Source organism: Macrotis lagotis, chromosome 5 (assembly GCF_037893015.1).
Source record: "Macrotis lagotis isolate mMagLag1 chromosome 5, bilby.v1.9.chrom.fasta, whole genome shotgun sequence".
Classification (NCBI taxonomy): Eukaryota; Metazoa; Chordata; class Mammalia; order Peramelemorphia; family Peramelidae; genus Macrotis; species Macrotis lagotis.
Window position 1 is genome coordinate 217,299,952 of NC_133662.1, and position 72,089 is coordinate 217,372,040.

General features: G+C 38.7%; 1 protein-coding gene across 4 annotated transcripts; it reads right to left on the reverse strand.

The window, feature by feature from the left end:
• Positions 1-14,902: 14,902 nt before the first annotated feature.
• Positions 14,903-49,585, reverse strand: SLC16A1 (solute carrier family 16 member 1). Of its 4 annotated transcripts, none has more exons than XM_074188458.1 (5): positions 49,443-49,585; positions 26,234-26,494; positions 23,117-23,260; positions 20,803-21,666; positions 14,903-18,906 (listed from the first exon to the last, which is right to left on the reverse strand). In XM_074188458.1, the coding sequence occupies exons 2-5, from the start codon at positions 26,448-26,450 to the stop codon at positions 18,632-18,634; spliced, it is 1,500 nt and encodes a 499-aa protein (XP_074044559.1). In that variant the 5' UTR covers positions 26,451-26,494; positions 49,443-49,585; the 3' UTR covers positions 14,903-18,631. The 4 variants fall into 4 exon arrangements, with proteins under 4 accessions (XP_074044559.1, XP_074044562.1, XP_074044561.1 ...); XM_074188461.1 differs by lacking the exon at positions 49,443-49,585 and adding an exon at positions 49,068-49,266; XM_074188460.1 differs by lacking the exon at positions 49,443-49,585 and adding an exon at positions 48,745-49,051.
• Between the last annotated feature and the right edge of the window lie 22,504 nt (positions 49,586-72,089).

A 72,089-nucleotide genomic window follows, 5' to 3' on the forward strand; every position in this document is an offset into this window, starting at 1 on the left:
AAAGCATTACATTGGTGAGGAGGAATAAGGGGAAAGGAAAAAGAAAAGTACAAACAGGGAGAAGATGGGATGAAGGGAAATAAAATCAATTAGCACAAATAAAATCAATGCAATCAAGATTAGAAGGAATGCAGAAAGCTGGGAAACAATTTTCAAAACTGGAAGTTCTGTAAAAAATAATGAGGGGCAGCTAGGTGGCATAGTGGATAGAGCACTGGCCCTGGAGTCAGGAGGACCTGAGTTCCAATCCAGCCTCAGAAACTTAATAATTACCTAGCTGTGTGACCTTGAGTAAGTCACTTAACTCCATTGCCTTAAATAAATAATTTTTTAAAAAAAGATTTGTAAAAAATAATGAAGAAATGGATTTTGGGAAAGCCTGGAAAGACTTAGATTAACTGATGCTGAGTGAAATGAGGATAACCAGGAGAACATTGTACACATTAATATCAATATTATGAGATGATCAGCTACAATAAACACAGCTTCTCTTAGTGAGAAACCTTTATAAGGAAATACTATCCACATCTAGAGAAAAACCTTTGGAGTCTGATTGCAGAGCCAAGTATATCCTATGTTCACTATTTAAAACTTCTTTTATGTTGTTTCTTTCTCTCTCATGATCTCCACCCCCCATTTAGTTCTAATTCTTTTTTTTCACAACATGCCTAATTTGAATGTTAAACACAATTGTATATACACAATCAAAATCAGACTGTTTGCTGCCAAGAGGAGGCGCAAATGGTAGAAAAATGTGGAACTCAAAAGTTTACAAAAGGAAGATTTATTGAAGACTACCTTTGTATGTAATTAGGGGAAAAAAGGGAAAACAAAACTAAACAAAAGCAAAGGGTCAGAGTGTAGGGAGAATGAGGCACAAGGATCTCCATTCTTTTATTATCTTTCCTATAGAGGATCTGTTCTTTTTTTCCTCCTTTGCTGCAGTTTCCCCCAAATATTCCTAAGTCATTCACCAATGGAGAGAATGATTTTCTTTCTGTCACCAGGACCAGACTGGGCAATTATTATAAGTCAATAACTCAAATCTGGTCTCCTGATATTAGTTTTCCATAGACTCAAAATAAGCTATTGTGATATACAAGAATACCACTCTGGTTTGGGGTAGTCTAACTTTCTCTCAATAGACTGACTTTGTCCTCCATATAAATCCTTACTCCTCTCTACATCCCATTCCTCCCTTTTCTAGAATCTTCTATACTTGGAACTTTTTACTCTTCCATGCCCACACAACTTCAGTATTTGACAACTCCTTGCCTGTGACATCAGAGGTGGAAAATCAGTCATATCCTGGGTGGAAGCCTCCTTACTTCTATAAAAATCCCTGACCCTTGTCTTTATACTTCAACTTTCTTATTGTATGGGGTGGAGACAAGGGTTCCCTGTGCAAAATTAAATAGGGTTATAAGAACTTGATTTCATCTGGATGTCAGGAAAGGAAGGCACCATCTCTGATCCCCTTCTCCTCTTATGGCCTTATCGTTTCGATATGCCACTTTTGAAAAAGTAATTGCCAATTATTGGGTCTGAGTTGCTCATAATACAGGGTCATACCATTGTCTTTCATCCAGAGTTGCCCATTTTAGGTTGGAAAAAAGAAGACAGTCCCACTATCAAGATAGCATGACACAGGATGTTTTCATTGTCAAATGGAAATGGTATATTCAGATAGTACTCATCCTATCTGCTCAAGTCTTAGTTGGTTGTGACTTTGTTGGAGGTCCAGTCCTAGACTCAGTGATTTGTGTCCTCTGCTAGCAAAATGGGACTCCACTTACCGACTCAACTCTTGAATAATGTTATTTTGTATGGTTCACAAGATATACATAACTGGACCTTAGTGGCCATTAATCCAATGGTGGGGAGAACACCCTGAAAGAAGAGGAATTGTGGCAAGTCTTAACAGTAGGCTTATATGTGAGTCGGATGCTTGGCATATGAGAGAGACTTGAGTGAAAGGTCCAACAAGGTTTTTATTAATAATGATTCATAGACCTTGCATCTGGTTGAAGGGTCTAAGGTCTAGAGACAAGAGAACTGGGCAATTAAAGGTTCTTCATTTTGTGGAGGAATTTTTTTGGTACCTCTCCCATATACTGTTGTCTATGGGGACTCATCTGTTAACTTGAATAAAAAAGTTGATGCTCTCATGAGAACTGAAGATATTGGGGATTGAGTCCATTATCAATCAGACATGAAGTCATTGATGATATATTGCAGTGTTCATGGAAACATATAATCCCCTTAAATAATGATAATGTAGCTGCCAATCAATGATGGCCCTACCAGTCAGGGCTTTGAAAGATCAATATGGCACACCTTTCATAGTTCTTGACCTGTCTCTGATTGACTAATTAATTCTTTTGGCTCCCTTGCCCCATCTCAGGACAAGAGGTTTTCCCTTTCTGCAATTCATTCAGGATATGGTATTTCCATCATAGTTGTCCCCCACTGCAGCAGACACCATGAGAGCATAGAAAATATTATTCTTTCTTGTAGGTCTTTAGCATCATTGTCTCTGATCAGGGCACACATTTTATCAAAGAAAATGTTGAATATTGAGTCTGCTGCCATTTCATTAGTTGAATTGTCCATTTTTTTTTTTTACTATTCTCAGGCAACTGGTGTGGTTGATCTTAGGAATGGACTTTTAAAACAATATCTTTCTTATTACCTCCCTGATTATTGGGGTTGAATTCCCCTCCTTATAGAGGTTCTCCTTGATTTAAAAAAAAAAGAACAAAAACAAAACAAAACCTATTGTTCCTAGAATTGGGTAAGTTTTCTTATCCAGTAGTTTCTTCGATCTGGCCTTTGGAAGTCTCACTTGAAAAAAGTTGCATTATTTACTGCTCTGGTCCTTCCTTAAGGTTTTGATCCCTCCGAAGGTTTTACACAACCAAAGGAAATAATACAAGTTGCCCATAATTTGCATGGTTCCTTTCCCTTCTGGACAACTTCCTGAAAAGATGTAGGAACCAAGGTGGAATTCTTGGGAAATGCCTTGTTTTTTTTTTTTAATAGTATGGGAGAGATAAAATTATTGTTTTATAACACTAGCAAATAGGAAGTTCTTCAGTGGAAAAAGGATCTTATAGATGACATACTAATTTTGAGTTTTTGAATTGAAGGTAAGTTTTTGTGTAACCTCCATAGAAGGATATAAATTCTTAACAAACTCCTCTAAAAGATACCACAATTTGGTATCATTTCCCTGATAGGGCTCCTAAGGATAGGGAGGTTTTGGTTGGTAGGCCTGAGAACATTGTGTAACAGTACAGAGTGAGCCCTGGTAGCAATTCAGGCCCCTAGACAGGTTGCCCAACTACTTAACTGTCTTGATTAGATGGGGATCAGTGACAGTGTTGAATATATTTATCTGTATCAAAGACCTGATGCTGCTGTTAGTCATCTGGGTTGTTTTTTGGTCTTAGAAGACCTATTGTGAATTTCCCCTATTATTTCTTCCACTGATTATTTCTCTAATATGACTGTTTGAGCTTTGTTTGTTTTTCATATTTGAGTTAAATTTATCCTTTAAAACTGATTAAGAGGTGCAACTAGATAGAGTGGATAGAGTACCAGCCTTGGAGTCAGGAGGATCTGAGTTCAAATGTGGCCTCAGATACTTAATAATTGCCTAGCTGTGTGACCTTGGGCAAGTCACTTAACCCCATTGCCTTAAATAAATTTTAAAAAAAGAACTAATTATGCTAAGTTTATCCTAAGATTATTTAGTGATGATGGCTTATCCTAGGATCTTATAACCAAGAGGTGTGTTGTGGCAGCATCAAATATTCTTTGTCTAGAGTGCTTCATCACGAGTTCAGTGATGCAAGATGGTCCTTGTACAAGGGGGCAGAACAGGAAGTTTTTATTGTAAAATGAAAATGATATATCTAAGAATGGACTCAGCTCTGCTTTTAGTTCCCTTTGTTAGAAGCTGAGACCTGTTTTGTTTAGGCTAGGTTGCAGTAATTTGTCTTCCTTACTACCCAACTGACTGATGGAAATTCATATCTGACCTAGTAAAGTCATGGTGGTATGCTGAAAGCTGAAGTGGAGGAAGTAGCCGCTTTATCTGAATTAATATCCTTTTAACTTTAGAAATTATATAATCCTTTGTGTCCCTCTTCCTCATTAAAATTGTTTTATTGCATTTAGAGATCATAAATTCCTTAATGCCTTCTTGTATTAATAAGTATATACATATGTCTGACCTGAGTTAAATTCAGGCCACAATGAATCCCAAACCATAGAAGTGACAAGTGATCATGAAGTCTTTGGATAAAGATTTCAAGTGAGAGGGGAATCCTTATGTCCATCTCATTTTTGATGCACTTACTAATTGTTAGGAAGTATTTTGCCTCATTATATTTTCCTAGTTTTACCCTATGGGTCTAAGCAAAACAAGTCTCAACTCTTTTCCACATGATGATGCTTAAAATATTTAAAGATAGCTATCACCTCCCGCTGAAATCTTCTTTTCTGTGGGCTAAAAATCCCTAGTTCCTTTCACTGGTCTTCATAAACAAGAAAGTGGAATACTTCACTATCCTGCTTCCACACTAATGTATTCTCTCCTGCTCATCAGTGACCTTAAAATGCAGAACTATTTGGGATTTCTTACTAAGACAGGGTAGAACCATCATGTTCTTAGTCCTGCATTCTTTGTCCCTTAAAGCTATCTAACAGTGAATTATTTTTCATGACTGCCATATCAGTTTTGACTAAATATTGAACTTACAGTCCAAACATTCATTAGGTGCCCATTATGAGCAAAGCATCATTTAAGATTTCAAATCAGAATTCACTAATTCCTGTCTTGAAGGAATTTATTTTCTATTAACGAGAGATAAAAATGTAAATGCTTAAACAAATTCAAAACATATACAAAGTAAAGACAATTTCAGGGTAAGAGAAAAGAAGTAAAAACTGAGGCAATCAAGAAGATGGCACTTGGGCTGGACATTTTTGAGGGTTTTTCAAGGCTATTGGAATAGTAGAGACCAGAGGTGATGAGGGTCTGAACAAAGATAATGGCTTTGTGGAGAATGGATGATAGTCACAAAGGATGTTGCAGTGATATATGTAATGAGATTTGGTAACTCATTTAATAAGTGACATGGACTAAGGTAGAATACACAGAATTATCATTTATTGTGTAGCAAAAGTGCTTGATGTGATATGTAGGATAACACTGAATATGTTATTCTAGGCTTTGGCTCATGAACAGCCTGCACACATCAGCTGATTTCTGAGATGCAAATTTGACAATGGCTTTTACAAATCAGTCAATATGAGTTAACTAGAACCTTTGATAAGCCACAGCGATGTGAATTTTTAGCATAATGCCTGGGAATAGTATAATCTAGAAATGTGAAATCAACTAGAAGTTCCAATCAAAAGGGATGTGAGAAGGAAGACTGTGGATTTGGAAATTTTCTTTCAGGAATAGCTAGAGGGGCAGCTAGGTGGTGCAGTGGATAGAGCACTGGCCCTGGAGTCAGGAGGACCTGAGTTCAAATGTGACCTTAGATACTTACTAATTACCTAGCTGTTGTGTGGTCTTGGGCAAGCCACTTAACCTTATTGTCTTAAATAATTTTTTTTTTAAAAAGTAATGGATGGAAAACTTTGGGCATAGTGGGAGGAAGCCCAGTACCAGGAGAGGAAGCAGGACATTTTGGTCAAATTATATATTTCCATCAATATGCCACTCTACCACTGGAATGGTGAGGTCAGGTTTATGATACAATCTGGTGTTATTGCCACCAAGAGAGATACAAAAAAAAAAAAGACAAACCATTTCCAATTATATTCTACTGAAGGATAGCACATGTTAATAAATAGATATATGCAAAATACATACATGCGGAGTAGAAAGGTGATCTTAAGGTTCTAACCCTGGGGACCTGGGAAAGACCCCCTGAAGAAGGTGCATTTGAATTGTGTTGAAGGAAGTTGGATAAGAGACAAAAAGGAAAGAGAACACACAGATATAAGAGGGAGACAGTACATGTAAAGGAGACAGCAAACAGAAATGTATAGTGTGTGACAACTAGGCAAGAGGCCAGACTAGAGGAGGGTTAATATTTAACAAGATAGAAGGGACAGGAAGGGGTTTTAAATGGAAATTCAACATTTATTAAACTCCCACTGTATGCAAGCTCAAGCTAAGCCTGGTAATTTTTGTTTGTTTTTGGACCAAACTTGTGATTTCATTGTTTTGAGAATTTCCAGCATGGAATATCTCTCTACCAATGAAGATTGGCACCTGCTCTGTAACTTAGTTTTAAGTCAATTGACTTAATAGCAGTGAACTAATAGGTGAAGGGACCTGCCCACCTGGTTCAGCAGCCAGTTCATCTCAGGTGCTTACATTCTGTTGAGAATGGGGAAAGCAGGATTTGAGGGCAGATAGATAAGTAAAAACAATGTAATTTCTAGAGAGAAAAAAACTTAACAACTGAAAAGATCAGGAACTGAGATCTCAAAGCATTGTTTACAAGGCACTGTGTGTACTAGGGGCTGGAGATACAAAACCAACAAAATAATAGACCCTACATTTTAATGTGAAGCTGGAAAGCAAGGAACGGCGGTGGTGTGTACCTTCTTAGTTAACATACATGTGGACCATACTAGAGCGTGAGCAGGCAGGAAAGGACTAGACCTTCTCAAGCTATTATTTCTCAAGTCTGATTAGTGGATCACAGGATAGAAGAATGGGGCTGCAGTTAGGAAGATCTGAATTCAAATGTGACTTCAGACAATTAATTCAAAGCAAAAGTATTTAAGTACCATAATAAGAAAATTATATTTCCGGGAGGCTAGGTGGTGCAGTGGATAAAGCACCGGCCCTGGAGTTAGGAGTACCTGGGTTCAAATCCGGTCTTAGACACTTAACAATTACCTAGCTGTGTGGCCTTGGGCAAACCACTTAACCCCATTTGCCTTGCAAAAACCTAAAAAAAATTTTCCCCCCATCCATCTGGGTATACTCATTTATAAAACATGGAGACCATTGGTGTATCAAGGGCCTACATGTAGGGAGGCAACTTATGCCTTGATAGTTTCTTCTTCTGATGACATCTCACTGTTTCTGCCATATTTGCTCCCTTCGAGTCTCATGTATGGGCAGCTGGGTGGCTAAAAATATAAAGCGCCAGCCGGGAGTCAGGAAGATGTGAGTTCAAATTTGACCTCAGATACTTACTAGCTGGTTGATCCTAGTCACTTAGGCCTGTTTACCTAAGTTTCCATATTTGTTGAATGAGCTAGAGAAGGAAATGGCAAACCACTTAAATATCTTTCTCAAGAAAATCATTAAAGGGGGTCTGGAAGGGTTGGTCACAACTGAAATGACTCAACAATAACAAATTTCACATTTTTAGGTATATTGTCTTGCTTGGCATTATTCCCCATTGGTCCCACATGGATGTCAGTTCAATGGTTGCCTTTGGTATCTTCCAGGTCACAAATTCTTTAAACTTTTCTCCGCTTTTTCTCCGCTTTCAGATTCAGACGATTTTGTTCTTTTAGCTTAGAGAATGGAGACTTTTTGCTATGGCTGGATGGAAATAGTTCAGTAAAGACTATTAGAATGCCTTCTGTAGGGGGTGGGGGGGAGAGAAACAAGAATGGGGAGAAAATTATAAAACTAAAATTAATAAAATCTTTCTAAAGAAAAAAGATTTATAGTTCAGAGAAGTTCAGATAAAGATCACTGGCCTACAAGGAGAATGTTAATAACCTATTTTTACTCACAAGTGGAGCTCAACAGCCACTAGTAGTCGGTGCAGGACCTCCTAATCCTCAGTGAACAGCAAATGAAGGAGGTGGTGGGGGGTGAGTGGGAAACTGTGCTCATACTCCAAAAGGTCCAGGGCCCTCAGGCCTCAACATATGCATTGTTCAAGACAGAGTCAATGTGATCTCAATAGGAGACTATCCTGTTCTCCATAAAATGAAGAAAATGAGGATATTTAGAATTGCCTCATAAGGAGTGAGGACTGAGGAACAAGAAAATAGGAAATTTAGCCCTAATGATAACCATTCCAGCAAGAGGCTAAAAAGGGTTACTGCCCAGTCTCTAGGTTTGTTAGCCTTGGCGTACATGTATCCTTGGGGTGGGAGTGAGGTAAGGACTGAGGCTGTCCTAGACAAACCAGTTTTCACTGGCTGACTGAAAAGCAAACCTCAGAACCTGGTCATAGAACTATGAAAATCTTAAGGTTTTTTTTTCCCCCACCTAAGAAGGATTCTATTTTTCAGAGCCTTGGCTAAGAATAACTTTTTCTCCCCAGAAAGAAATTCCCTGCTCTGGGAATCATATTTTTTGGAAAACAGAGTAGAAGTTCTCTCAGTTAACACATTACTTTTAAGTTTAAATCTTCCCCCTCACTTAGATTTCTTATTCATTAGAGGCTAGGGTCTTTGTCACAAGTCTTGGGGTCAAAAGTCTAAACAAGTCTATTTAATTTCTATTTACCAAAATGATTTTGGAGCAGCATCTGTTTAGATACTACTCTTCCAATAAATGGTGAAGGGACGTTGGGGACTGAGTTCCCATGGGGTTTCTCATTTTTTTAAAATTTTTTTCTTTTATTAAAGATTTTAATTTGAGTTTTACAATTTTTCCCCCAATCTGGGGTTTCTCAATTCTAAAATTCTTTTGCTTCCTAAAAAGCTGAGGGGGGAGGGGGAAAAAAATCACAGGAATAAAACTAAGCCAAGGGGACAAGTCATTGCCTTCTCCTGGTGTAATTATATTCTTGGCCTATTAAAAGTATATACGTAGGGGTGGCAAGGTGGTGCACCGGCCCTGGAGTCAGGAATACCTGAGTTTAAATCCAGTCTCAGACACTTAATAATTACCCGGCTGTGTGGCTTTCGGCAAGTCATTTAACCCCCATTTTACAGATGAAGTCGATGAAGTTCAGGGAGATTAAGTGACTCATCCTCTCTCACAAAGCTAGTAAAAGAGCCAGAATTCAAATCCAGGTTTTCCTGACTTCAGGTCTAGTTTCTATTCATTATCATACTATCTCTCTGGCTATTCTTCATTTGAAATATAGCCATTTATGTGTATCTCCCTATTCTAATCCAGTCTCCCAAAATGTTTTCCAGTCCAGTGACACTGACCCCCTGGCAACAAGACATCACTCCACGCTGGACATTTTTGCTAGCTGCCCATCCTGCCTGGAACAATCTCCCTCCTCCTCTCCGATTACTAACTTTCCTTCCTGACTTCTTGAAAGTCACAGACAAAATTCTATTTTTTACTGCAAGTCTTCTCCATCCTTTTTTTTAAGAGAAAAAATGTATTTATATTTTACTGTGTTTCACAGAAGGTAATGGAGAGAGATTAGCAGCAGCCTGCTATGAGAGGATAAGTAGTAAGGAAAGATAAAGATGCATGGGAGTTTATTTGGGGGAACAGACTCCTCAAGAGTTGACCTCCTAAAGGGATGGCCTCAACACTTGACACTTATTTTCTGGTTGATTGAATACTAGGTTATTGAGTTCCATTGCTTCTGGTTCTTACGAGTAGAGCCTGTTCTCATTTATGTATCTATTTTTAACCACTGTCAGATGGATTTGATTACTGTAACTATAAATTTTAGTTTAAGGTTTGAAACTGTTGTTCCTTCCTCATCCCTATGTATTTTCAACATTTCACTTGATAGCTTAGAAATTATTTTTCCAAATTTTTATTATGTTGTCATAACCAACAATTAGCACTGAATATACCTCTATTTAAGTTGTTCTTTATTTTTTTAGGTTTTTTTGTAAGGCAACCAGGGTTAAGTGGCTTGCCCAAGGCCACACAGCTAATTATTAAGTGTCTGAGACCGGATTTGAACCCAGGTACTCCTGACTCCAGGGCTGGTACTCTATGCATTGCGCCACCTAGCCGCCCCTCTTTCTTTAAAGAGCTTCATCTATACACACCTTTTGTGTGCTTAGGTAGGTCAATCCTCAGATATTTCATAAATTGGGTTATTTGGAAGAGGATTTCCCATGTTGCTTCTTGGATTTTTTATTATTTAGAAATCTTGATTTTTAAGAATTTTTCCTGTAGCCTGCAATTTTGCTGAAACTATTCTTAACATCTTATGTGATTCTCTAGGATTTTCTAAGAGTACCATATCATCAGTAAATGTTTTTATCTCCTTTTTTGTCTATGCCTTCAATTTCTTTCTCATCTTATGGCTGTTGCTAGCATTTGCAGAAGAATCTCAAACAAAAATAGCCAAAGAAGACATTATTGAATTCCATTGCTCCTTATTTTTGCCTGTTCCCATCTACGTACCTGTCAGATAGGTCAAAACATGTCTTGGGTTGGGCAGTACCTGTCAGATAGGTCAAAACATGTCTTGGGTTGGGCAATGAATTCATGGTTACCAATTAGCCTCACTTTGTGATCATTGGTGGGGGAGAGGTGTTGAGTGATTTAAAATGTTAACTTTTCTTTTTTCCCATCTTCTTTTGAACTCCTAGGCCTTAGCACAAGATTTCTGTTTTGGAGAGATTTGAGGTCTGAGGAATCAGATTTGGAAATCCACCTTTACTTCTGTTTTGACTTATGCTTTTGTTCTTTCTTGAAATGAGTTTGAAAGGGAAAGAGAATAAACATTTACACAGAGCCTAATCTGAGCCAAGCAGTGCTAAACTCTTCATAAATATTAACTTATTTGATCCTAACCACCTTATGAGACAGGTGCTTTTATCCCCATTTTATAGTTAAGGAAACTGAAACAGGTTAAATGTAGTATGTTAACAATCTATTATTTTATTTTTTATTGTCCTTTATTGATCCTCATGTTATGGGTGAGAAGCAAATTTCTTCAGGTGTGGTTTTCTTTCTGGGATTGTTTTGTACATCTTTTATAATCTAATGTCCATTGTTTTTCACTTATGACTAGACTCATGTGTGTAAGGCAGACCACCTTGGGTTACACCTTTAAGTTTTTAAATTTTATTTTCCTTTCTAGATTTTCTCTCTGTAATTCCTGCTACCACTCAATGAGAAAGCAAGAAAAACAAAATCCATTCCAAATGTGTAGTCACCTAAAATAAATTACAGCATTACCATCATCATCACCTCCCCTCTGCCACAGAGGAGAAAAAAAAAGGGGGGGGGGAAATACACTTCAATCTGCACTGAGACCATCAGTTCTCCCTCTGGAGTAGACAACATGCTTCATCTTCATCATGAGTCCTTTGGAGTTGTGAGTGATTATTATGTTGCTTGAAGTTCCAAAGACTTCTAAAGTTAACTTTACAATTTATAAAAATTTTTTACTGGTTCTATTCACATGGGCAGCTTGATGACACAATGAGCAGAGTACTGGCCCCCAAGTCAGGAGAGCCTGAGTTCAAATACAAACTCAGATACTTACTAGCTGTGTGACCTTGGGCCCTGACTGCCTCACATCTGGGGCCAGCTCCAGTTGTCCTGATTCCTATTTGGCCACTGGAGTCAGAATGGTTCTGGAGGAGAAATTGAGGCTGGTGACTTAAGCATAGCCTCTCTCACTCAAATACAATTCGGGTCCTTGTCATGGCATCACCTCCCTGATGTAAAGGTCTTCTTTGAGAACATCATCATCACTTCAAGAAATCATCTTAAGTTTTTTTGAAATATCCTCTTTTCATCATTTCTTACAACCCCATAATGTTCTAATGTTCTATCCCATTCATATACTATAACTTGTTCAGCTATTTCCTGGTGGGCAACCCCATAGTTTCTAGGTTTTGTTTTGGTTTTTTTTGCAAGGCAAATGGGGTTAAGTGGCTTGCCCAAGGCCACACGGCTAGGTAATTAGTGTCTGAGACCAGATTTGAACCCAGGTACTCCTGACTCCAGGGCTGGTGCTTTATCCACTACGCCACCTAGCCACCCCGACTCCATAGTTCCTAATTCTTTGCCCCCATGGAGACTGCTATATTTCCTGGTACCTGTGGGTCTTTTTTCTGGTTTCTTTTTCCTCTTTATGATCTAGACCTATTAGTAGTATTGCTGGGTCAAGGGTAAGCAGCAGTTTAATAGCATTTTGGGTAAAATTCCAAATTGCTCTCCAGAATGGTCGGACCAATTCAACAATTCACATAAGTCATCAAAGTACTGCTTTTGCAATAGCTCCTCCAACATTTGTCATTCTCCTTTTATGTCAATTTTGCCAATCTTTTAGATGATCCGGAAGGTCATTTTTCTTCTTCCCTTTGGTTTGTCTGCTTATGTTCAAGTTCTCTTGAGTTTTCTTTTTTACTTCCGAGTGCAGGGAGGTAAACAGAACTGTTCCTAGTTGGGTACTAGGCTCTTTCCTCACAGGTTTAGTAAGGTACCCTATAGTTCCACAGATCTGAATCCAGTTTCTTCTGTTCCTCAGCTCTCTAGCTGAATTCCATTACAGCACAGAATGGCTGAGCTTCTGCCTTTTGAATCTGAGGCACTGGGGGGGGGGGGGGGGATGAGAACTGAGGTTAGATGACAATCAGTGAATTGGCTTGTGCAGCCCTACTATGCAACAGGGTGGATCTTGGAAGGTGGAGTGAGCGTGAGCAATGAGGGATAATTATTCTTGATTGCAAGTCAATCTGGTTTTTACTTAATTTGAGTTCCTGTTCGAGTGAAGTCAGTTGCATTTGCTTTGTCTCTTACACATAATTCCTATTTTGGACAAGTTTGACAGTCATGAGGATCAGAGAAAATGTCTAAGCCTCCATTTGGTCACATCTGTAATAATCTACTACTTGGGTTCTCTGCTTTGTCTATCCCTGCCTCTAATTCAGCCTCCATCCACCCACCATGTATGACAAAATAATCTTCCCACAGTACACATCTGACCATATCACTGGCTCAAACATCCTCAGTGGTCCCCCTGTTGCCTTTAGGCTAAAATGCTAACTACTTCTCTTAAAATTTCAAGTTCTCCCTATCTAGTTCTGACCTACCTCACTTCCCTTCACTCTATTCTAGTCCAACTAAGTGACCCTTGAGCATGATATACCACTCATGCCCTGGCCTTTGTAAGTTATTCCCAGTATTTGGATGCACTCCTTCCCCTTACCTCTCAAAATCCTTCCCCCACCTTTTTTTAATTTAAGGCAATTATTATGTGTTTGAGGTCACATTTGAACTCAGACCCTCCTGACTCCAGGGCCAGTGCTCTATCCCCTGCGCCACCTAGCTGCCCCCATCCTTTCCCCACTTCTTAAGGAATCAGCTCAGTTATCAAACCTGTTCTCTTCCCATAGTTGTCTAGCATTTTTTCCCTCTTTGAAATGCCACCTATGTACACGTAGCATATTCTTTCCTCCACTGTTAATGTACAGGAACTATTTTTGTCTTTGTACTCCTAAGACCTTTACAGTACCTTAAACAGAGTAGGCACTTAATATTTAATGTTTTATTTTAAAAACACAGGTTAGCCCACTAGGAAGCTATTTAGTTATACTGCTCCATGGTAACCAACTACAATTATGTTAGAGAACTCATAAAAGCAGGATTTTGGTAATAAGTACATATAGATAAATCAACCCAAAACAGTTACCACTGAGGGAATTACCTGACATGACAACACCCTGGCATATGGGGTCCTGAGGCCAAAGGGGGCAGACATGGGGGTCCTATAGCAGGCTCTTCCTCTATGGCTTCCCTCCCCCCCAAGTCTCCCAACAATAAGCCATAGGTCTCACCATGTCACTCCTCTGCTGAGGAGGCTCCAGGTCTCCTGGCACAAGGCTGACTTTCCAGGATTCAGGAACTTGACTCTCTTTATAGTAAGATTCACTTGTTCTTCCTTACATAACAGAGCATGTCATGTCTGGAATGAACTCTCTGCTCCCCTCTGCCTCTGACAACCTCCAGCTTCCTTCAAGGCTTGGCACAAACATTTGTCATCTTCTATGTTTAGGCCTATTTCAATTCTCCTCATTATTGTGATTTCCTCTTCTTCCATCCCATAGAATGAAATTTTTTTTTTTGTAGTTTTTGCAAGGCAATGAAGTTAAGTGGCTTGCCCAAGGCCACACAGTTAGGTAATTATTAAGTGTCTGAGGCCAGCTTTGAACTCAGGTATACACCTGAACTCCAGGGCTGGTGCTCTATCCACTGCGCCACCTTAGCTGCCCCAGAATGAGAGATCCGTGAGGCTAAGGAATGGCCTGTATTTAATACATACTTGTTATATGAATGGATCTCTTGTGAAATTAAATAAACATCTATTAAAGTCTATATTCAGAAGGCTTTGTTAGATACAGAAAGCAGGGTAGGGAACCACATCTATTTTTTGTTTATTGGTTTTTTTTTTTAAAAGAAGCTATAAAATTCCCTGAACAACTTTTCCAGGTGAGGTCCTTAACTTCTTGGAGGCTACATAGTACTGTGCAAAGTGTACCTGGGTTCAAATTCCAGGTTCCACTACTTATTATCTCTGTGACCTTGGGTAAGTCATGCAAACTTTACTGGCATCAATTTCCCATTTGTAAAATGAGGCAGGGTTATCTCTAAGGTCCCTTCAAGGTCTAATCCATGACCCTGTTAAGTTCTAACTTTATAATCTATCCATAGCAAAAAGTCAATTAAGATCCTATGGTCTGTGACTCAGTTTATCACAGTGGTCACGTGACCTCTTGTTTGGGCCATTATTACAAAAGTCAAACTTCTGATGCCCCAACTAGAGCATAACAGGTAAGTTTGGCTTGCAACAACGTGTATCTCAGCTACTATAAAAGTAAATCCTTTATGCACATGATTTTCAAACAAGTTTACCTTAGTAGTAAAAATGCCTCATTATGAAGGCATCAACTTAGTATTTACCTTTCTTCTTCCTCTTCAAATTACCTTTAAAAAGGAAAAAAAAAGATACAACACAAGTACTAATTACTGCTAAGTTTATTGTATTGTGTGAACCACTTACTAAGGGAGAAAAAACTAAATACTTGAAACTGAAACAAAATCAATTCCTAGTTTACAAGTTCAAAATTCAACACAATAAAACACTGCTTTATACAAAACATAAATGGCTTTAGAAAGCAAACACGCCAACCCACATTGTCCTTTTCCTTTTGTAAAATTTAGGAAGACAATAATGATAAAAATATACATATAATATAAATACAGTACACATATGACTAGTAAACCAGTCAGCCATTAAGACCAAACAGAGAATTATTCACATTACATCATTTAATACTGTCTCTGGGTCAAGCTTAAAATTTTCAGGAATGGTCAAATTAATATAAGAATATCTCTGGATTTTTCATAATTTTAAAAAATATTATCTTTTTCTCTTAACTACAGGGCCAGTGCTCTATCTACTGTACTACCTACCTAGCTGCTCCCCAAGCTTATCTTTTTCTAAAGAATTTTTGGTACAACCTAACAACTTAGATCATTTTTCATACTGAATTTAAAGAAAGTTTATCAACAGAGTTTAAAACTTTTGGAGTTTTTCTGGTTATTTTAAGTTGAAATAGAGAAAATGACTTTATTTTTATAAAGTTCAACAGTCATTCAGTAAAATAAAATGATGAAAAATTTCATGAACACCTGGTACAATTTTGCACAGAAGTACCCTTTTCTACATTAAGCACCACTGGTACCAGTCAGCCAGGAGACCCTTTTCAGCTCTCCTTTCTTTCTCCCCACCTCTCAAAGCCTCAGTCTTAAATAGGATTTTCTTCTTCTTTGGGGTCTTCTTGGAGTTCTTGCTGGGCAGCCTCCTCAGTCTTATTGGTTTCTTTTTCCCCCTCTCAATATTATCTATGTTAGTTTCTTCTTCCCTTTCTTCCTTTTTTAGTTCTTCCTCTGCTTTGTTCTTTTCTGTTCCCAAAATCCTTAAATAATTTTGCCGTGAGTGACTGATTCAACCCTTGACTAATTTCAACTTTACTTTTTTAAGTTTACAAACTTTACTGGCATTCAACAGGCATGATTGGTAACTAAATCCCCACCACAGGGATAGAGATGAAGCACTGCCAAAAAGAGGCTCCTGGAATTTTGTCTATGGTTTATGAAGAAATATGAGGAATGGGGGGGGGGGGGGAGGATAAAGCAGACAAACAAATGGAAACTGATTACATACCTGGACTCTTAAAGCACTAGTCTGTGAAATGCAATGATGACATTTCTTACACTGCCTACTTTCAAAAGTCTCCATAAGGAGACAAGAAAGCATCAGCTGACTGTATGATTTACAACAATGTGATCACTGGTCACTGGAAGGAATAGCAGATGCAGGACAGTGGCAGGAATACTGTATTGAGAGAGCTAGGAGACCTGGTTCTGGTTGCAACACACTTACCGACTAGCTGCCAGATGATGGACAAGTCACGTAACTTTGGGGGACTTCAGTTTCTGTGCTTCTAAAATGAGAGTATTTGACAAGATTTTTTTTATCTGGCTACACTACACTTCTGCTTGCAGAATATATTAAGTGTCTCTTTCCTTACAGTCCCCCCCCCCAACCTCTTGATTCCATAAGCCTTTCAGTTGGTTACATTTTGTTTCTAAGCACATTTTGTGGGTATAGGGAGATGGAGTGAAAGGTAACCATACAAGAACATTTTACTTGAAAAGTGAGTTCTCCATCTTTCTCTGAAGGCCAAGTGATCTGAACCCTACTAAACTAAGAGAAAAAGCTATTTAAAAGTGTCTCTTGTTTGTCTACTAAGCTTAACATAAGGAAAACAGAGAATGAACAAAATGAAGGACCCACCCACCATGGAAACAAACCTCCAAGGCACATAAAAGCTGGCTTATTTGGTTTAATATTGATATGTGACACTCTAGAACTTGGCTACAAAAAATGAAGACTTAGGTTCCTCCAACAAATTAGAGTTTGGTGAATGAGTTTTTTTTTAAGTATTTGGAAAACTTAGGCTTTTACAAGGTTTTGGATCAATACTTTCACTATGTCACTTACTCTATATTAATTCTATTTACTGATTGCCTCTTTAATCAGTCCCTTCCACCATGTATAGAAGATATTAGGGAATACTCTTTTCCCTACTCTTCCCTCCCCCATCTCTTATCTCCCTAGACTCCAATTCTCTAACTTGAAGTGAATAAATAGGCTCACAAACTCTTCAGATTGCTGTTGGGAAGAGAATAAATTGAATTGTTTCCTAATTAATTATTTTAATTCACTTTAAGGTTTACTGAGAAAGACAGTGAAAAGTCTTCAACAGAGTATTAAGTAAAGCAACAATTTCCCTCCCATCTTCTCCGGAATAGTCTGCATGGCCAAATTCCTCTGGCCTGGTTCAGTATGCAAACATGGAAAAACTTTTAAACAAAATAAAACCTGACACACGTTTAAAGTTCTGAGAAGAGCAAAAGGCGACCAGTGAGAATAGAGAAAAAGTAAGTTTGTCAGAGAAAAATGCTTCCAATGGTCTCACTAAGTTTAACTGACTTTTTTTGGGGGCGGGGGGACAAAAACCAAAAAACCTGAGCTTATCATTCCTTCAAATGCTATTCTACATTTAATGGAATTCAGGATTTCTACTAAGGCAGCCCAAAGACTTGTTTAAAAGTAAAACAAAAAATATTCTACTTTCAAACATTAAAAAAGGAAATAATACAAAATATTTCAAGAGTGGAGTTAAAGTACATAAAAAAGAATTAAAAGTCCCCGGGTGGCTAGGTGGCGTAGTGGATAAAGCACCGGACCTGGAGTCAGGAGTACCTGGGTTCAAATCCGGTCTCAGACACTTAATAATAACCTAGCTGTGTGGACTTGGGCAAGCCACTTAACCCCGTTTGCCTTGCAAAAAGCCTAAAAAAAAAAAAAAAATTAAAAGTCTCCACTTTACACTTCCAAAAAACAGTGGAGTGAATTTTAATAATTAGTGTTTTTAAAAAGTTCCCAAGAGCATCTTCAACTTCTGATTACCATCCCAGGGAAAAATAGTAATTGAAATAAATGAGGGGTACTGAGTAGAAGACATGTAAAAGGAAGAAAAATTTTTTTTTGGAACTATCTTTGGACTGACATAGAGATACACTTAGAAAATGAATGAGAGGCAAAAAATTATACAAGGAAAACTTTTAACAGTAAAAGATAAGTTCAAAGCTCTAGTCAGTTTTTTCAACACAGCTCCCTGGGATAATAGGCCTGGAAGGACAGGACAACAGTACCATGAAGTAGGGGTAGTTTCAGACTAGATCAACCCTCAGATGGTTGTCTTAACCATCACATGGGATTTGGTATATTTTTCTTCCAGGTATGATTACTGCCTGATTTTTAAAAAGCAAGAAAATTTTAAAGACAAAATAAAATTATTTATAAAGTTAAGGCTTTATGAGGAGGTCTAGAGACAAACAGTTAAGGCACATAAGTATTTTCAAGTCACTATTAAAATCGAATATATAAAAATGAGTTCCTTCCCTCATCCTTATTCCCCTTCAAAACATGGCAGATTTAATTTGTAATGATATTACATATAAAAGGGAAAAACTCAAAAATGAAAAATTTCATGAACACCTGGTACAATTTTGCACAGAAATACCCTTTTCTGCATTAAGCACCACTGGTACCAGTCAGCCAGGAGACCCTTTTCAGCTCTCCTTTCTATCTCCCCACCTCTCAAAGCCTCAGTCTTAAATAGGATTTTCTTCTTCTTTGGGGTCTTCTTGGAGTTCTTGCTGGGCAGACTCCTCAGTCTTATTGGTTTCTTTTTCCGTCTCAATATTATCTATGTTGGTTTCTTCTTCTCTTTCTTCCTTTTTTAGTTCCTCCTCTGCTTCCTGTTCTTTTGCCAAAAGGCGATAATTGATGCCCATACCAATAAAGAGGTAGATGCCCGACACGATCAGGATGGCACCGCAGGCCCAGTATGTATATTTGTAGTTTCCATATATATCATTGAGACGACCTAAAATAAGTTAAAAAAGAAGAGATGTTTCATCTTAGCAAGATGAGATCTCATCGGCCTCCAAGATGCCACCACCAAATTCTGGTTTTTACATATATTGCAAAGTCACAAGCTACAATCTTCAGACTAGAAGCAGTGAGGGAGCCCTGAGGATCACATGAGCCCCTGCTGGGCTGAGGTAGATTGTAGAAGTTTTTTTTTTTTAAGGTTTTTGCTAGGCAAACGGGGTTAAGTGGCTTGCCCAAGGCCACACAGCTAGGTAATTATTTTAGTGTCTGAGACCGGATTTGAACCCAGGTACTCCTGACTCCAGGGCCGGTGCTTTATCCACTGCGCCACCTAGCCAACCCCCCTAGAAGTTTTTTATTCCTAGAAACTTTAGAAAGAAAGATATGGAAGAAAACTAAAGAGGTCATCTAGCTCAATAACGAGAGAAATGCCCAAAGAGAATTCTTCTAGTTGGTAAAATAACAAAAGCCAAAATTAGACTCCCTTTCTTTACACCTCCAAATAGTCTTGAGCATTCAATTTTGCCTACATAAGACAATTTATTAGTCTAATATTATTTCCTCCTTTACTACTTATCCATCTTCTCACAGAAAAGAAGTCAAGGCAAATCCATGAGTTTTATCCTGTACAACTAATAAAGAGCCCTATAGGCATGAAATATTTTCAGAAAGAGGTCTTCCTTTCTGTTCTTCCTTTCATTATACATTTTTCCGAAATCTCAGAATTTAAAATCTCAGAATTTAAGAGTTGGAAAAGATCTCAAGGGACATCCATCCATCCAACCCACACCTAAAGGATTCCGTACTATAATATCCAGCCTCCATCTGAAGTAATTTTGTGAGAACCTACCACCTTTGAAGGAGCCCATCCTACTTTCGGACAGGTTTAATTGTTAGTCAGTTTTTCCTGGTATCAAATCTCAATATTTCCCAATATTCCTAATTCTTCCCTCTAAGGACATAGAATAAAGTCTAATCCTTTCCAACCTTTTCCACACCCCAAATTACTCTATTTATTTTATACATGATTTACAAATTCTTATATATGTGCTATCTCCCTCTTGGTAAAATATAAACTCCTTCAGGGCAGGAATCATTTCTTTTTGTCTCTGTATCCCCATCATCATATAACAGGACCTGGGACACACTAGCTAGGCAATAATAAATGCTTGATCCAGTGCTTCTTCTACACGATGGCTCTCCAGATAATTGAAGACCCCATCAGATAGCCCGAGTCTTCTGCTCCACAAGCTCCCCTCTTCTATCTCCTTTGGCTGATCCTCCCAGGATAATCCTCCCCGCCTGTCCCTTGACCGCTCTTCAGATTACTGTTGTCTCTCTTGAAACTCTGCCATTCAGAATTGCACCCCGCGTTCCAGATGCAGTCTGACCAGGGGGGATTAGCACCCCTTGTTCCAGGAAGCCTCCAAGTCTCTTTAAGTTTGCTGAATTCTTTGACTTACTGTTAACTCATAATAAGCTTGTGGGCCACTAACATGCCTAGGTCTTGTTTGGACCCTCATTCTGTACTTGTAAAGTTGTTTCTTTTCTTTTTTTGGGGGGGTATGGGTTATTCAAGGACATATATCCCTTTACTTTTATCCATTTTGAATTTTATTTCATTAGATTTAGCTAAGGTTCTAGCCTATTAAGATATTTTTGAATCCTCAATTCTGTTGTCAAGCAAAGTAATTCAAATTATCCCAGAAGATTACTATGGAGTTAATAAATTCACTTCCTGATTTAGGGGAAATTCTATGTAAATCTTAAAGTAGAGTTAGAACAATTCTCCATCTATTCCCTGCTTCGATTAGTGCTATATTTATAGAAGGTATACAGGTTTCCCAAGCATCCTTATGCAAAGTGTATTTAAAAAGACATACTCTACCTAAAAGTGGTGGCCCCAGGAGGACAGGACAGCACTCCATGATCGTCAACAAGCCCACAGCACTGGAGAATCTCTGGGTTCCAACAAGGTCCATTAGTGTTTCAAACAATACTGAGCTGAGCCAGCCAAATGCAAATCCGAAGAATGCCGCGTAGATAGCAAAACCAAAGTAAGTGGTGTTTAGGGGAACCAACAGGTGGCATATACCATTACTAATCACTGAGAGAGCAAAATAATACTGTATTCGAGGTCTCACCCACTTTGTGTTGGCTACAAGGCCCATGGAGGGTCTGGCTACCATGTCAACAAAAGCTAAAATGGAGAGCAGAAAGGCAGCAGACTCTTTCGGTATACTCTGACTTTTGGCATAATTACTAAGAAAAACTAAGGGAGTAAATAATCCAAAAAACATGAGCACATTGCCAGAGAGGTACAGTAAAAAGCCTCTATGCTTGAACAGGGAAAAATCCAGGAACTTATTAATTGTTTGGAGGACAGAACGCTTCCCCTGCTTACTGTTTCCAGAAATAAGATCTCTACTGGCATCCCCAGAACCTTTCTGGGAGGAGTTCAACTTCCCTGTTTCCTGGAGGGCTTCTTTAGATGTTTCTTTTTGATTTGGTTTGGGTCCTATTGGTCGCATAAGAGAGCCAGCCACACAGCAGTTGAGTAGCAAACCTCCAAGAATTAAGAAGCTGCCCCTCCAGCCAAAGATATCAAAGAAAATCTGATTGATAGGGGCCAGGGTAGAGAGGAAAACAGGGCTCCCTGCCATAGCCAAGCCGTTTGCCAATGGACGCTTTTTGTAGAAATATCTGCCGATCATAGTTAAGGCAGGATTTAAGTTGAAGGAGAGTCCAAGACCTGAGGGGGGGGAAAAACCAATTAATTTCAAAATATATTTAAGGGAGATGTAATATAATTGGATTAAAAATAATCATGGATAATGCTCCCTCAAATCTATTGCACTTTTTCCACCTGCGGCTGCTTAACTCCCAAGAATTAATATCTGATCATGTTATACAGAAGTTCTGATCTGAAGTTCCTCCTTTCATCATGGAAGAGTCATCTGACAAAGCACAATGATGCTTCTTATAGCGAGGGGGACCTCCTACTCACTGTCTTTACCAGAACAGTTCCCCCTTGATTTGGTGGGAATGGTCTGGATGTTGTGGACTCTTTGGCCCTCGAGGGCCATTTTTCCCCCCTCTCTTAGCAGCAGCAAGGCTCCTCAGCCCCCCAGTAGGACTGGGCAAAGCACTTGGATGTGATTTCCTGGCAATAAACTGGCAACACAGTATATCCAAACTTACTTTATTAATCAATTAATAAGCATTAATTCAGGCTTACTTATAAACTCTAAGTCTATAGGCTCTAAAGTGGGGATAATTAATATCTGTAGGGTACTAACCTCAAAGGGCTGCTTAAGTACAAATGATATAATGAATGTAGTGTTCGACAAATTTAAAACATTACACTAATCAAGTTATTATTGTTTCCTTCACCTATGATATTAGTAAAAATGTTGACCAGTGTCATTTCACAGGCTACAGCAAGTTCTCTGGGGCACTCCATTTGAGCTCCCTCTAGGTTGAGGTCAGTTAGGACTGCTCTTTGGAATCAGTTATTCAACTACTTGTGAGTCCTATCATTTGACCCTACCTTGTCCAGAGAGCATTATAAGGGATTTAGACAATGTTTTGCTCACGTCCTCATCTACAACATTCCCTTGCTCTACTAGTCTGCTAACAAAGTCACAGAATGAAAAGGGTCAACCTGGTGGGGCTTGTTCTTTTTAGGACAGATGGCGCCTCTCCCTTTAATGCTCTGGGCATACCACTTTTGTGGGGTGGCCCTTGAGCACTTAGCAACTTCTCTACTTCTATCAAGATTTCTTAGTATCTGTCAAAAAACACTTACTTTTTAAAATATAATTTAATATTTTATTTTTTCTAAATTACATGTAAAAACAACTTCTAACACTTTTTTTCAATTTTGTTCCAAATTCTCTCTCCCTCCCCTCATTTATAGAAAGCAAGCAATTTGACATAGGTTATTATGCATGTGCAGTTGTGAAAACACATTTCCACATAAGTCAGGCTGTGAAAGAAAACAGACTACTCCCCCTATCCCCCCCCCCAAAAATAAAGAAAGTAAAGAAAAGTATCTGCTTTCAGACTCAATCAGTTCTTTCTCTGGAGATAGAGCCCCGTTCATCACAAGTCAAAAGACACTTCTTAAAAAGGCTGGCAGATAGCTGGCAGAACAAGCAATTCTAAGAATTCCACACATGCAGAAGAACCCCTCCACTTACCGCCAATGACTCCAATACAAAAGTACAGCTCTTGCACAGTGTTACAGAATGAAGCAGCAACCAAACCACATCCTGATAGGAAGCCACCAAACATCATTACTGGTCGGCTGCCATACTTGTTCACCAGAATACTGCTAATGGGACCTAGGGGAAGAAGCATTGAGACATACAGGATTAATTACTACTTTTCTCTCCTCCTTTTTAACTAGAAAAGTAATGTTCTCTCTCCTCAAAATGTCATTCTATGGACTATGCTCTTCTCTTGACACTTCCCAAGAAGCAATACCAATTCCAAAAGTGTACTGGCAGGATCAGTTTCTTATTCAGAACACTAAAAAGGAAAAACAATTAGGGCTTCTTCATAAAGCCCAAAGTGTATCAAATGTTCAGAGTGTGGCATAGAAATATTCACACTAAAGTGTTGTGACAATTATAAAAAAGATGCACCATTTAAAAAATAGCAAGTCTCATTAGGACAATCTGCTCATCAGGATCATTAGCTAAGGAGAAGGATGTCATCAAACAGCACTTTTTAAAAATCAAAAAGGGTTATAATTTCCAGACCTTTAGAGTACTGATTCAGGAGAAATATGCCAGTTACTTCACTTCACTAACAGGGTAAATGCAAAGAAAGAACTGTTTCACAGAGAAAGTTTCATGTGCAATTACTCCACTGACATCAATTGCTTTTGATGCAAAATGCAAATGCATTTTAAGCTTTCTGCCAGTCCAGACATGAGCTCAGTTGTATTTTAGGCATATACAGGTAGCTACATGGGAATGATTACCTCGGGGTCATATTACTGTACTTCAAAAATTAAGCAATACACTTCCCAAAAAATAATAGCTACTTTTGCATTTGGGGGGAAAATATTTTGGAAAAGTGTTGGAATACTGGGATATACAGGGCAAGACTCCAGAATCTGGGGCTCCCATAACTCTTTCCAAATCCATTGATCTTGCCCTGATTTAATTTGAAATAGCATCATGCCACAGAAATCAAGAGATCTGGGTTTTAGCTGGAGTTCTGCCACTAAATGGCAGGCCTCTGTTTCCTCACATATAAAAAGTCTTGGATTTGGGATCAGAGAGGCAGAAATCCTGGGTTTAAATGGCTCTGTCATTAACAAACCACATAACCTGGGCACTTATATATAGAACTGACACTTATCTAGTATTTATCTTTATGCCATCATATTAAGAAAAAAGACCGTATCTCTGCTTTTTATCCTTCCACTAGCCACTTACATGTACAGCACTAAGCTAATGGTTGGTTGATTCTTGTCCTTGGTTATTGAAGAAGACCAAAAACGACCACACTATGTTAAAGAACAGTCACAATGCGTCCAGCTGTGGCTGTCCAGACCAATACGAGCTTGGAATGCTCCAGCACTGGCCGACACAAACTGTCCATGTGCACACCTGGGGTGGGGTCTCTAAATTTGGACATGTCATGTTTCCTTTGTGCTGCTTCCATTCTGTTTTGCTCTTAAGAGAGCAGCACCCTCTCTGATGAGAGCACCATACTCAGCAGTCCTGTGCCAAGGTCCCAAGTGAAAGGCAAGGACTTAGAAAACATAATGTATTGATTCAGTGCCTCCAGGTAAGGGTTATGAAATTATGTATGTCAAAATGCTTTGAAAACTAGAGAGAATATGTGAATTACTGTTGTTATTATTATTGGTCCTCTTATTAACACTTGGGGCATGGAGACTCCTGAAATTTGCTCAAGTTTAGCTGTATTCCAGATAAAAGATAGGAAGTGAGACAGTAGACTGCTATGAAAAAAATTAACAAGCTAACATAAGTCAAATCTATTAAATGTCTGCAGCAGCTCTTTGGGGAGGCCTTGGCTACAACACTAAATGCTGTAGAGGTTAAGTATTGTGGCAGTTTTGATTTTTCAACATAAAAGAGGGGTGGGCTAGGTGGTGCAGTGGATAAAGCACTGGCCCTGGAGTCAGGAGTACCTGGGTTCAAATCCGATCTCAGACACTTAATAATTACCTAGCTGTGTGGCCTTGGGCAAGCCACTTAACCCCATTTGCCTTGCAAAATAAAAAAAAAAACCTAAAAAAAACAAAGCGGAAAAAACCATAAAAGAATGTTGCAGGATGTCCCAGAGGCAGCACAAACAATCACCACTTTTATTGAGGCTTTGTCAATTACTCCACCTTACAAAAAAATGAATGTAGAGGTTCTTCTTTTATAAATTCCAAAAAAGGGTAGGAGAATAAGTGAACAAAAAGTATACTTTAGAGCTTGTTGAACAGTTTCTGATATTTTTGAGGCCACAAACACAAAAGGAAGTTATTAAATTTTTATATTGTAAAACATTTTTTTTGAAAACTTTTTACCTGAAACTTTCCACGGAAACCGAAAAAGTTACTTTGAATTTAACTCTTTGAACATCAGCAAAAAAAAAAAAAAAAAAAAAAAAACCCAACTCATATTTGGAATTTATCTTGTAAAAGCCCAGGTGCTAGAAGCTAGCTGTAGGTATTTTCTGATTCAGGAAAACAAGGTAAGAAATTTCAGAGTACTGATGCTCAATTAGTTCTCCAGCCAAATATAGCTTCTTCCGGGACGGCTAAGGTGGCTCAGTGGAAAAAGCACCGGCCCTAGTCAGAGTACCTGAGTTCAACTCCGGCCTCAGACACTTAATAATTACCTAGCCCTGTGGCCTTGAGCAAGCCACTTAACCGGATTGCCTTGAAAAAAATCTAAAAGAACCCCCAAACAATTATAGCTTCTTCCAATAGCAACTTGCAGTTTCTTAGGTTTCCTCTACTTTCTATAATAAAAGTGTACATTATATTAGACTTTACAAGGCACCAACAACATAAAGAGTTCTTTTGGTTGCTTTTGAAGGGGTTAAGGGTCTTGCCCAAGGCCAGATCTGAACTCAGGTCTTCCTGACTCCAGGGCTAGTACTCTATCTACTGTGCCACCTATTTAGCTACCCCAGTAGTATACAGTTCTTTAGGCAAATGATAATTGCCAATAAAGCACCAATCATAACATAAAGACTATTGTTTCAAACATGTTACTATCTAACCAGGAATCTTTTATAATCTAATAAAGGTTAATGAAAGTCTTCTGTGGCCTGGGACTCACCTCCTCCATAGGTAACAGCCAACATGATGGAAGATATCCATGAGACTTGACTAGCAGAGGCGTTGAAGATGACTTCAATCTCTTTGAAGAATACAGTAATTGATTTGGCAAATGCATAAGAGAAGCCAATAGAAATGAAAGATCCAACAACCACAACCCACCCCCAGCCTCCTTCTGGTGGGGTATATCCCTGGGGACCTCCAACTGGTGGTGCCATTTTAATTGAAGATGGATTTCAAAATTCAGTTCAGTTCCAAAGATCTGCAAACACAAAATGAAAATACTTTTTTTTATCAAGTAAGCTCTCCCCTACACTTGAAATTATGAAAGATTTCAGAGAGTCAAAATATCCCCCATAAAACTTTTTAACAGGTTGAAAAGAAAAAGGTTACCATGTTCCTTTAGAAATTATAAACCAACACTATTTAATAAAGTCTTTTCATTCTTCAATAAACACCTATGTCATTCCCCTCCATTCCAATCCAATGGCTTATTAGTGATTCTCCAAACAGGACATTCCAAATCTCCCCTTTAGATAGGCTGTCCCCAAAGTTCCCTTTATCTGTGAGGGACCCAGATTTCACAGTACAGCATATTTCTGCCACTGATCCTTTCTGGTCACCCTCTGGCTCTCCCACCATTGTCAATCTCTTAAAAATCTCTTTCTAGATATTTTATATTTATTCAAGCTATGCTGCTGTTGTCCAAGGACAATGTAAGCTCTTTGGAGGGCAGGAATGATTTTATTTTTCATTTGAATCCTCAGGTCAGAGATTAGCTTATAAAGTATATATCCAGACTTGAAGGTTAACTAAATAAGTAATTCTGATTTCTCAAGTTTCCCCAAAATAAGGAGTTCTTGGATTTGAAAATAAAGAAAATTTGCTCAACAACATACAGTTTAATTTTAAGGGAGCTGTCTATCATTAGGGGGATTAAAGCCACGAGGGACCAGAAGAGTCATTTTACCAACTACCCATATTGTTTCTAAAGATTGTTCAGATGATACAAGTAAATGAGGAGTGATCTATCTAGCAGTTGGATGAAAAGTCTTTACTTTCCAGTACAGCCTACAGGGCTGTTTTAGGGCTTTATTTTCCAGTTTTGTCCACGGTCTCTGAGTCACCCAATTGCCCGACAAGCATTTATTAAGAGTCTAATAGAATACTGGAGACCCAAATACAAAGAATGACATCAGCTCCACTCTTTGTGACGAAATATATAGAGTTCCTGTGAAGGAGTTATGAGTCCTTTTACCCATTTGGGAGAAATTAAAGAGTCCTTCCTAGAGTCTTACTTCCAAGTTGGGGGCAAAAAACTCATGGGAGTTTGACCATAGTGACCAGAGATAGCACTGAGCTAACATAAGCATCACACTTGGAAAGTTAGCCTTGTACCTGATGACTGTTAAAAATCACAGGCATAGTCATCAAAGACTGATGTCAAAGACCAGAGGTGACTAGAGATGACCAAAAATACATTTTTCTCCTAGGATCAATAATAAAATACCTTGAAGGCTGGTTCTTTCACTCACTCATTCTTTTGAACATGTAAATGTCACCCACCATGTGCACAGGTATGCTAAGTTTGTGACCTAGTTATAATGTTTAATTTATCCCTGCCCTCTCAGAGCTTACAATATACTAGCTCCAGTAATTAAAGTTTAGCAGTGGGGTGGCTAGGTGGTGCAGTGGATAGAGCACCGGCCCTGGAATCAGGAGGACCTGAGTGCAAATCCGACCTCAGACACTTAATAATGACCTGTGTGGCCTTGGGCAAGCCACTTAACCCCATTTGCCTTGCAAAAAAAAAAACAACAACCTAAAAAAAAAATTTAGCCATTACTAGTGGTGTATATAACCAGGAACTGAGTAACCCACAATATTAAAAAGTTTCAAAAGGAGAGTTGAGAGTGCAATTAACTATTGTGTACAAGGCTGGAGCTTGTAAGGGAACAATATCAGAGTTTTCACTCAAGAAGGAAGATCTTCTGGAAATCTTCCTCTTACATACTGATTCAGAAGATCAACATTCAATCAATTTTTGTTTTGAGTGCTTTTTTTTCTAGGTCCCAAAGATATGGGGGGGGGTCTAAATTTTTTTCTCAGATGCTCCTATACCAAATTCTTCTCTGAAAAAAGCTTTATTCTATGCTAGTAACCACCACAATCTCATTCCTGATTATCCTATTCCAGAAGCAACATGAATCCCCATTTTACTGTTATAGTCAAAGCAGTTAAATTTTATTTTATTTTTTTAAATGCTTTTGCAAGGCAAATGGGGTTAAGTGGCTTGCCCAAGGTCACACAGCTAGGTAATTATTAAGTGTCTGAGGCCGGATTTGAACTCAGGTCCTCCTGACTCCAGGGCCGGTTGCACGATCCACTGGGCCACCTAGCCGCCCCTCAAAGCAATTAAATTTTAAAAGACTCAAGCTTCTCCCAACCATACATATTAGAAGCACATATCATAGATTTATTTATATTTCATTCCTAATGCAGAAATATGAATTTTCTGGAGGCATGGAGGAAACAAGCCCTAGAGAAAGTTATTTGAGGAAACAAATGGGGAAAACTTTCACCTTTGTTAAACTCTAAGGTCTTGTCTAGCTCAAAATCATTGAGCCCTAGATAAATTTGGGAAATATAAGAAACATTATTTGGCAAGAAAGCATATTTAACATTAAATTAGAAACTAGCCTCTAAATTTCACCACCAAAATTAATTCTGAACCCAGGAGCACAGGAACTAGAACCAACATTCCACTGAAATAAAAGGTTAAGCAATCCTTAACATCTCAGGAATAGGAAGGAGGGGCATTTTAATAACAAGCAGAACTGAACCTATTAGGAAGAGATTTGGCCAAGGCTGTATGGCTGCAGTTATTCAAGTTAGGCTAAACTCTGTCAGCAGTTCCTCTTTTGGCAAACTTTCATAAATGTTTCAATTCAATTGTGAGATTCCAAAGAAGCCGATTTGACAGAACCAAGTAGTTATGTAATGTCACAAGCAACGAAGACAAGTCCACCAGGTCAATCCAGAGCTTTAGACCCCAACACAATAACATACTGTTATTGTGTCCTCTTTAAGCTACCCTAACCCCTGTATAAAATGAAGAATCCATGCTGCCCCATTTGTATCCAGCTCTAAACAATACACAAAGTTGTCTCTACAGAGTATAAAACAAACCAGTAAACTGTAAACAACAATATTAACTCTTGATTAGGGTATTCCAAAAAGCTGGAATACTCAAGTCTCCGATCACCCATTCTGTTTCAGATAATACAGCACCATTGCCTCCTGAATTCCTTGGCTTCAAAAATCCGATGTACTGTAAGAATCCCAAAGGAGAAAAAAAAAAAACCTTTGACTTCAAGGAGCTTATAATTTAAAGGAGGAGATAAGATGTGGAGAACTAAGTATGATATAGTAAATGGATTAAGTACAAAGAGGGCAGACAAAATACAATAGGATCCTTGATAAAGGAACAACTCAGAGGATTGCTAGAGGAAGGTTTCTCATAGAAGCCGGCTCTGGGTAGAGGTGAAAGCAGTGCACACACCTCAGGGAACAAGAATGATTTACCCAAATGTACAGAGATAGTAAAGAAAGGGGATCAAGGGGCAACTAGGTGGCACAGTGGATAGAGCACCAGCCCTGGAGTCAGGAGTACCTGGCTTCAAATCCGGTCTCAGACACTTCATAATTACCTAGCGTGTGGCCTTGGGCAAGCCACTTAACCCCACTCCAAAAACCTAAAAGAAAGGGGATCAAGGAATATAGTTATTCTAGTTTGTCCAGAAATGAATTCAGCTTTAAAAACATATTAAGTTGGGGCGGCTAGGTGGCGTAGTGGATAGGGGCGGCGTAGTGCACTGGCCCTGGAGTCAGGAGTACCTGGGTTCAAATCTGGTCTCAGACACTTAATAATGACCTAGCTGTGTGGCCTTGGGCAAGCCACTTATCCCCATTGCCTTGCAAAAACCTTAAAAACAAAAAGAAGGAAAGTGGGGTTGAGGGGGTTAGGATGGGGAGAGGGTAGCTTATGTTTCAGAAAAGCACTCCAATAGAAAATGGCACAACTTTACTTTCTAAGAAAATGGAGGTAAGGAGGAAATATATTCGAGACATTGGGGTAATAATATGTGTGGCAAAAGAAAAGCTGTAGTCAGGGTATGTAGGACCAGAGAGGGTCTGTTTTATTAAAATGGAAAATTCGTGAAAAGGAATAAATCGAGAAAAAGCTGGAGAGACTAAATTGGAACCAGAAAATAAAGAATCTCTGTCAAAACCAAAATGGATTTTGTATTTTATCTGACAAGTAATGGGGAATTTTACAGATGACTGGAAGAGCCTCAGTCAATTCCCTGCTCCAAAGCCTGTGACCCACTGCTGCTTAAAGAGTGGCCTGGAGGAACCAGGGGCTCTCATGGGGCGGCCAGACACTGGCCCAGGTCATGACACCTTAGGTCATGAAGCCTGGACTAGAAGTGGCAAGGGGAGAGGAGAAGCAGGAGATACAGGCCAGCCCTGGGCTCCAGGGCTCGACCTCCTCCAAGGCTCCCAGTTCCAGAGCGAATCACCAGCTGCTTCCCAGTAGCTATCCCCCCCCCCCCAGCCCTTTCTTCGGATTAGGCTGTTCTTCCTGGAATTTCCGTTTTAAGAAAGAGCCCATGCCAGTCATCTTCACTCCTTGATGACTCTCAGGTTTCCACTTCCAAATTTTCAGACTTTTTTCTCCCATTCTCCAGGAGGCTTCAAACCCTGGGAAATGCCTCGATTCTTCACACTGCCTTACTTCAACTTATGATGTTAATTTAAAATATTTTTTATCAGCAATCAAGTAAACTGATTAACAAGGTAAATTCATCATGGAATAAACTTTAAACGCCTTTTCAAAAATGTTTTAAAAAGCTAATACATGATTAAACCTTGAGTTCAACTGAAAACTATGATTGATGAAATTTGATTTAAATAATCATCTTTTTAGTATTTAAGAAAGTTTTTCAACAAGTATTTTTCTATATTCAAAAAATCTTTCTTTAAACATAACAAAATTAGGGGAGGCCAGGTGGCGCAGTGGATAGAGCACCGGCCCTGGAGTCAGGAGTACCTGGGTTCAAATCTGGCCTCAGACACTTATTACCTAGCTGTGTGGCCTTGGGCAAGCCACTTAACCCCATTGCTTTGCCAAAAAACCTAAAAATAAAAAAAAACTAAACATAACAAAATTAGGTTTAAAACCTCCAACTTATCAAATAAATTCAAAACATAACAAAAGGAAAAAATGGTTAAGAAATCATGTGCTTAACAATGAGAAAGGAACCTTTTAAAAACTAAACATGAATTCAAGCATAATTCTGTCATAGTCTCACAAATACATTTGGCTGCATTTACTTAAATTTCTTAAGGCAGAGAATAAGAAATATCATTATCATGGCGTTAACCCCAAAGTGCCATTTTATAAGTTTGTAATAACACACACAAGTATCAGCAAGCATCAGTAGTGATGGGGATTAAGCAGAAACCTTTCCACTATGATCATGAGTTGAGTAAGGATGCCCCATTATCACCAATATTATGCAATACTGCATTAGAAATACTAGCAATAGCAATCAGAAGAAAAAATAATGGGAGGAATGAGAAAACTATTTCTTTTTGCAGCTGAGATGATGTACTTAAAAAATCCTAGAGCTTCAAACTAAAAAGTTAGTTGAAACAATAAATTTTAGCAAAGTAGCAAGATATAAAAATCATCAAACCTGAGATAGTAAGTGATGCCCATTTAAAATAATTGTAGATAGTATAAAATTACTAGAAGCATACCTACAGGACAAATCCAGAAACCACATGAACAAAACAATTACAAAACTCGCCATATACAAATAAAGCTAGATTTAAATAATTGGAGAAATAATTGTTCATGGGTAGACATAACCAATAAAAATTACAATTCTATCTAATCTACTTATTCGATATCAATGCAAGGCAATGGGGTTAAGTGACTTGTCCAAGGTCACACAGCTAGTTAAGTGCCTGAGTCTGAATTTGAACTCAGGTCCTTTGGACTCCAGAGCCAGTGCCCTCTATCTACTGCACTACCTAGCTGCCCCAGGAGATAAGTTCACTTAACTCCATTGTCTTAAATAAACAAAAAATGTTTTTTTAATTGTTTCCTCTTTTAATGAAATTATCTGGCTCTACATGAAAAAGTTATCATCTACATAAGAGAACTGAATTAGGTTTTCTTCCAAATCTCCAGTCTTACCTGTGAAGAAATAACTGACTATAAGGCCAGTATTTTCTCTGTATTTTTTTTTTCCCCAGAAAGGAGTTACAAAACAGTCAAAACCATTGGGAACAGTCTCCATATGTTTTTTATGCTTTCCCCTCCTCCACCCAAGTCTTACACAAAGGTCTTTATGTGAGGTTTTTCCAAAGAGATAAGGATGACCTGTTTCTGAACTTAATATTAAGGTAGAGTCCAGAATCAGTAAATTTAAAAACTTTGTTTCTATAATGGGGTAACTACAGTGCAGAGTTTGAAGTTCACTTGGAAATTACATGTTTTTGATTAGGTTCTATTCTAATAGAAGAGAATTTTACTAGACAGTTCCAGTTTCAAAAGTAGCTGACACAGCTGGTTGTCTCAACAAGTGGCCTTTGCACTAGCTTCACAGAATCTCAATCACTCAACGCAAGTTAACATCTAAGACCTCTCCCCATCCTACTGTTTTAGCCCCTTCGAGTTCTAGAATAAAAGTGAAGGAAAAAGGAATCTTTAAAAGAAAGCAAAGCAGAAGTGTTGCCAGAGAGAAGAAATTGAATATTTTATCATACTTGGGAGACCAAAACCCAAGGGTTGTGAAAGCCATTATTAATGTTTTGATCACAATATTAAGGATCAGATTCAAAAGTTCTAATCCTGATTCTGCTATAATAAGCATGTGCTACCAATCTTGAAATTCGTAGAGAAGCTAAATGACTATGAAATGCCATTTGGAGAAAACTAAAAATCTATCCTTCATAATAATTTTACATTTTAAAATTATGATCTTAAATAAAAGCAAGATCTATCACCTATTTGCAATTCAAAAATTAAATGTTTCACAGGTAGCAGTGAGTAGGTTTCAGTTACTGTTATCTAAATAACCACACTGGACCCATCAATAATTGGTGAGTGTTGTTATACTTTAACCTGTAAAATCTCAAAAGGGATTGACTATAAGCTACCACTAATGAGTTCCCAAGTAGCTTCTGCATTAACTTGCTAAATACCTTTAAGATCTTTCTGTTTGGAAATTTGAAGTCAGATGCCCTGTGGATTATGAACTGATTTTAATGTTTGAATAATGGCACTTTCCCCCCACAATATTCCTATTTAGGTGAAGATGAGAAAAATCAAACCTGCTGTTTTAGTTAAAATAAAAATATGATATGTAAGCAAAAATCCTGTTGGTCTAATAATAAACCTGACAATTTTAAATACATTTCATAGGATCATAGATTTAGAATTGAAATGAATGTCAGGACTTCTGATGAAGGTGACTGCTTCAATGGGAAGCACAGTCAGTTCAAACATATCTACTCAGACTGGATAAGGACCAAGAAATCTGATGAGAAATTTAGGGTTGTCTTCTACACAAAAAGTAAACCAGGGGTGGCTAGGTGGCACAGTGGATAGAGCACTAGTCCTGGAGTCAGGAGTACCTGAGTTCAAATCCGGCCTCAGACACTTAAGAATTAACTAGCTGTGTGGCCTTGGGCAAGTCACTTAATCCCACTGCTTTGCAAAAACTAAAAAGAAAAAAAAAGTAATCCAGAAACCTATTGGAACACTAAGAAAGAGGGCCACCTAATGTCAATGCATTGATCTCATCACCTCAAACCAGGACTACCACCATAGTTTGCTGTTTGGGGTAGAATAATGAAGTTGGATTCCAAACTGTAGAAACTTAAGACAGTAAGATGAAAAGAAGTGAAAACATCTATCACAGACCATCTTCTCAAGTATGGTCACAAATGAGAGAAAAATGGACAATGGCTAGTGGGAGTAGATAGATCAACTGAGGGTTTCTGGAAGATAGAGGACAGAGGCAAGTTTTTGGCACTAGGGAAAAGCAGCTAGTAGATAGGAAAAAAGTGAAGATACTGAGAGTAGAGATGACAAAGGGAAAAGTTTGTTGGAGAATAGGGTTACTTGTGCAGTAACTCATTTGTCTTGGCAAGGAGAACCCACTTCTTCAAGTGAGATATGGGTGACAAAGGAGTGACAGAAGGCATCTGATTGGGATATGAGGAGGGGAGAAGAGGAAGCTCTGAGAAAGGCCTCAATCTTTTCAGTAAAGTATAAGTTAAAAATCTGTGCTAAGAGAGTACAGGGGAGGAAGACATGGGAAGTAGGAGGAAGAAAAAGGTTTGAAAGAGCCAATATGGTGAGGGGGATGAAAAGAAGAAAATATATGAACATTAAAAAGCACTCATCTAGAAAACTGATAAAGGAGAGAAAATTTAAGAATAAAATTTATTTAAAAAAGGACAAGTCTGAATACTCTATTTCTTTCTTTCTTTTTTTTAGGTTTTTGCAAGGCAAACGGGGTTAAGTGGCTTGCCCAAGGCCACACAACAAGGTAATTAAGTGTCTGAGACCCGATTTGAACCCAGGTACTCCTGACTCCAGGGCCAGTGCTTTATCCACTATGCCACCTAGCCGCCCCTGAATATGCGATCTCTATTTCTAAATAGAAGACTGCTCAAATCTATTAGAAGCAGAGGGCAAAGTGAAGCAAGGAAGAGAAGTCATCAGTCACATTCTGAAAAGTCCCAGAAACTTCATAGCTAAAACCCAAAGCTCTCATGTCAAAAAATACTCCAAACACCCAGAAATTGTTCAAATAACAAGAAACTATAGTCAGAATCACACAGGACTAAGTAGATTTTATTACAAACAAGTAGAAACCTTAGAATAGACTATTCCAAAAGGCAAAAGAGCTCAGCTTATAACCTAGAGTAATTTAAATGTTGAAAATCCTAAAGGGAGAAAAAAGGATCTGTAATGGAATAGAAAACAAGCTTTTATGATGAAAAGATCAGAAGTTTGAATCTTGTATACATAAAAGATTCCAGAGAAATGTAGAAAGTTCAGTTTACCTGAGCATTTGGAAGGACCTCGATAGATATGCAATTCTGACATTTTTTCCAAATGCCTTTCTGGACAGCAATTTGGGAATTATGCCCAGAGGGCAACAAAAATGTGCATACCCTCTGACCCAGCAATACCACTACTGGGTCTATACCCTGAAGAGATGATAAAAAAAAGGGTAAAAACATTACTTGTACAAAAATATTCATAGCAGCCCTGTTTGTGGTGGCAAAAAATCGGAAAGCAACTGAATGTCCTTCAATTGGGGAATGACTTAAACTGTGGTATATGTATGTCATGGAACACTATTGTTCTATTAGAAACCAGGAGGGATGGGAATTCAGGGAAGCCTGGAAGGATTTGCATGAACTGATGCTGAGTGAGATGAGCAGAACCAGAAAAACATTGTACACCCTAACAGCAATATGGGGTGATGATCAACCTTGATGGGCTCACTCATTCCATCAGTGGGACAATTTTGGGCTGTCTGCAATGAAGAATACCATCTGTATCCACAGAAAGATCCGTGAAGTTTGAAGTTCAAGAACTATTCTCTTTAATTTAGAAAAAAAACCTGATATCTTATTGTCTGATCTTGTTATCTCATACTTTTTGTTTCTTCCTTAAGGATATGATTTCTCTGTCATCACATTCAACTGAGATCTATGTGTAACAATGGAACCAATGTAAACACTAACAGATTGCCTTCTGTGGGGGGTGGGGGGAGGGAAGCAAGAATAGGGGAAAAAATTGTAAAACTCAAAATAAATAAAATCTTTCTTTTAAAAAAAAAGAAAAGAAATTTACAATTCTAAAGAGAAACTGAGTCAATAAATATTTTAAATATGGGGGGAGGAAGGGACCCTAGAATCCCTCTAGCCCAAAACCTCTTATTTTATAGGTGGGGGGAAAAAAATTAACTGATACTCAGGTTAAGTGATTTGCCCAAGCAATTTGCTGGATTTTCCAACAAATCCAGAATTTCAACTCAGATCTTGGATTCCCAAACCAGCTACACTAAAACAGTTAATGCTATTTGGCATCTGAAAAACAGGGTTTCATGAGGTTAGCAGGAAAATGGGAGAATTACCTAGAAGAGGTTATTCTAGTAATAATATGGTACTGAATTTGAACAAGCTTCAATACTTACTAGTTACATGACCACAATAAAGTCACTTTATCTCTCTTATCCTATGTCTTCACCAATAAAATGGATCATAAAAAACAGATTAAAGCTGAAAAAAAATGGTAGAGGCCAACTATTCCAAACTTCTCATTACAAAGATGAAAAACTTCAGAGGCCCAGGACTTAAGTGATAAGCTAAATAAATACTTTAATCATACTCTTCACAGAACTGTTTAAGGGAAGGAGCATTATAAATTTTGAAGCAAAACAGAAAGGAGGTATAACTCATTTAGATCTAATTTCTCCCTCTCCATTGGCCCTTGCACATTTATATGCACTTAAATTACTTTCAAATCTAAAAAAAGCTTTTCAATATTTTTACCCTATCTGGTATTATCCCATCATCTCTCCTTAAAGGTCAAATTTCTTGAAAACCTAATTAGATCTGACACTCATAGCTCTTCAAATTCCTCACTTAGTCTCTTGCAGTTGAATTTCCCTACCTTTCCAATCTTAATGGACCTCCAATGCCAACATCCCCACAAATTCTATACTAGTTGATCTGTATCTTCCCACCTCTCACCTTGAGCCATACTAAATCTTCCACACCAACCTTGCCTCCCACAAATTCCCATCTATCATGCCACGACCAATTCAAATGCCACACTCCAGAAAGTTTTCTCCTTTTCTCTTACTCTTCCACAAACACATCCTTTGAATGACTTTTCTCTTCTTCTTCTTCTTCTTCTTCTTCTTCTTCTTCTTCTTCTTCTTCTTCTTCTTCTTCTTCACATGGAGCCAATGTATCTTCTTCTTTTCCATTTCTACCTATTACTTGTCTTCTCAGGCCAAGGAGAACAAATGTAAATCTGACTTTCACAAAAGGGTCTTCAAATACTTGGACATGGCCAATAATATGTTCCCTCTTTTCTCTTCTTCAAGCCAAATCTCCCCAGTTCCCACAACTCATCTTCCTATGGCATGTTACAAACCACTGATCTCTGAAATGCTCTCCTGCTAATCAATGTCCTTTCCTAAAATGTGGCTATATTTTTTATTTAAATGAATCATTTTAACCCAAAGAGTCCAGCTATTGGGATTAAAAACTCTCTTTAATAAAAACTGCTGGGAAAACTGGAAGTTAGTATGAAAGAAACTTAAATTAGACCGACACCTCACACCCTTTACCAAGATAAGATCCAAATGGATACTAGATTTAGACATAAAAAAAAATACTATAAGCAAATTAGAAGATCAAGGATTAGTTTGTCTGTCACATCTATGGAAAGGGGAGCAGTTTATGACTAAGGAAGAGATGAGAACATCACCAAAAACAAACTAGATGATTTTGATTACATTAAATTAAAAAGCTTTTGCACAGATAAAACCATTGTAACCAAGATCAAAAGAAATGTAGTAAATTGGGAAACAATCTTTACAACAAATGATTCTGACAAAGGACTCATATTTTTAAAAAAAAAAACATTCCCCAATTGACAAATGGTCAAAGGATATGCAATGAGGACACCAAAGCAATCCACAGTCATATGAAAAATTGCTCTAAATCATTAATTATTAGAGAAATGCAGATTAAAGCTTCTCTGAGGTACCACCTCACAGCTCTCAGACTGGCCAATGTGACCAGAAAGGATAATGATCATTGTTGGAAGGGTTGTGGGAAATCTGGGACACTATTTACACTGCTAGTGGGGCTGTGAACTCATCCAAACTTTCTGTAGAGCAATTTGGAACTATGCCCAAAGGGCAACAAAAATGAGCATACTCTTTGATCCAGCAATACTACTACTGGGTCTATACCCTGAAGAGATGATGACAAAGGGTAAAAACATTACTTGTACAAAAATATTCATAGCAGCCCTGTTTGTGGTGGCAAAGAATTGGAAATCAAGTCAATGTCCTTCAATTGGGGAATGGCTTAGCAAACTGTGGTATATGTATGTCATGGAACACTATTGTTCTATTAGAAACCAGGAGGGATGGGAATTCAGGGAAGCCTGGAAGGATTTGCATGAACTGATGCTGAGTGAGATGAGCAGAACCAGAAAAACATTGTACACCCTAACAGCAATATGGGGGTGATGATCAACCTTGATGGGCTCACTCATTCCATCAGTGGGACAATTTTGGGCTGTCTGCAATGAAGAATACCATCTGTATCCAGAGAAAGAACTGTGGGGTTTGAACAAAGATCAAGGACTATTACCTTAAATTTAGGGGGAAAAACCTGATATCTTATTGTCTGATCTTGTTATTTCTTATAATTTATGTTTCTTCCTTAAGGATATGATTTCTCTCTCATCACACTCAATTTAGATCAATGTACAACATGGAAACAAAATAAAGACAGATTGCTTTCTGTGGGGGGCGGGGGGGGAGACAAATAAGATTGGGAGAAAAATTGTAAAACTCAAAACTCAAATAAAATCTTTTTTAAAAAAGCTGTTCTGTAGTATATATACTCTTTCAAAATTTGATTTAAAACCTAGTTTCTAAAACCAAGAGGTTTCAAGTCAGATGGTAGTTTTATGTACTATTAATGTAAAAGGTAGAAGTCTAGATATAGCTGAGGATCACCTTAGTCACTTAACTTGACTGACTTAAACACTAAATTCTTTCCATATTGTTCTCTTAAATGCCCATTGGACTAATGTAGTTAAAAAAATTTCAAGGAATGAATTCCAGCATTAGCAGGGAAGGAAAGTAAGGAAAGACAGATAGATTGGGGGGGGGGGGGGGCATGACAGGAGGGAGAGACAGGGACAGAGACAGCAAGAGCCGAGACAGAGAGTCAGAGACAAAGACAAAGAGAGAGGAGAGAGAGAGAGAGAGAGAGAGAGAGAGAGAGAGAGAGAGAGACAGAGACAGAGACAGAGACAGAGACAGAGAAACAGAGACAAAGAGAATGATTCTCAATCCACAACTGTGTCTATCAACTCTGCCTGGAGAAAATTTGTCTTTTGGAATTAAGATAGCTCACTTGGTAAATCAAAGTTTTTAAATTTCTCGAAGCTGATTACCTTTTCCAATACTGTTTTTCATTTACAAAAAGATTCATTTACAACCCCCCCCCAGGATTATATTCATTTTTGCTAGTTAAGTTATTGTAGTTTTAAGTCTAGATTCTTTGTCATTTTTAATATCCATTTCTCTGAATTCTTTTTATTTTTTAAGAAAGATTTTTATTTATTTTAAGTTTTATAATTTTCCCCCCATTCTGGCTTTTCTCCCCACCTCCCACAGAAAGCATTCTGTTAATCTTTACATTGTTTCCATGGTATACATTGATCTCAGCTGAATGTGATGACAGAGAAATCATATCTTTAAGGAAGAAAAGTAAAGTATGAGATAGTAAAATTACATAATAAGATAACTTTTTTTAATTTGATGGTAACAGTGGTCTTTGAACAAGGGTATAGACCCAGTAGAGGTATTGTTGGATCAAAGGGTATGCACATTTTTGTTGCCCTTTGGGCATAATCCCAAATTGCTCTCCAGAAAGGTTGGATGGGTTCACAGCTCCACCAACAATGTATTAGTATCCCTGATTTCCCAGAACCCTTTCAAGATTGAACATTATCCTTTCTGGTCATATTGGCCAGTCTGAGAGGTGTGAGGTAGTATCTCAGAGATGCTTTAATTTGAATTTTTTTTTAATAACATTTCTCTGAGTTCTTAGAATCACTCCATAACTACTAAATGTTGTGAGTCTGATTGTGGATTCTCAAATTCTTTTTTTTCTGACAGCCTATAGTCTTTCTTTCTTGACCTAGAAGCTATGGATTTTGGTTATAATATTTCTGGGGGTTTCCATTTGGAAGTCTCTTTCAGAAGGTGAACAGTAGTTTCTTTCAACTCTATTCCTAAATTATCTGGATAATTCTTTTGTATTTTTATTTTATGATTTCATGAAATATAACATGCAGGCTTTTTTGTTCATGGTTTTCATGTAGTACAATGACTAAAATTATCTTTCCTTGATCTATTTTCTAGATCAGTTATTTTTCCTAAGAAATAGTAATTATTAAGTGTCTGAGGCTAGATTTGAACTCAGGTACTCCTAACTCTAAGACCAGTGCTCTATCTACTGTGCCACCTAGCCACCCCCCAGTTGAATTTTCAAACAGCTACTTTTTTCATGAGTAAAGTTATCTTTTTTCTAAATTGTTTCTTTCTTCCCTAGTTCACTTATTTCCCTATTCTTCCTTCATAGACTTAATCCATTTATCTATTGGAGAATGGCTGTTACTCTTAGAAATTCTCATTGGACTTGTGTCCAAGCTGTACTTTTCTTTTAGGCTTTGCTTTGTAAAGTTTTTATGTCATTATCTTCTGTTTTTCTGGAACTTCCTATTTGCCATAATCTCTTTACTATGGTAGGATTCTTTTTAACTTGTTCATTCTTCCAGCCTACCCCTTTACTTTGGACTTTATGCTAGTGCTAAGCTCTGAACACTCAGGATGTCTGGTCTGAGCTTCTGTCCTCAAATCCTTTTGTTGCTTTCACATCTTAGGCTGGAGAATGGGGGGGTTGGCCTGCAAATTGTTGTGATCTGGAGTCAAGTCTGCCCTCCTGATCTAGGGCTCCTGATCCAGGTTTGAATCTATCTGCTTGTCCTTGGCTGGAAGTTTCTGTCGACTGCTGCTGGGCTCGGGCATTATGGCTCCCTTTAGTCTGGGACTCCAGTTCTGCTTATTTCCACTGTAGGTTTGTGGGCTAGGTCAAAGCCTAGAACTGAAAAACTGCTCTGCTCCTGGGATCAGAGCCACCCAGGTCCTGTTTGTTTCCAGAATGTTCTTCCTTCAGTACAAATCCTTAGGACCAACACTCATAACCACTCCTCTTGGGTCTGGATCTGTGACCAGAGCTGAACACAGAAGGGGGCTGATCTGCTGGATGGGACTCCTCCCAGCGCTCAGTGTCAGAGCCTCAGTTCCTGGACATGTCCCTGGTCTGAGATAATTTTATCCTTCAAAATGGCAGAGGAATTAACAAGGGGAAATTGTATTCTGAATTTGATGCTCATGATCAGAGCAGAAGAGGAAGTGATCACTTCCTCCCCAGAGCTGTGACAGAGAAGAAAGTTGGGTATAGTCTACATCAACTTTCAAAAGGTTCCGAGGAAAAACAGGTAAAAATAGAACAAAATTCGATAGGCGGAAGTTAACCAGGAACTATGGGAAATCCAAGAATGAAATTCTAAAGCTACAAGAGGAAATCATTCCAATGAGCAAGAAAACTGGAAATTATCTGAAGAGACCAATGGAAATGCAGAGTCAACCCAACAACCAAAGAACTATGTAGAAAACAGAGGTGAGGGGAGATGATAGGGTAGGAATATATAAAAGGGTGGCAGGGTCTTATAGGAAAATTATCAGGATGAGTAGAGGCTGGTGAACAAAAAGTAAAAATAGCAAAATGTTCTCTGTATATTTTAGCTCTAATGGAAGAAAAAGGAGACACACTGATGCGATTCTTTGCCTTCCAAGGTGACAGACAGTTGACTTACTTGCCAAGACAGATAGCTGCCACAGCAACAACAATCACTGTGATAGACAAGATCTAACATATGCTGGGTCAAGGAGGGATTCCAGATTGATGGAGTGGGTCTCCAAATGCTGGCTTTTTTCAGATGATGTAGTATCATCTACTTTCTCAATATACTTTATTACCTCCTCAAAGAGATGTATAAGAACTCAAAGGAATTTGGTTTGTCCATTCACACAGAAAAGACCAAATGGATGAAGAATGTGTATTACCCAGATATTATTATGCATTTGAATGTACACCCAATAAAGTAAGGGTTCTGAACTTGTAGTCTAATTAAAAACTGTATTTCATTGTAATTAATTTCCTTTGTAATCTTATGTTTTTTATTCTATGCACTTAAAAACATTCTTATGAGAAAAGAGTCCACAGGTTTCACCGACTGTCAAAAAAAGTCCATGAAACAAACAAACAAAAAAAACCTTTAAGAATTTTGATGTTAGTGTTCAGGAGGACAGCCTTACTGTTCCTCAGGAGTCTTCAGTCCTGTGTGTGTGGTTTGGTTGACACTAATGATCACTTGTAAGAGACATGCTAACTGTCTTCAAGTATTTGAAGACTAATCATGCAGACAAGGGATTAGACTGGTTCTGTTGGGACTCAGAGTACAGAATCAGGAGAAATGTGTTAAAAGTTACAATTTGGCTTAATGTCAATTAAAAAAACATTCTAAAGTGGAAAGGATTGCCCTGAGTGGGAGTTTATTCCTCCTCATTAAAGCTTTACCCACTGAGGCTGGATTAGCATTAGAGTATGTTAGGTAGGCATTCCTTTGTGGTAATGGGGTGGACTAGATAAGAGCTGGAGGCTCTCTCCAATTCTGTGAGGTGAAAACATTTCAATTTTAGATGGTGAGAATGTTCAATGAATAATCTGAAGCTTAGGGAAGAATGACCAATTTCAAGACTCAATATCTGTAGGATACACACACACACACACACACACACACACACACACACACAGACACACAACACACACACAGTGTGTCTCTCTCCTTCAACTAAATGTTCTCCAAATTGATTATTTGGAATTCTGATTGCCCCCCCCCAGAAATGTTATAACTCTAGGGCCCTAGCCTATTCCACAAACTGAAACTCTGTATATTTACAAGAGAAAATAATAAACTATTATTATAATAGTAGTAATTAAAACAAAAAAATAAAAAATAAATGAGAACTAGTTTGTCTTCAATGCTATCTGAATTAAAATTAAAAGGAGGTAGATAAGGATTTGTAAAAAGGTTCTGAAGGGCGCTTCTGGTTATTTCCACGGGTTTTTAGAAGATGTCAGATCTAATAATGTTGATTTTCATTTCAACAGTTAACATTTATTTTCTTTTAAAAATATTTTATTTTTCCCCAGCTATGTGTAAAAACAATTTTAAAATTCATTCTTTAAAAATTTCGAGTTCCAAATTTTCTCTTTTCCCCCTCACCTTCCCACCCTAGACAGCAAGCAATTTGTTAAATGCTATACATGTTCAATCATGCAAAACATATTACCATTCTTTTTTGGAGATAGAAGGGGAAAAGGGGCAACAAATTTTTTTCCCCTCCAGTAACTGGGTAAGAAATTTGAAGGGTGGGAAAGTTCAATAGGTCATAGGTGCACATAAACAAATTCCAATTAAGAAAACTTGCGAATTGTAAACAATGGAAAACAGATGAAGGGATATGTTTACTGACTGATTTCCCCCCCCAACCCCCTAACGGTTAAAAGATATTGGGCCAGATAATTTTCTATGCTGGTCACCGAGTGCCACTAACCTCCCATCATTGCTCAAACTTCAGCAGCAGCATCCTCCCCTACTTCTCTCAGAGAAGAGAACCTTATTATTTATTAAGAGTAACTGCTTCGTATAAAAATATTCATAGCAGCCCTGTTTGTGGTGGCAAAGAATTCGAAATTAAGTAAATGTCCTTCAATTGGGGAATGGCTTAACAAACTGTGGTATATGTATGTCATGGAACAGTATTGTTCTATTAGAAACCAGGAGGGATGGGAATTCAGGGAAGCCTGGAAGGATTTGCATGGACTGATGCTGAGTGAGAGGAGCAGAGAACCAGAGGAACATTGTGCACCCCAGCAGCAACAAGAGGGTGATGGTCAACCTTGATGGACTAGTTCATTCTATCAGTGCAACAATCAGGGACAATTTGGGGCTGTCTGGGATGGAGAACACCATCTGTATCCAGAGAAAGAATTGTGGAGTTTGAACAAAGACCAAAGACTTACTATCTTTACCTTAGGAAAAAAAAACTATTATCTTATTATGCGATTTTGCTATCTCTTATACTTTTTGTTTCTTCTTTAAGGATATGATTTCTCTCATCATATACAACTTAGATCAATGGATACCATGGAAACAATATAAAGACTAATAGTTAGACTGCGTGGGGGGGGGAGCAAGATTAGGGGGGAAAAATTGTAAAACTCAAAATAAATAAAATCTTGCTAAAAAAAAGAAAGACTAACTGCTCATCTACCTGTCAACATGCTCAGATAGCCCCAATCCTAAAAAAAAGGGAAAGAGGGCAAGCAAGAGAGTGAGTCCAAAGAAAACCTTATTGACAATCTTTAAGATAAATTCCTCTCCCTAGTTCCAACTCCTGAGCCACAGACCCACATTTCCAACATCCTATACAAGATTTCAAACTAGACATCTCACTTATGTCTCAAACTCAACGTCCTTTCCATCTAAACTGGCTCCCTTTTCAGGTTTAATTATTTTTCATCTATGATACTATCAATATGGAAATGCTAGGCAGAAAACAAATAGTTAAATTCTGTGCCTTTCTATAGTAGGCTATATCATGCGCTATGCTGACTTTGTTATTCTAAGAAAAAAAAATATTTTAGTAATATTCCTTGCTATTTTCTCTCAGAAACAGTCCTGAGAAAAGCCTTCCCTCATACTAGACCTGGAATGGATAACAGGTACCTGTCTCTCAGCCATCAGAAATTGAATACCACAAGAACAGGGAAAGAGGCAGGTACCCAACATAATAGTTAGCTCTATTTCCCAAAATGAGCCTGTCACCCTGAATACCTCAACACAAGCCTCTTCACTACACCTTTCCCAGCACCACATAAACCATCCCTTGTACCACTATATAAATCCTAGCTTGTCCCCCTGCTAGCTGCTTATCCATTTAAGGAAAAAGCCTATAGGCAATACCCTTGACCCTGCAAAATAAAACTTGTCTGTCCCCTATCACCCTGAGTCAGGAGTTATGAAATTCTTTACTATTCCTCCCCCCTCTCTTCTCACAAAAAAAAAAAATCCAAACTTGAACAAAGTCTTAGGTTTATATTAAGAGATCTGAACTCTGACTCCTGACTCGACTATAAATTGTCTGTGAGAACTTAAGTCACTTAACACCATTTTCATCTATAAATCCAAGTATAGGGCGGCTAGGTGGTGCAGTGGATAAAGCACCGGCCTTAGAGTCAGGAGTACCTGGGTTCAAATCAGATCTCAAGACACTTAGTAATTACCTAGCTGTGTGGCCTTGGGCAAGCCACTTAACCCCACTGCCTTGCAAATATATATATATATAAATAAATCCAAGTATTACACTATAAGATGATCTTTCACATCCCTCCCTGATGTATCATTACTTTATATCCCCACTAAAATTAAAATCCTGAGACAGGTGTATGAAATCACTGTGGTTAAAAACTGAAATTCCTCCATTCCTTTCCACATATACCAAAAATTCCACATAGCCAAAAGTATGTATACTTTTGGCTAGCCTCTTTCCTCTTTCTACAGATCTTCGATAAAAGAATTAATTACCCATGCACTTAAGACCAGATCACGGATGGCAATCTTCTGGCCCAAAAAGTCCCTCTTATACCTTTTTCATTTGTGAACATCCTTGATATTTCTATGCTATTTCTTGTGCAAGAGTTTTGGTGATATATGACACAACTTACAATCTACCATGTGTTTTTTTCAATACACTCTAGTTTATAAATTTGATTCTTCTAAGAAAATGGTGCTCCATGTTCTGAAGTCATACAGTATTCCCAGGAGAATGCTGGTATTCTGCAGCAGGACCAGGTCAAGGAAAGAGTTGTGCAGTTTTCTAATTGTGATTTAGTCTGAGTTCTGACAGTCCTCAATTCTGGACCTGGATCACCAATAACAATGCTTGCCCAAGAGATAGCTATATACACCTACTTATATATATATATTACTGGAATAAGAATTTCAAATTATGGTTTTTAGATTAATTTTCTAGGTGAACATATTTTTAATTGTATTTAATTGTTCCCTAATTGTTACCCATGTGTATTGTCCTAAATAGCTTAATTTTATATCTCCAAAAGACAAGTATTACTTTTGTTTTCTGTACTGCTATGGATATTCAAATTCAACAGCAAATTTTAAAAAACTAAACACCTACAACTCTATGGAAAGTAAAATGAGAAAGTGTCTCCTTGTTCTTAAGTTTACAAACTAGCAAAAAACTCACGAGATTTATAAAGACCTTTTCTCAAAACAATCCTGTCAGATAGGCCATACAATAATTATTCCCATTTTACAGATGGGAGAAATTGAGGCTTTAAAATGTTAAACTGACTTAACCATGGCAACAAATGGGACTCAATGCAAGTCTTCAAACAAGTTCAGTCCTTTGTCTATTATGCAACACGCTCCATTGCCTCTCAAAAAGTATAATAGGTACAGAAAATAAGAGCAGAATCTAAAAAATTTCAGGAAGATCTGAAACCTGGGAGTGTGGGAGAAATTTTTTCATTTAAAGGGAAAATTTTTTTTAAAATTCTTGATGACTTTTAAAGTATTTTAAAGTATTCTTTACATTTTCCATGTAATGTTGTTAGGGCTAGAACACAAAAATGTATTGTATACTTGCTTTGCTTGCAATTTTATAATTTCTAGTATGCTAAATTAAAATTATAGTTGCAAAATAATAAACACCAATTTATACAACTATAAAGGTGGTGAAAATAAAAAAAAACAGTAAGCAATAAAGCCAGACTGCTTTACTATTGTTCTGGCACAGATAATTATTCTCCAAAAGTGGTGATGTGCAAAGTTAATTTAAGAAAGCCCTTTCTGCAAGTGGCAATAGCACAAGTTGGGGAAGCTGAGGACTGTGGGATCCCGGGAATTCAGAGAGGTCCAAAGCTGATCCATGAGCACTCTATGTTGGTTCCAGGAGCAGGGAGCCACCAGGTGGCCATGGAGGGGAAATCAGGTTAGGTCAACCAGACAAAGAGACCACATTGATGGGAGCAGCAGAATCAGACCCATGAGGGGCTGCTCTATTTCCAGACAGGCTAAGAATGGGAGAAACATAAACATACACACCATACACACACACACACACACACACACACACACACACACACACACACACACACTTTATTAAGAGGCACTATATATATATATATATATATCCCTTTACATATATAGTATAAATTTATTTCTCATTTTAAAACACTAAAAATAGAAACCTAGATTTGGCCAACATTATTGATAAAAAACAGTATGTACTTTCTTTATTGGAACCATACCTAGAGATTTAGACAAGCTATCATTTAATTTTCTTGGAAGTTTAAAAGAAAAAAAAAAGGTTGAATTCATTTAGCTTTTCAGGGAACAAAGATAAACTCTGACAAAGATAAACACAGAACCACAACTGACTGAAGTAAAAGGCACTCTACTTGGGAATGCTTATCCTTCCTTTCCACAAAGAACATATCTTTTCTCCTTGGATTGTCTATAAAATGTTGGGGGTAAATTAAGTTTCCTGGAACTTTCATCCTCCAAACAGAACAATCCTCTTCAGACAAGTAACTCTAATAAATAAAACCTCTAATAGCTATCCACTGACTTTCAACAAATAAGTTTCACCTAGAAGTCTTTCTTAGGAAAGAATGTTAAAGCTTTATTTTTGTGGGAATAAATATACTTACAAACTATGAAAGAAAACACTTGTGTTCCATTAATGGTTGCACATTCATTCCTACCAGATAAAGAATTCTCTCATGTCTTTGCTTCAGGAGGGCCACGATTTCACTGGCATAGGTATTTACTATTTTGCTACTCCCATGAAGACTAAAGTCTCTCCACACTTGAGTAGCCATCTTCACAAGTTTTTGTGGCCAAAAAAAATTCATCATCTAGGAAGGGGGGGGCAGTATTTTTGGTAATTAAAAAACAAGTTTCCAAAGAATCAAGATGGTCCTTGGAGGGCAGATAAGACTAATCAGCACCATTCTAGCCCAGTCATGCTTGTTGCTCTGCTTATTTTTCATAGCCTTTGGTTTTTGAGTCAGATTCATAAGTAATCTACCTCATAAATCAATGAATATTTGCATAACAAACTGGTACAACTCCCATATGACACAGCAGGCCAGACTTTTCAGTGTTGCATCATAGCCCTGGGCTAACTTCCCGAGTGGAGGAGAAAAAAGAGGGAAAGAGAAGAGCCGGTGGATCTTAGTGAAGCAAAAAAGGTATGGGGTAAAATATTGACTGTTCAATCTGGTTTCTAATGGTTAGAAAGGCTAGATGGATCACATGTATTTTAAGGTAGCATCATAGCATTCTCTTCAGTCCCCTGTGATGCTTATGCTTCTCCTGGGCCCCCCAAAAGGGAGTTTCAAAATCAATGGGTTAAAAAAACATAAGGTCTAGCCTACCCCTACATTTCGTATATGCTCTAAGCAAGCTTTTCAAGGACCAAGCGACTTCTCGAAGGTTCCCGTATTCCAAACAGTTTAAATTCAAAGCAGGACTTCCATTCAAGCACTTTGCTCATCTTTTCTGAATGAAGAAGGGTCTTGGTAAGGTCAGGCCGGGGTGGGGTCCATTCCCTCGTTGTAAAACCAAGGGTTCGGCCGCTGCCCCCCGGGGGCTCGGGTCCAGGTTTTAGCCAAGTCCGGCCCTGAGGCTGCCCACTGGCAGGACTGGAACCCGCCTCCGCCCCGTTCTGCCCCCGGGCAGGGCGCAAGCCTCTCCTCACCCGGCATCGCGCGCTGAGGAGGGCGGAGGGGCCCCCCGGCCCGGGGTGCCGCCAGTGGGCACCAGGCCAGGCCGGGGCTGCGGACAAGGCTCCCGAGGGGCCCGGCTGGGTGGCCTTGGGCCAGTCACGCTGCCCACCGCCTGGGTGGCACGAAGGGGGGAAAAGCCCGGCCGGGGCGCCGAGCCCGGGCCCGGCCTGGCAGGCCCCCCACGGGCGGCCCCGCACGGCCCCCCCGGCCCCGGCCAGCCCCGGGGCGCCACGTGGACGCGGCCGGGCCGGGCCCTCCCGGGCTCCACAGGTGCCGGCGCCTCGTCCCGGCCCGGGCGTCGGGGCGCCCCGTCTCCCCCGCACCCGCACCGGCCGTTGCCCACTAACCGTTAGGTGCGCGGCCGTGGGGCGGCCCCGGCCCGGCTCCGGCGCGTCCCTCGCTCCCCCGCGGCGGCGTCGGCGGCAGCCCCGAGCCGCAAGGCGCCCTGTGCCCGCTCCGCGCCCGGCGCTGCCCGGCCGGGCTTATAACGGGCCCGCGGCGGGAGCGCGCGCGGGGGCGGGGCCTGCCCAGCCCCCCGCCCCGCGCCGCCTCACGTCCGCATCCCCCGCACGCGGCTGCCCGCGGCCTGGCCACGTGACCCCGGGCCCGCGCCCGGGCCGGGCCGGGCCCCCCGCGCCGCCCCCCGCGCCCCCAGCGCCCGGGCCGGGCCGGGCTCCCGCGCCGCGGGCACTCCTCCAGCCCGGCCCCGCCGCGGGGCACCCGCTGAGACGGGGGGGGGGGGGGGGGGGGCGGGCCGGAGGGCGCCGGAGCCGGAGCCACCGTGGCCGCGGGGCAGGCGGGCAGCGGGGGCGCCTCCCGCGCCGTGGGCCCGGCACCGCCCCGAGCCAGGAGGCCCTTTCTGGCGGGAAAATAAGCCGGCCCTCGGAGGGGGCCGCGGCCCGGCCCGGGGCTCTGCCCAGTCAGGACAGCTGAGACCGAAGCCCGCCGCCGGCCAGTGCCACACCGTGGCCTGGCACGCGGGACCAGCCGAACGCTGCTGCCCAACAAGCACCAGCCTTTGGCCTTGGCCTCTCGCTTTACTTTTTAAAAAAGAGTTTAATTCCTGGGCGGCTAGGTGGTGCAGTGGATAGAGCCCCGGCCCTGGAGTCAGGAGTGCCTGAGTTCAAATCCGACCTCAGACACTTAATAATTACCTAGCTGTGTGGCCTTGGGCAAGCCACTTCACCCCATTGCCTTGCCAAAAAGAAAAAAAAAGTGAATGATTCAGGGGATAGAGCACCCAAAAAAAAGGTTAATTTTTATAAGTGGAATGTCTCTATATTTAGATAGAGTTCCTGATGAAACACGTTCAAACCCAAAACTAATTAATGCTTACCTCATCATGTCCAAATTCTACCTATTTCTTTTTTGCTTTAGATTCTAAACCTTTAATTTAATCAAACCCTATGAGGACCTAGGAGTAATAGCTAGTAATCACATAACATTTAATAAATTAAACTTCTTTAAAGTTCTCTTTATTTGAACTTCAGCTCTGAGCTCCTGGTAAGATCCTCCCTGGATACCTGAGAAATGCCTCAGCACGACAGATGTGGGTTTTAATATGAATATCTTCTCAGCAGAAAAGTAACTAGAAATGAATGGCAAACCCCAGTTGTGACTTGCAATTCTCTGATGCAGATAATCATTCTAACTCACCTGGGCCAGGGCCAGGTCTCCATGTCTCTCTCTCTCTCTCTCTCTCTCTCTCTCTCTCTCTCTCTCTCAGGTTTTTGCAAGGCAGTGGGGTGAAGTGGCTTGCCCAAGGCCACACAGCTAGGTAACTTTTAAGTGTCTGAGGTCACATTTGAACTCAGGTCCTCCTGACTCCAGGGCCAGTGCTCTATCCCCTGTACCACCTAGCCACCCCATCTTTGTATCTTTATCTTACTGTCCTTGACTCACTCCTCCCACTCCTCAAGTCTTCTGTTGATGTGAATTAAAATACATTCATTTAAGACATAAGACCATTTTGCTCTAAGTGCTATTCTCCAGTGATGGTATTGTTCAGTCCCACCCTCATGACCAACCCCACTATGGGTTCTCTTGGCCCTGGAGTGGTCTGCCTTTTCTGATCAGCCATCAGAGGTTAAGTGACTTACCCAAGATCACACAACTAGCAAGTGTCTAAATCTGGATTTGAACTTGGGTCTTCCTGACTCAAGGCCGAATTCTCTGTTTGACAGAGCCACCTTCTCTCCAGTGTTTAGACTACAATATGACTCACCTCTCCTGTAAATTTGCTAAACTGTAAAAGATTGACCCAGAACACTGAACAATCCCAAGGCCTCAAAGACTGGGATTGCTGCAATTGTATATTTAGCCAACAACCCTGGGGTGTGAAAACTTTCTCCCAGGAAGCAACTCTAACTCATTTTACAATGAGGCAGAGTGTAGAGGTTGTTACATCAATGTAGGGAAAAAAGCACCCACTTTGAGCAAAGGCCAGAAAAAAAGGGAATACCACCCCATTTGCTGATTCTTTTGTGGATTTGGTCAGATTTTGTCAACCCTGTAGGTATCTGATATTTTCTATTCATGGGTCCACCTCTTTTTTGAGGTCAGAAAAACCTAAAATTTGGACAGCCAGATGGAACAGTGCAGACTAAGGAAGACCTGAGTCTAAATCCAATCTTCAACACTGGTTGTGTGTGAGACCCTGGGGGAAATAGCTTGATCTCCACAGTTTCTTCTTCTTTAAAATGTAAATCAGTACAATAATAGGTTGCTATGGGGCTCAAGTGAGACATTTGTAAAGTCCTTTACAATGATTACTGGTTATTACTACTAGAGTATTGGGTCCTTATAGGATCCAAATTGGATAAATTAAAAGTTTAAAATCTAAAACAAAAAAGAAATAGGCAGAAGAATTTGGACATGATGTGGCAAGCATCCTCTGGAATTTAGTCTTAGAAAGTTGCCTAGGACCTGAACAGATTTTAGAGGTTTCTCCAAAATAATATGGCTAAGATGTCTCAAGAGGCAGGAAGTGAATGCTGTTATTGTGGACCCGAGACAACTTCTAACCACAGCTCCACACTTTCTCAGAGGGAAAACCATTATAGGTTCTTAAAAATAAGGGGCTCATTCAGAGAGCTCAGACAGCCCAGGGAGACCAGCTATGGACAATGCTATCCCCCTCCAGAGAAAGAAAAAGCAAAACCAAACAAAATCCCACAATCTGAATGAACACTATCTACATACTCACTTTTTAAAATTTTCTCATATATTTCTTTCCTATCCCAAGAATTTCTTTTTCCTTAATTCTAATACCAAAAAGGACTAATCTGTAAACAAGTTAGATACAAATATGTATGTAAAATATTCACCTGACTGTTCATGCTGGGGGAGGGAGGAGATAAGGAAGATGGAAGGAATCAGGTCACTTAAAAATATGCATATGCACGTGGAATGTTGAAAACTTTCTCAACATGTGATTAGAAAAATAAAACATCGATTGGGAAGAAACTGAGCTGCTCTCCACAAGAGAAGTATTATTTGATGAATGGAGGATTGCAAAACAGAAGAATGGATTCTTGCCATCAACAAAAATATTTACCACAAAAGTTTATCCGTTGCTTGTGTGTATGGCTCTTCATTACATATTAGACAGTAGGAGCTCAGTTCTATCCAACAGGCGAGATAAGACAGCAACATTTACCATAGAATGTAACTAGAAAAGGTACAGAATGCTACGAGGTGGAGCAGGCTGGGGGGAAGCAGCCTGGCCGGTTAGGTTGGTTGGAGAAGCAGCAGAAGAGGGAAGAGAGTAGAGAGTAGCTTAAGTAGTTTGCAGGAATGCCTTCTTTCTACTCAACGCACAATGAAGATGGCAGCTACGCTAGAACGAGAGGGCCTCGGACTCTAGAAGACTTGAAGTGACTCCTCCAGTTCCTTACAGACTTGGTGAGTCATTAACCTATCAGTGCCCTTAGGCAACTCAAAGTCTTAATAACACTATTGAGAAGAGATCAATTTGCATCAGTAGAGGAAATTTCTTGGTGGAAATTCCCCATCCAGATGAAATAACAGAATAGGAAAAAGAAAAAAGGCAGATAAGAGATGCACAAAGTTGATAAGAGAGGAAGGATATGTAACAGCAAAAGCTATATGAGTCCAAAATGAGGAGGAAGCAGAATCATAAAATCAAAGAACTTGAGAACTGAGAAAAGTATCCACTTGGGGATCATCTAGTCCAACTCGTAAGTAAAAATAATTTAAATTTATTGAGTTCTTAGTATATGCTAGGTACTGTTTTATGAGCTGGGGTATAAAAAAAAAAGACAAGAGAGTCCTTGCCCTCAAGGAGCTCACAGTCTAAATGGGGAAAGAAACAGGCAAAAAAATATATATACCAAGCAAGCTATATACAGGATAAGTTGGAGATAATTAACAAATGGAATGCCCTGGAATTGAGGAGTTGGGGAAGACTTCCAGTGAAGGGGGTATTTTGATTGGGACTTAAAGGAAACCAAAGAGATCAGTAGTTGAAGTGGAGAAAGGAAAGCATTCCAGAGGATTCCCTATATTGGGGAATGACCAGGAAAAAATGTCTAGAGCTGACAAGTTGTCATAAAACAGCCAGGAGGCCAATGCTACTGGATCAAAGAGTATGTACATGGAAATGTAGGAGGAGATTAGGTTATAAAGGATCTTGAACGTCAAATGCAGTATTTTGTAGTTGATCCTGGAGATGATGGGAAGCCCCTAGAATATGGGGTGGGGGAAGATGGGAGGGACATAGACAGACCTGTGCTTTTATCCATTACATGAAGGATGGAGTACAGTAGGGAGATATTTGAAAAGGGCAGATCCACTAGCAGCTATTGCAATGATCCAGGCAAGAAGTGATGAGGGCTTGCACCAGAGTGGGGCAGAGTCCAATGAGAAAAGAACAATATGGGAGAAATCTTGTTGAAAAGAATGCCAAGTATGATGCACCTGAAGGATGGTCAGTTAGTCTCTGCTTGAAGACTTCCAAGAACAAGAAGCCCTACCAACTCTGGAGGTGTCCCATTCCTCATTTTGGGCAGGTTGTTTTGATAGAGGAAGTTTGGTTTTCACTCAATTGTCCTTTTGAACACTTCCCATCCACTGCTCTTTGGTTCCATGTTCAAACAGAACAAGTACAATTCCTCCCTCCATGGTAGTACACCATTTATTTCCTATTCTGTTTCCCTAGAGCCTTTGCTTCTCCAGGTTAAGTATACCCAGTTTTTCCAAATGTTCTTAATGACATTGACTCAAGCACCATCAAGGATGCCCTTCACCTAATCAAGATCATTCCTAAATTATGGTGTCCAGTTTGTTTGCAAACACTTTTATATTATCTCATTTGACCCACGCAACAGCCTGTGATCTTGGTTTCTGGGATTATCCCTATATTGCAAATGAGAAAAATGAAGCAAACAAAAATAATCAATTTGCCCAGTATCATACAGAAAGAAGTATTGGAGGTAGAATTGGAGTTCAGGTTTTCCTGACACCAAATCCAGTACACTGACCACAATACATCATAGTGGTTTCCTAATTGTGGTGTTTTATAACCCACATGGCTTCATCTCATAAGGATTTGTGCAGAGATTTTGTAAAAGGCGTAGCCAACATCTAAGTAAACTATGCATGAACCCTTCCTGTGAGTCAGGGAACCCTCATCAAAAAAAGAAATGAAATCAATCTGTCAAGACCTGTCTTTAAAACAGTGCTGACACTTTGGAATCATTGCTTCCTTTTCTGGAATCTAATCTTTTTTTTTTTTTGGCCAGGAATTAAATGAAGCCCACAGGCATAGAGTTTACATAGTCTACTCTCTTTCCTTTTGGGGAAAATTGAGACCTCCAATTCTGCAGTTCTTTCCTCTTTCCTAATTTTTTAAAGCAAACTGACTGTGATTCAGCAATCACACCTTTCACTTGGTTCAGCATCCTAATCCATGGGTCTGCTGACTTAAACTTTTCTCTGTATTTATCTTGTATTTTAATTCTCTATAATCCTTTATTCCTGTCTTTTCAAAGATTTTCTCCTTAGAGAAAAAAAGAGAAGGTGGATAGTGCCATCCACCCTGCCCAGTAGTCAAATCTCTTCTTTGATTCTCTTTCTGCCCCAGTCCTATAAATCTTTAAAAACAAACTCCTTCTGTTCTTAACATTCCACTTCCACTAATGCTTACCTTTAGCACTTCTGAAACTCTATGATTTCTCATAGATTTAAATTCCTATTCCATCAACTACCCTTACTTCATATTCTGTATCTGCCTTTTAAAAATCTAAATTAATCATTGAGTTCCTTATGCATCCACATTGATCTTTTCAGAAAACTAACCATTTTCTTTATTATTGGAACTTTGCATCTTATTTCAAACTTCAGATGGAACAGTGGATAGAACACTGGTCTTGGAATCAGAAGAATTGGAGTTTGAATCCAGCCTCTGACATTTACTAGCTATATGACCTTTAGCAAGTCACTTTACCCTGATTGCTCAGATTCAGGGTTATCTCTAGTTGTCCTGATTCATATCTGTACCCAGATGACTCCAGAGGAGAAAGTGAAGTTGGTGACATCCCCCTCATTCAACTCCAATTCGTGTTGCTTGTCATGGCATCATCTCCCTGATGTTGTAGTCTTCTTTGAAAATGAAGGATGGGGGCAGCTAGGTGGTGCAGTGTATAGAGCACCAGCCCTAGAGTCAGGAGTACCTGAGTTCAAAATCCGGAGTCAGACGCTTAATAATTACCTAGTTGTGTGGCCTTGGGCAAGCCACTTAACCCCATTTGCCTTGCAAAAACCTAAAAAAAACAAAAAAAAAATGAAGGATGGATATTACATTGTTGGTGGAGCTGTGAACTCATTTAACTTTTCCCGAGAGCAATTTGGAATTATGCCCAAAGGGCAATAAAAATGTGCATCTTTGACCCAGCAACACCACTACTGGGTCTATACCCTGAAGAGATCATGAAAAAGGGTAAAAACATCACTTGTCCAAAATTTTTCATAGTAGTTCTGTTTGTGGTAGCAAAAAACTAGAAATTGAGTGAATGTCCATCGACTGGGAAATGGCAGCACAAATTGTGGAACACTATTGCTCTATTAGAAACTAGAAGAGATGAGAATTCAGAGAAGCCTGGAAGGATTTGCATGAACTGATGCTTAGTGAGATGAGCAGAACCAGAAGAACATTGTACACTATAACAGCAACATGGGATTTATGTTCAATATTAATGGACTTGTTCGTTCCATCCATGCAACAAACAGGGGTAATTTTGGGGTATCTGAGATGGAGAATACCATCTGTATCCAGGGAAAGAATTGTGGAGTTTGAAAAAAAACTAAACACTATTACCTTTAATTTAAAAAAAAGTTATATAATTTTGCTATCTCTTATATTTTATTTTTTTCCTTAAGGATATGATTTCTCTCTTAACACATTCAATTTACATCAATGTATAGCATGGAAACAACATAAAGACTATCAAGACTGCCTTCTGTTGGGGGGGGTGGGGAGAAGGAATCAAGATTGGAGGAAAATTAATTAATTTTTAAAAAGAAAGAAAATGAAAGATGGGGCACAGTGGATAGAGCACTGACCCTGAAGTCAGGAGTACCTGAGCTGAAATCCTACCTCAGACACTTAATAATTGCCTAGCTGTGAGACCCTGGGCAAGTCACTTAACCCCATTGCCTTAAAAAAAATTTAAAAAAATAAAATGAAGGACAAACATTATTAGGCTTCCCCAGTCCTCCCTGACTGACTTCTCTTCTGGAATTTCAGGTCTACAGATCCTTTCTCTGAACTCCCTGAAATTCACGCTCCCAAAGTCTAGTATGGATAGAACATTACTAGTCTTGTCCTGTTCTATCACAAATTCTAAGATAAACCACTTAGTTCCTATTCTTCTTCAAGTATCTATAATTTCTACTTCTAACCAGTTGCTCCCTGTTGGACATGATCAGGTCCAAAGTAGGAATTCTTCTTATTACTCCCTCCATCTTTTGTAGAATGGAATTATCAATAAGATAGGCAAAAAAAAGGCAATACACACATACATATATATGTATATATGCTACTCCTTTTTTTTTTGGCAGAGAAAACTTAACAAAAATGTCTAGATCATTAAAACTCTCTACTGGACCCTAACACCCTTAAAACTCAGCATTGGTTTTTTTCTCTTGTACAGGTGGCATGCTATATGCCTCAATGATTCACTTCTGTTTTTGCTTCCTTGCCTTTTGATCTTTACTTCATAGTTCTCCTTCTTGCTTCCCTCTTTCTGCTTCCTATTCAATGTCTTTTTTTTAGATTTTTTTTTGTAAGGCAAATGAGGTTAAGTGGCTTGCCCAAGGCCACATGGCTAGGTAATTATTAAGTGTCTGAGGCTGGATTTGAACTCAGGTACTCCTGCCTCCAGAGCCGGTGCTCTATCCACTGTGCCACCTAGCTGCCCCCTATTCAATGTCTTTGAAAATTTTTTAAATTACATTAAGTTATTGACTGACTTTTGAAGTAAAAGTGCTGTAGGTTGGAGAAAACTTTTTATTGGTTTCCCTTTTATTTTTTCCTTGCTTTCTCCTCCTAATGTCTTTAAGTGAATGATAGGACAATGAAAATTAGTTTTTAAAGAAAATTATACTAGGTAGGAATCTATATTTCTTTGGGTTTTTGGGGGGTTTTTGGTTTTTGTTTTTGCTTTCTACAAGGCATGTGGGGTTAAGTGACTTGCCCAAGGTCACAAGGTAATTAGTAAGTTATCTGAGACTGAATTTGAATCAGGTTTTCCTGACTTCAGGGCCAGTGTTCTATCCATGAGCCACCTAGCTGCCTCTGGAACCTATATTTCTAAAAATTAACAGAAATAAAATATAATTGCCTAAATTGATAATGCATAAATAAAATACCTAAATGAAAAATAATGTATAACACACAAATGCATGACATAAATTTTAAAAATGCTTCTACTAAATCCTACCTAAACTTAAGTATAATACCTTTATTAACACAAAGACAGAATTAGAACATAACATCACCACACAGCCATCATGGTTTCCCAATAACTTATTAGTACATTTTGTTATTATAAAATCTCCACCTAAAATCACATGAAGCCCCCATTGTGCTACCTTTGCAGAGAGTTTAGCTTTGATAAGAGTGAGAATCCTCAGGTGACGCATAGAGAGCAGAGGAGAAGGGTAAAATATGAGGGACTTAATGATGATGAACTACATGTATTCTGGTATAGAAAAATGATACTGATAAAACTAATAGAAAGCTTCTCATTTAATAGAGCAGGTAGAAGGAGCTTTTATGGATGAAGCACAGGAGAGAAATGAGTTTGAAGATATAATATATTGTAAAAATGGAGTCAATGGCTAAAAGGGAAATGTAATGGGGTAAGAGAAAGTAGAGGTGGAATAGGCTAAGATATTTCACATAATAAGTTTTTTTTTTATTACAATGAGCTATAGCAATGATATGGAAGGGGGAAAGGTGGAGGAATGAGTGAACCTTCACTCTCATCAGAGGTGGCTCAGAGAGGAAACAGCATATATACTCAATGGAGTATCGACATCTAGAGTAAGAAGAAGAGGGATGGGGGATTGGGGGAGATATGAGTGGTGGAGGAGAGGGTGGACTGAGGGGGGAGAGTGGTCAGATATAACATATTTTCTTTTTTATTTCTTGCAAGGGGCTGGGATTAGATGGTCTGTCTGGGACCACAGGGTCAGGTGGTTGCTGGGCCTTAAGGGTGGTATATGGGTTTGGGGTCTCTTGGCCCCAGGGCTTGTGATCACTCTGCTGCACCACTCAGCTACCCTACAGCACATTTAAGAAGAGGGACAGAGTGAAAGGAGAGAGAAAATATAGTATGTGGTAGTGGGGAAGTATGCATGGAGGGAGTTGCGATCAGCAATGACAGCAGTGGAAAATTATGGAAGTAGCTTTTGTGATATACTTATCCTAAAGAATGTAATCCACCCACAACAGAGCTGGTGGTGTTGGAACACAGACTGAAGTACATTATTATTATTATTATTATTATTATTATTATTGTGATTTTTTGGGTGGGGTTTGTGGGGCAGATGGAATTGGGTGGCTTGCCCGGAGTCGCACAGCTGGGTGATTGTTGGGTGTCTGGGGGCATATTTGGACTCAGGTGCTCCTGCCTCCAGGGCTGGTGCTCTATCCACTGCGCCACCTAGCTGCCCTTATATAATGGGAATTTTGGGAAAAAAAAGTAGATGTCATAAAATACAAAACAAATCTTGTGGAATATGATAATATATTAAGTTTCCAAGATGGAAGGGACTTTAGCAATCATTTAGTCTGCTTCACTTATTACTCATGAGAAAACCAAATCTCTGAGGGATTTAAATAACTCGTCCACTGCTTAGTAAGTCACCATTCCAGGAAAAGGACTGTCATGAGGGCTTTTGGCAGTGTTATTTTCTCCATAGTGTTTATACTTTTTTCCCTGGGTTTAACAGTTATTTTTTTTCTTTTCTTGTGTTTTAACTTTCTCCCATATAAACATGAAAAGAGAAAAATATTCTCTTTCTGTAGAGAGAAGGGAAAAGAATATATGTGTGTGTATGTATATATGTTTTAGAATATAGAAGAAAGGTTTATACTTTCTATCTAAAAGTATAGCCAAATCTTAAATTGTATGAGTAGATATATAGATATAGACATGTATAGAGATAGATATAGATAGTATATAAAAGAAAGGTCTACACTTTCTATAAGTATGGTCAGATCTCAAATTATATGTTAGGGTTTGTTGTGGCATTTACTACCAGTTTGAAAAACTGTACTCAAAGGATAAAACCTACTTAGAGATTGATTCCTTTCTTATAAAAGTTTTCACTTTCCAGGGGCAGCTAGGTGGCACAGTGGATAGAGCACCATCCCTGGAGTCAGGAGTACCTAAATTCAAATCCAGCCTCTGACACTTAATAATTACCTAGCAGTGTGGCCTTGGGCAAGCCACTTAACCCCATTGCCTTGCAAAAACCTTAAAAAAAAGTTTTCACTTTTCCCAGAAATTGTAAAGACATTTGAATTCCTTAAGAGAACATTTTACCTTAATACATGATCAATGTTACTGGGTTGCATGTAGCTTCCCTTTAACCTGTTTTTGACAAAACTGGAATGCTTCCCAGAAGACTTCCCAGCAAGCCATCCATCGCATTCTGCAACCTCTTTTCCAGGCATTCCAACAAGTATGAACTATTCTCCCAAGAAGTCTGACTTTTCTTGTGTCTTTTGACTTTCTGATTTGTTCTATGATATCAGAGTTGTTCAATAAAAATGTGTATTGTTATTGTCATGTCATTTTATTTCCTGTTTTGTAATAGTTGTTAATATTCTCCATTTCTTACTCAAGCCTGGGAAGCAGGAGGATGTGAATTTTTCTTAGATCAAACTTTCCTTCATTTAATCTAGCCAAGGGTGGAGCCCCAGCAAGTGCCTAAAAGTTTATGAAGTCAATGATAGTGTGGGTTTAAACACTTAAAATTCAGATGCTTACTAAGGACTCAAATATCTGTTGACAGTTTCAAAGGCAATCTATAGAATCCCAGATAACTGTATCTTTAGGGAATTACAGTTTCAGGTTATCTTTAATTTTCTCTCCAAACTCTTTGGAATTTAACCTCTGTGTCTTCCACAATTCAGCTTCTCACTGACAGAGGTGATTGCAATACTTTTTCACTTTTCCTCCAAATAGTTGTCACTTTTCAAACCCAACCTTTGCCTCAGGTTTGACCTTAAAGCTTCTGCTTTGAATACTCACCAAGCATTTAACCCTGCTTATCTTATCAAATTATAGAGGGACACAATCTCCACTTTTAGAATCCCTTGTTTTAAACTTCACTGACATAAGGTACCATAAAGAAAAAAAAGAAAATATCCTACCTTTTACTTCTTTCAAAAAAATTTTCAGCAGATTTAAGGGTGTATATCCCATAATTCACCATTACAATTTATTTAATTTGGAAATCTGACAACTGGCATTATGTCTTATGTAAATATGAAATTTTATGGAATCTCAGAGTAAGAAGAGACCGTAGATACCATATAGTTCAATTAATAACTAACTATTATCCTAGACAAGGTGTCAATCATTCAATATGGAATTGGATTCAGGAAGACTATGGTTTGAATGCTGTCTCAGTCACAGAACCCATCTGTACCAGAATGGTACAAAGATCATATAGGATCTACAAAGTTCATTAACATATATTAACCTAAGCTATAGAAATATTACTTATTCTTAGTAAAAACCTACATTGGTTGACTCCTGAGTTAGCGGCCCTCTGCATTCTATTACTAATTATATCTCCCCCTTCACTCTTTTATTTCCAGTGAAGGATCTAGATTTATTTATTTTATATTATTACAATAATTTTGTTATAAGAGTAACATAAACCCCCGCTCCCTCCCAAGAAGATGAGAAACCTCAAGAATACTGAGAGAGAGAAAAAAAATGTACTTCAGTCTGTGTTCAGATTTCAATGGATCTGTCTCTGGGGTGAGTTGCTTTCTTTATTATAAGTTCACCAGAGAAGTTGCTTCAATGTTTTTCCCACAGTTGCCATTACTAGCTGTATTTCCCTCCACTCTATTCCTCCACACTCTCATTTATTCTATTCTCTCTCTCTCCTTTCATCCTGGTCCTGTCCAAAGGTATGTTGTATCTGAGTACCCTCTCCCACAATCTTCTTCCTCTTCTATCACCTATTCCCCCCTTCCCTTTCCCCATTCCCCCTTATCCCATCCTTTTCTCCTCATTTTCCTCTAGGGTAAGATAGATTTCTATACCTTATTAAGTGTGTATGTTATTTCCTCTCTGAGTCATTTCTGATGAGAATGAAGGCTCACTCATTCCCCCATTCCACTCCATTGAAAAAGCTTTTTCTTGACTCTTATGTGAAATGTCTTAGCTTCTTCTTCATCTCCATTCCCTTCCTGCCAGTACTTTTCCTTAATCACCCATTGACTCCATCTTTTTACTATATTATACCATTATATTCTGTTCCTTCCTGTGCCCTGTCTATATATGCTCCTTCTAACTGCTCTTATAAATTAGAAAGTTCATATGAGTTATCAGTATCTTCTTCTCATGAAGGAATACAAATAATTCAATAACATTAAGTTCCTCATAATTAGTCCCTCTCTTCTACTCCCTCTATGGTTCACCAGAGTCCTGTACTTGGAGAGCAAACTTTCTTTTCAGTTCTGGTTGTTTCAATAGGAAAATTTGAAAGTCCTCTGTTTCATTGAAAGTCCATCTTTTCCCCTGAAAGAGGGTGTTCAGTTTTGTTGGGTGGTTGATTCTCGATTGTAAACCAAGATCTTCTGCCTTTTGGAATATTATATTCCAATTCCTATGAACCCTTAATGTAGATGCTGACAGATCCTGTTTAATCCTGACTATGGAGCCCCACTAGTTGAATTGTCTGTTTCTGGCAGCTTTTAGAATTTTCTCTTTGATTTGGGAGTTTTGGAATTTGGCTACAATATTCCTGGAAGTTTTGCTTTTGGGATCTCTTTCAGGAGGTGATAAGTGAATTCCCTCAATTTCTATTTTACCCTCTGCTTCTAGGCTGTATTAGTTCTTGAAAAATGAAGTCTCAGCTCTTTTCCTGGTCATGACTTTCAGGTAGCCCAATAATTTTAAGATTATTTCTTCTGGATCTATTTTCGAGGTTGGTTGTTTTTTTTTTTCCCAATGAGATATTTCACATTTTCTTCTAATTTTTGGCTTTTTTGGAAGAGTTTTATTTCTTCCCAATTTCTTACAAAGTCATCAGCTTCCTTTAGTTCCATTCTGCATTTGAAGGAGTTATTTTCTTCAGAGAGCTTTTTTATCTCCTTTTCCAGCTGGCCAATTCTGCTTTTTAAGGTATTCTTCTCCTCATTTTTGCTTTGCTTTTTCCATTTGGTTTAAACTGGTTTTTAACTTATTATTTTCTTCAGTATTTTTTTTATTTCTTTCACCAAGCTGCTGATTTGGTTTTCATGATTTTTTCTGCATCACTCTCATTTCTCCTCCCAATTTTTCTTCCACCTCCCTTAATTGCTTTTCAAAGTCTTTTTTGAGCTCATCCATAGTCTGAGCCCATTTTCTATGTCTCTTGGACGTTTTGGATATGGAAGCTTCAATTTTGTCATCATCTGAGTATATGTTTTGATCTTTCATGAGACTAAAGTAATTCTCTATGGTCGGATTCTTGTTTTTCTGTTGTTTACTCATTTCCTCAGCCCAAGACAGCACTTCCAAGGCTTTGGGGGTTTGGGGGGGGCACCCCACTGGGACCTTTATTCCTCCCAGATCTTTTGCTGTCTTGCCTGTGCTTTGATATGTAGATGGACCCCATATTTCCCTCTGCCCTGGAGCTGTAAGGAGGAGCCCTGCTAGGCTGTCTTAGTATGGAAACCCAAACTGCAACCTGGATCTGAGTGTGGGCAAATAGCAGAGTCCTGCCCCAAGAGCAGAGAAATTTCTGCAGTCTCCCCTGACCCCCTTGCCATCTGTGCTATGCTCTGGAGGTGCAGGCTGGTTTCTCCTGATTCTCGCTGCAGGTTCTGTGGCCCAGTGCTCCTCACTCCACATTCATTCTGGTGTGGCAGAATTCTCTCCCCACCCTTCAAACTGTTCCCGGGTTGTGCTGCGACTGGGCTTTTTCCAATTCCTGGTCCTAGTGAAACACACCTTTCCTGCAGAACTTCTAAGTTATCTTGGACTATGAAAATGTATCAGTCTTTATATGGGTTCTGCTCTTCTAAATTTTGGCTAGAGTCAAAATCTGACAGCTTTTGGAGTTTTGGGGGAAAGGAGTTCCCAGGAAATGCTGCCATCTTGCCTCCACCCTTCCCCCTTCATTCTTTTTTTTTTTTAGATTTTTGTAAGGCAAATGGGGTTAAGTGGCTTGCCTAAGGCCACACGGCTAGGTAATTATTAAGTGTCTGAGGCCGGATTTGAACCCAGGTACTCCTGACTCCAGGGCCGGTGCTTTATCCACTGCGCCACCTAGCCGCCGCCCCCCCTTCACTCTTAAGGGGAAAGAGACTGGTATGATCATTTTGTCTCTTATATGAATCACCAGAAGTGGGTGATGATCATTAGATCTGATAAGATTACATGAACATTTTTCCATGGGATTAAGGAGATAGTCTTTCTCTGTTTCCTTTTGATTTAAAAAAAATACTTTAGCCTGGAGACTAATATAGATCTGATATCCCTCCCTGATACAAGGCTCTTTGCTTAGCTACAATATTTTGTACTTAGTGGGAATATTTCTAGGTTTTTGAACAGTCACATTCTCATATTGACCCATCCATTTTTTTTTATGTTTTTGCAAGGCAAATGGGGTTAAGTGGCTTGCCCAAGGCCACACAGCTAGGTAATAAGTGTCTGAGACCGGATTTGAATCCAGCTACTCCTGACTCCAGGGCTGATGCTTTATCCGCTACGCCACCTAGCTGCCCCTGACCCATCCATTTTTAACAATGCTATTTATATCACTTGGTGAGTGAAGTATGATCATTTTTATTAATCAGAGAATAAATCAAAGACTTTTTTTGCAAGTGTCTACTACAACATTGTACTTCCAGTATACTACCAATGACTGATATTCACTACTTTCTCATTGCCTATAGTTAATGAGATTTTAATATTTAATATTCAAACTATTATAACAGAGAAATGTTTGTGAACTGATGAATGAGCATCAAATACCCAAGTAATTGCCTAAGGTTCAATTCAACAAGTATTTTTAATTTCCTGTTATGATGTAGGCACTAAAAGTATAAAGTTGTAAACCAGACAGCCCCTATCTTCATGGAGATTATATTCTTTATAGAGAAGTCAATGATAGTTATACAATTTGGTGTCATCCACAGAATCCAAGAATTATGTTGAATAATATTAAGATATTTATATATTTTATACACAACCATCTGTCCATACATATATATTCATATACATGTATATATTTATGCTATATAGAGAGGGTTTACAAACCATTTTCCTCTCTATAAGCTTTTAAGATAGATGGTGTAGGGTGGCTAGGTGGCGCAGTGGATAGAGCACTGGCCTTGGAGTCAGGAGTACCTGGGTTCAAATCTGACCTCAGACACTTAATAATTACCTAGCCGTGTGGCCTTGGGCAAGCCACTTAACCCCATTGCCTTGAAAAATCTAAAAGAAACAAAAACAAAAGATAGATGATGCAGACATTGTTATTCCCATGAGGAGACTGGAGCACAGAAGCTTAAAGGGGTTTGCTGATGATCATGCATACATATATGTAATGGTGCCAGATTTTCAACCTGGGTCTTCTGATTCCTAATCCAATTTATTTTCCCTTGTGCTGTACTGCCTCCAGGTCTTCTGACTAGTAGCATCTGAGCCAGAATGACCCATGCTCTTTACCCTACAAATTATCTTTTACCTTTCCTTAAAAGAAATGTAGAGAGAAAATCATAACCATATGACAAGAATTTAAAAAATAAACAGAAAAAATAATAATAAAGTCTAGAAGAAGAATGATTGATGGAGCCAAGAAAGGCAGAATGAGATGAAGGGAACAGTGATTTACAGGAGGGCTGTTTTACTGAGTACTCCATACTAAGATACATGGAAAAATTGTTCTTTTGATTAAACTATCATTAACCCAATCATCCAAAAAACCTAAGCCCAGCACAGGGACCTGTGGGTTTCCAGGATGATGGGAACATGCATTGTTGCTCTTCTATAAAGAATTTTAAATGGTAATATATTTCTCCATACCTCCAATGATCCTCTTTTCTCCTCATCATCTTTTGACTGTTCTAATCTATTTACACCTTAAAGTGTTACTGATGGGACAATTTGCTAACAGGAAAATTCTTTGTTTTCTTGATTAAAAAAAACACAATTTTAATATACACAAACAGATTTTCAATAGAAAAGGTAAAAAAAAACCCATTTCATCTTGAGAGAGAATAATGTTGTGAGCTTCATTCCATTCCATAGTCATGGTGATTTTGAACCTTAAAATCACCTCTGAACCTAGCCATGTCTTTAGGTTGTACCATATTAAGTATCATAGTACTTGGAATCAGTTTTAGAACTGAAGGACTTGAGAGAGTATTTCCTCCAAAGACTCTACTTTGTAAATGAGGAAAGTAAAACAATTTCTCTGAACCCATGATTTCATGGCAGAGGAAGGGCATTTCCTTCAAATAGCCTTCAAATAGAAAAGAGTAACCAGGTAAGGCAGGGAAACAAGGACTAGCCAGGAGTCAAGAGCCCTGAGTCTCGCACCCTAACTAGCATGTTGGGCTAACTACTCTCCCTCTCGGTTTTTTTCAACATAAAATGAAGGGGTTGGGCTCCATGATTTCTAAGGTGCTGTGCCTGTAATCCTAAAAGTGGTGACTAAAGCACTGAATCAATAGGCAACAATCCAGGGCTCAGAGGCCTCCAGCTGATTAGAGGACCAAGATAGTGAAGGGAGGGGTGATCCTGCTCTAGGGAGTTCCCAGGGAGGAAAATCCTTTTATCAGTGCAAGCTGGCACCTTCTCTGTAATTTGTAGGCTGATTTTTTTTTTGGGGGGGGGAATAGATGTTGAAATTCTCTGTCTCAAACTGAGAGCTCTAAGATGTCACTGGGAGAAGGACAAGCTGGGGACAGAGCTAGAGATCATGAGGTCAAGCTTGTAGTTTTATGAGAGTGTTTCATTGGCTAAGGCAGATTAAATATGTATCTTCCAAATAATTTATTTCATTAGAACAAGTTGTTCTCATCTGCCTATTCTTCTGGAGAAGTCTTCATATGCTTGGAGTAGACATCCCCCTATGGGGGTTCAACCTGAATTAATCCATCTACTGAGATGATTTATGGTGTATGGCTGCTGTGTAAGTTATAGCTTCTTTGAGCAACAGTTGGTAGATAGATGAGCAACCCTGAGAACCCCAAAGATGCTAGTTCTTTCTGAACATCCTATATACCCTGCAGGATAAATAGGAAATAAAGCACTGAAATGAAGAAGGTTTAGGAAAACCTTGTAGAAAGTGAGATTTTAGTTTGGGACTGGGTAGCTAGGTGATAAAGTGGATAGAGTGCCAGACCTAGAGTCAGGAAAATCTGAGTTCAAATCCATCCCCTTTCACTTTAAACTAGAATAAGACTGAAAACTGACCAAAGAACAAGTAGGTCAGTAGTCAAGGAGGGAAGAGGGAGAGCATTCCAGTCTTGAGGCACAGCCAAAGAAAATGTCTGGAGCCAAGAGATGTTTTAGCAGCAGAATGGAAAATGGATCACTAATTACTGTAGTTTAATCATTTCAGTTGTGTTTAATTCCTTCATGACTCCAATTGAGGTTTTTTTTTTTGGCAAAGGTGGTAGGGTTTGTAATGTTCTTTTCTAGTTCATTTTGTAGATGAGAAAACTGAGGCAAACAGAGCTAAGTAACTTGCCTGGGGTCACACAGCTAAAGTCTGAATCTGAATTTGAACTCAGGTCTTCTTGACTCCAGGGACACTCCTCTATCCACTCTGCCACCAAACTGCCCTGGATTATTTCCCATTTATTCTATTTACAACTTGCTCTGTATATATTTGCAAGTTGTCTCTTATATTAGATTGTAAACTCCTTGAGAAAAGGCACTATCTTTGATTCTTTTTGTACCCCGCCCCTAGTTCTTAGCATAGTAGCCGGCACATGGTAAGCACTTGATGAATGTTTATTGATTGATTGGTGAGAATTTTTTTGTCAGGTCTCTAATAGCTGTGACAATGGAAAAGGCAGGCACCTCAGTGCAGGGTCATAGAGCCATAAAGATTGATTTCCCAGATGATGACTGTGGGACTTGGGCTGGAACAGAGTCCATGGTCCTGGAGGCCCTTACTATTCTTGGGCTCTTAGATGAAGAATTCTAAGCAGTGTCATTCAGGTCATTTCATATTATACATATATCATGTCATGTCATGACATAATAGTCTACAAACAAATATAATTCACCTTAGTTATTGCCTTTTCCTCATGTCTCTAACCCAGGAATAAGATTTAATAGTAAGTTTTTAAGGAGTTTTTTTTAGGAAAACATATTTTTTTAAGGAACCCACAGACTGTTAGTTCATAAGAATAGGACACACACAGAGCTATGTATTAAACAGGTGACTCATACATCAGTAATGTGTATTTTTCCCTTTAAAGCACAGATCACTAGACAAATAGAAGTGATCACCTTGTGGATATATAACAAGTGAAATAGGAAAGCTGAAAATTGGGAGTCCCTCCACAGTCTTCCAAACCAGCCCAAGGAGATCCTGAGAAATGTATCTATTCCATAGTTTTGAGGAATCAGAGGATGCTTATAAAAACTGCTAACAGAAAAATTATTTTGAGATTGCAAAAAAAAGTAGCCTGAGTGTTTGTTGAAGGTAAACAGACAGCTATTACCTTTGAGATTTCTGAAGTACTTCATTGCTTCAAGGTAAACTCATTTCTTCACTTTGGGTACTTTCTCCACACAATGACACCTCATGTCAAACAACCCCCTCCCCTTTTTTATTGAAAGTGGAAAAAAATCATTAATAAATGATGAGTCTTCTGGTGATAAATCTCTAACACAAATTCTTATTTTTAAATTTCTTGGACAGGTTTGATGTTTATTGGTTTTAAAGCTATATCAGAGCTAGTATTTTGAAGCAAATAATAAGTTTCAAACTAGAGATTTTCCAAGAATGACTATTAAAACAATTAAGAGCTAATGAAAGACAACATTTTCCAGGTCATTTTTTTCAGTCTTTTGGTTTTATTTAATAGAATCTTGGTATCTTACAGAGTCATGTCTTTCTATTTGTCCAACTTTCATTTTTAGTGTTTTATTGTTTCACTTAACTTTTTGAGGCACAACCAAAGAAAATTGTTTCTTTAGATAACTTTCTTTCCTTTTCCTGTTGGTCAATTATACTTTTAAAATTATTGTTTTCTTCAGTTAATTTTTCATAATTTTCCTGCATGATTCTCATTTCTTTTCTTCATTTTTCTTCCTCTTTTCTTTTGTTTTCAAAATCCTTTTTTAGATCTCCCAAGAGGGTTTTTTTTTTATTTGAAACCAATTCATCAGTCTCTTTGAGGCTTTATATGTAAGCATTTTGTCGCTGCTTTCCACTTCTGAGGTGATGATTTTATCACACCCATCAGAACAGTAGCTGTCAATGTTTTATTTTGTTTGAACTCTTGCTGAGGGGTGGCTAGGTGGTGCAGTGGATAAAGCACAGGCCCTGGAGTCAGGAGTACCTGGGTTCAAATCCTGTCTCAGACACTTAATAATTACCTAGCTGTGTGGCCTTGGACAAGCCACTTAGCTCCATTTGCCTTGCAAAAAACCTAAAAAAAAAAATCTTGCTGAAAAGTTGTTCACTGTTGTTTTGATGGATTCTATAGCTATAGGATCTGTTTAGAGATTTCCCTCAAAGTTGCTTTGGGGAAAACTCTCCAGGAGAGATAATTTATCAATTATTGGAAAAGGGAAATGTAATAGGAGAAAGAAAAAGGAGAGGGGGAATAGGTCAAGATATTTCATATAATAAGATTTTTCTTTATCACAATGAACTATTGCAATGATATGAGGGAAAGCCATGATCAGAAAAAAAGCCTGGACAAGATCTTGCAGGAAATTATCATGGAAAACTGCCCCAATATCCTAGAACAAGAAGATAAAATAGTCCTTGAAAGAATCCATCAATCACCCCCCAGAAAGAGATTAAAATAAAAACTCTAAGGAATATTGTAGTCAAATTTCAGAATTCTCAGCTGAAAGAGAAAGTACTGCAAGCAAACAAAAGCAATTTAAACACCAAGGAGTCCTACAGATTAAACAGGATTTATTAGCTTCAACATTAAAGACAGGAGGACCTAGAATATGATATTCTGGAGGGCAATGAAACTTGAATTACAACCAAGAATCAAATATCTTGCAAAATTCAGCATATATATTCTTTCAGAGGAAAAATGGACTTTCAACAAAATAGAGGGCTTTCAAACTTATGTGATAAAAAAGACCAGAACTGAACAGAAAATTTGAGCTTCAAATATAAGACTCAAGAGATGCATAAAAAAAGGTAAACAGAAGGAGAGAAAATGTTAGTCTGTGAGACTAAACTGCCAACATTCCTTCATGGGAAGGTAATATTTGTAGCTCTTGAGTATTATATTTCTCTTAGGACAGTTGCAAGGGAATGGGTGTAAATTGACTGTGATGATCAAACTCTTAGTCTTGAGGGTTAGGTTATGTTCATATTGGGACAATTGTTGGAATTATTGTTGAAAAGTGAGTGGAGGGGCAGCTAGGTGGCATAGTGGATAAAGCTCTGGCCCTGGAGTCAGGAGTACCTGGGTTCAAATCTGGTCTCAGACACTTAATAATTACCTAGCTGTGTGGCCTTGGGCAAGCCATTTAACCCCGTTTGCCTTGCAAAAACCTAAAAAAAAATTTTTTTAAAAATTAGAAAAGTGAGTGGGAGTATAAATTGTTTTTGATGTAAGTTTATAGTGATTGAAAATTATACTTCTATCAGGACAATTGAAAGAAATATCGTTAGAGGGAGTGAGTACAAGACAACTATAAAACAATTAGGACATGAGAAAAGAAAAAGGATTATGCTGGAATAAGAAGGCAGAGGCATTAGAGGATAAATAATAACACTACATGAAGGAACTAATAAAGTAGAGGGAAATAAAGGAAGGTGTGAGCACTGAGTAATTCTTACTCTTAACAGACTTGACTCAAAGAGGGAATAACATAAATTCCCAACTGTGTTTAGAAATTTTTCCTACCCTACAGGGAAGCAGGGGAGTAAGAGGAAAGAAAAGAGAAGAAGGAGGTGACAAAAGGGAAGGTAAAAATAAAAGTAAAATAAGGAAAAAAGAGGAAAGAGAAAAGAAAAGGGAGGTGGGTTGATTAAAAGGCAGCATTCAAAAGCAAAACACTGGTGAGGAGAAATAAGAAGAGAGAGAGAGAGAGAGAGAGAGAGAGAGGTACAAATGGGGAAGATAGAATGGAACGAAATAAAGAATTAGTACTCATAATTGTGAATTCAAATAGAATGAACTCTCACATAAAATGAAAACAGAGATAGCAGAGTAGATTAAAAACCAGAATCCTACAATATGTTGTTTACAAGAAACACATCTGAAGCAGAAAGATACATCCAGGATAATGGTAAAAGGATGAAGTGAAATATATTGTTTCAGTTGAAGTAAAAAAAAAAAATAGCAGTTAGCAATTCTTATCTCAAAATACAGATCAAATTAAAAGGAATATGAAGTGAATAGAGCACTGACACTGGAGTCAGGAGGATGTGAACTCAAACTCTTAATAGTTACCTTGCTATGACCTTGGGCAAGACACTTAACCCCATTGCCTTGCAAACCACCCCTTAAAAAAAATTAAAAGGGATAAGGAAGGAAACTACATCTTCCTAAAAGGTACAGGAAGTGTTTCTAATAAAGGACTCTTTTCTAAATTATATAGAAAACTGAGTCAAATTTATAAGAACACAAGTCATTCTCCAATAGATAAATGATCAAAAGATATAAACAGGCAGTGTTCAGATGAAGAAATTAACACCATCTGTAGTTATTTGAAAAATGCTCTAAATCATTATTGATTGGAGAAATGTAAATTAAAACAACTCTAAGGTACCAATTCACACCTATCAGTTTAGCTAAAATGACAAAAAAGGAAAATGATCACTGTTGGAGAGGATGTGGGAAAAGAAGGACACTTGCATTGTTGATGGAGTTGTGAGCTGATCTGACCAATCTGAAGAGCAATTTGGAATTATGGCCAAAGGACAACAAAACTGTGCATATCCTTTGACCCAGAAATACCACTACTAGGTCTTTATCTCAAAGAGATCACAAAAAAGGAAAAGTATTCATAGCAGCTCTTTTTGAAGTGACTAAGAATTGAAAACTGAGGGGATGTTCATCAATTGGGGAATGG

What these genes read in the sequence shown, in the direction of transcription:
- SLC16A1 (XM_074188458.1), bottom strand. Translation starts at nt 26,450, where the DNA reads ATGGCACCACCAGTTGGAGGTCCCCAGGGATATACCCCACCAGAAGGA. An exon ending in GGCTGTTACCTATGGAGGAG is followed by an intron (nt 23,261 to 26,233) that starts GTGAGTCCCAGG and finishes TTCTTCCCCTAG; the next exon opens with GTCCCATTAGCAGTATTCTG. An exon ending in TTGTATTGGAGTCATTGGCG is followed by an intron (nt 21,667 to 23,116) that starts GTAAGTGGAGGG and finishes CCCCCCCCTCAG; the next exon opens with GTCTTGGACTCTCCTTCAAC.